We start from the raw sequence: 70717 nt of genomic DNA on the forward strand, positions 1-70717 counted from the left end.
CCTTCTGAATGTCTCTAGTGGGTTATGGAATAGAGAAAATCCCACACAATTTACTGATTCGTTTTGATGCACTGGCTGGGGGAGTAGTTAGCTGACTGCAGATTTCACAATGATTACACGCTTAATTCATACAACACAATTTTATTTTTAAATTCTTTGCTACGTATATAACACTGCTTAGCTTTAAGAAACACCACAAACATTAAGAACACAATAACTACATATATCAGAAACAATGCTCCGAATGCACTTCCATCCCAAACAATGCTATAAGAATTAGTATTACAAAAACAACTACAATTACAACTCAAAGTTAAATTTGAATCAATACTGTTATTTTCATACTATACTTACAATCCTAGAATTCTGAGAAGCCAAACACCTAAATATGGTTTCATTCCTCAGTAGTACAATGTAATGGGTTGGCCTCAGTAGTACGGTTCAATGGGCTCGCCTCAGCAATACAATTCAATGGGCTGGCCGCAATACTGATAGGAATAAGTCCCCTTCCTTCAGTCCCTTTCGGGCGCTCTGCAGCTTCAGCGTGTACTAAGAGATTCGTGTTCACGGAGAGGGTGGTTCAGGTGATCGGTCTGATCCGGCCTACACTTGCGATTCTTCCTTCGTTGTTCTGCAAGTATAGTCACCTCCAAATTGGGACAGTAGGTTACAGTTTTTATTGAGTGAGCTACCGTCTTGGGCCACTCCTACTCAAACCTGTCATTACCCCCAAATTTGGGCTCGGATCTTACTCAACAGATTCTTTTGCTTAGTAATTAGTTTCTTTTGTTGATCATTTTAATTACTTTGGGGAACTTCCATACCACTACAAGTGACCTTTTCTTACCAATCTGGTCAAAAGGTCCTAGGGTTTGATCTCTCGGAACTCAGGATATTTGCTTAAGAATCATTGTTAGGTTCTCTTTGTAAAAGACTTCTAAAGATAAAATTCAAGAGTTAAAACTTTAAGCAAAGTCTGGATTTTCCACACGTAGTCCAAAACAATGACCTAGATAAGGAGATAAATCTTATCTTCTTCCTGAAACTGGCTAATGGGCAACCATTACAAACATTCAAACTATTCCATTCAATATGACAAGATTCACTAAAGCTGCGGCCTAGAAATATACTATGAATAGACCTTCCTGCAGCAGTCTGTCCTAAAGATGATTGGAAGGAAGAGACAGTCCTTGAGCTGTTGCTACAGCTGCCACCATACTTGCCCACAGAGTAAAGGGAATATTGCGGGACATTAAAAGATATTCAGGCACTGAAAGTATATATTAAGCCCAAACATTACAACACTTACTTCTGTACCCCTGGAGCTTGCTTTACTACCTGTTTGTCCAGCATCTCCTGATGCAGCACACACACGTACACAATGCCCTGAATTAGGTTGTACTGGCTAAATACAGAAGTGATCTGTCATGACCTTGTAAGTGGAGCTCACCCTTCACTCTTCAGGCTGTATACCTGCATACCTTTCTTACAGTGGTGCTGTGAGGGTCAACTAGTAAAATGGTTGCACAGTATATTTTAACAAGTGGGGCTATTTCATTGTGTGTCAACATATTGCACATAAATATTATTTATTTATTAGGTGCATGTGTGTCTAATCTTACTTACACACCCACACGCGCCCTATTACCCTGTGTGGGAACTCTGGGGAAGGGGAGGCCCATTGTTGGGAGTGGGATTACACATTCACTGTGGCTGGATTTAAAATAGAAATCCAGGTGCAAGCAGTTCTGGGAAACAGTGCTCTGCGTGGGGAACCATAACAAGTCGGCCAGGACTTGTGCCAGGCCCAGGGCTGGCTTTCGCCACACGGCCTAGATACACAAGGGACATTCAGGATGCCCAAGTCCTAAAATCATATCAGGACACTCATCTGGTGATTTCAGTGGGGTTCAAGGCCCGCTACCAGTCTAGGCTGCCAGAGTGCTATGGAAGCGTGCACGGAGGGGATGCTTACGTGAGAGATGTGATTTGGGGATCAAGATGTCCTGGAAATAGCACAGCATGGCATCTCTAAGGAGACCCAGGGATAATCAAGAGGTTAATACCGTATTTTGCCTTGGAGGGGTCAGATGATCCGTTCTGTGCAGCTGGAAGTTCTGTGTTTCCAGTAAGGACAAATCTTACTGGACTGGTAATGAAGGAAGAGCAACCTGCCCAAATGCAGCCAAGAAACAGAAGCTTGGTTAAAAGAGTCAGTGACACCAAGAAATGACATTTCACATCCTGATTGAAATGAACCATTGCTCAAATGGCAGCAGACTTTTTGCATAGGGGAGGTCATCGCTGCAGCTTGTCACAGAAGGGCTCTGGATTTGCAGAAGTAACCGAATGGGGAGTTGACAACTGCCTTGAAAAGGATGGCTCCGGAGATCCAGCGTCTCTTCCCTCTTCTCCAAACTAGGACAACCTGGGCCTTCAGTGGCCTTCTCAGTAGGGGTGTGCAAAACAGGCCCTGCATGATTCGAATTTGGATTTGGCCCAAATCGGGGACAGGGATTCGATTAATTGATTCAGATCACTGTCCCCGATTTGGTTTGGGCAAATCCAAATCTGAAGATTCGATGCTGATTCAGAGAATCAGTGATTCGGCCATAAACACAGCTTGAAATATTTTTGTACATACCTCGAGGTACCAGCACAGCTCATGATCGCTGTGATGGAGCGTCCCACAGGAGTGCCCCGCTATGCTACGTGCTCAGTGGTGAACCCGGAAGTGGACCAGAAGTATTTTCAGTCTATTTCTGGGTCTGCCGGGGAGCCAATCAGGGGCCCCCCATCCCCTCCGGCTCTGCGATCAGCCTCAGGGCAGACCCTGGGTGTCCCCCCCAGACCCAGGAGGCACCAGTCACCAAGCTGGGGCGATGCAGGAGGGCCCCCAGTGCACTACCCAGCGGACCCAGAAGTGGACCGGAAGTGCTTCTGGTCTACTTCTGGGTCTGCTGCCGAGTGCGCTGGGGAGCGCCCCCGTGCTCCTGTGGGATGCTACATGTGCCCCTGCATGGCAGTGTTCATGAGCTGTCTGCTACCTAGACTTATGTAGAAAAAACATTTAAAGCTGTGTCTATGTCCAAATCACAGAATCTTTTTGAATCTCTCCGAATTAATTCAGAGGGATCTGATTCGATTTGGAGAGATTAAAAGGTCCTCTGATTCAGTTCAGATTTGGAGATCCAGCCCCAAATCGGACTGAATCTCCGCCAAATTGATTCACGGACCGAAGCTTTGCACAGTCCTACTTCTCAGCCTTCCAGACGGGTGACGGTTACATCTCCTCCCCCAGTGCAGTGGGGAATGTGGAGGTCTCTGTCCATCCCATGAATAATACTGGCATCCCCTCCACCCTACTGATCCCTCTCCACCTTCTGAAGCTTCCTCAGTTTCCATGTCCAGCCACTGGGGGTACTTAAACGAAAAAAGGTTGAAAACCCCTGGAGTAGTCAGTTGGAGTACCAGGAAAGCATGACCAGAACCTCCTGCCTTGACATCTGCCTAGGCCCGTCATAGGTGGAACAAGCACTGGACCTGACTGCTTACAGACTCCTTTTCCTGGTCCAGTGCACACAGTGATTTGCAAAGTTTCAGGACACAACAGGGGCATTATTTGATGTCCCCTCTCAGCTGTCACTGTGAAGAGCAACAGCATCACCTTGCCTGTTAGCTGACAACCAGAAAGTTTCCTTTCTGCAGTCAATTGCCTCTCAGACCCATCTGCTAGGATGAGATCAGCCCAGACACACGTGTCACAAAGCCTGGACTTGGACGTTCCACCAGCTGACTCCAGGGGTTGCACCAGAAACCTCACAGACAGCAGTGTCATCACATCTGCAGCACAAGGGAGAAGAGCTTAGGTATGATCATGGCAAAGCTCTGCCCCCGTGGTATTATTACAGAACACTAAAGCTTTCTAACAAGCAACGTCACACAGCACTCTGAGGGCAGCAGTTTCTTGGACCTTAGCCTCACAAGGCCTGCAATCCTTTAATCCAGTGGGCAATGGGATAATTTCTACTTAAGGATCAGGCTCTGGCCCTGGAATAAAAGAATTAGGGTTCTTCTAGGGAAACAGGGCCTGAGCCTAGGGCACAGCATGTGGTTCCTAAAGCAGACTGATGTGCCTCACTCCTTTTTATGCACAGAGAATACTGTACTCCATCAGGTCCAAACTCAAAGTGATGGGGAAGCGTGAAATCACAGCATGTCCTAGCACCACCCTTGAATCCAAGTGGAGACCAACACAAAGAGTCAAAGACACATCTGGATATGCACTTAAATATTTATTTAAAGAATAAATTACAGAACTTAATTACAGAACTACAGAATTATGGAGGATGGCCCAGGGCATGGAGGCGGAGGGCAGACCCGCAGCAGCAGGAGAAGTCAATGTACTGGCCAGCAAAATGGCTACATGAGCCATTCCTGGAGGACGAGCAGGAGACAGCGAATGTCCTGGTTTCTTGCCACAAGCAGCAGCACTGTGGGAATACTGGATTGCCTCATTTCAGAGATGCAGCAGAGACAGCGAGTGCCCTGGTGTCTCACCACGAATACAGGATCGCCTCTTTTCAGATAAAGCAGCAGCAGTGCTGGAGACGCACTAGATCTCCCTGTTTCAGGGACGGAGCAGCAGCACTGTGGAGACACTGGATCTCCCTGTTTCTGAGGACAAGCAGCGGTGCTGTGGAGTCACTGATCTCCTGGAGGAGGAAGAGGACGAGACGACACTGGATCCCCGGAGTTGTCCTCTTCCCCTATGCTGCCAACACCTCTGTTCAGTTGCTGCAGAGTCAAGATGGAAGAAGCCTTCTGGGACAGCCCCCAGTGATGGCCTCCCACGATGCATTCTGCCTGCCACCATTTGCAACAGCTTCCACTTCTGTTTTGCCTTGAACAGCCTCTTGCCATGAGCGGACAACCTCCTTATGGCCACCAAGCCCCAGCAGTGGGAGCACCCCATGTCTGGGAGCAGCTTCCCACTCTGGCCACCAGCCAGAGCTTCAGCTGGCCCTATTTATAGAGGAGCGGCTGACTGCAGCTGACCAATCACATAGGGTCTGTCCATATATGGCCATCAAATTGTCCTATAGCCATCCAAATGTCCATATATGGCCATCAGATACGGTGACCATTGATTGTTCATATATGGAGAACTCCTCTCCAATTAATCCAGGTGAGAAAATGGGAAAAGCCTGGGTACATCCCACACCTTTCTTTCACCATGGCAAAATCAGGACTCTGGCTGCAACAAACACTTGTAATCATAAATGTCCTTGTCTTTGGTTTTCTCCTCTTTGGGGTTTCCTGCTTTGCTCCAGACACGTGGGGCACAGCCCCCATTCCTCACTGGCAGCGAGGTTCTGCCACAATCACAGGCCTCCAGGAGCTGGGGCTTGAAAGGAAACACTCACTCCCAGGAGAGTCGCACTAAAATCCAACTTGCCCTATTCGTTTCATCCTCCCCCTCGTCTTGTGGGGACATCCCTTCCTTCCTGGATCGTGCCTGGGACCACGAACTGTTCTTTCGCTAAACCACCTGCCTCTCTGGGCACAAACGGACTTCGGACTGAGCACAAAGCTCCAACTCTTTGGTCTATCTCAAGTCAAGGGGAGAGCTGGCATTTAGCTGTCACTGCCTCCTCTTGCTGCCCCTATAAGTCAGTGGTACGTGAGCTGTTTTACTGAGACTTATGCTTGAATCTAGTTACAAGAGTCCTGAGGAAATCAGTCCATCCGGCAGTCCTTAGTAAGACACCTCACAAGTTCGTCTGTTATGAGATCAACCTGGCAGTTTCCTCACAAAGGCCTATGCTAGGCTCTGACATCAGACCACTAAGTCAAGACACAGGACCAGTGACTTCATAGACACTTGGGCCTTCGGGCCAGCTGAGTAAAACAGAGGAGCTCGCTTATGTACATCACAAAGCATCCCAGCTAAGTAAAGCAACCTCACACAGCCCTCTGCAGTGACCTCACTCGAGGGCTTTTCCTTCACAATCCCTTTTAGCACTTGTTCTTCCAAGAGACACTTGGCCAAATTCTCAGATCAGATTTGGGGATCAGGCTGAGCCCCAGGAAGAACACAACATGGCATGTCTAGGGAGACAGGGACAAGCAGAGGGCAATAGTGTAGATTTGCTAAGGTGGGGTCGGCTGCTGCTGCCACATTGTGGGAGGGGGACGTTCTGTGCTTCCAGTAAGGACAGACCTCTGTGTGATATAGGAGTAAAGGGAGAGCTTAGATGCAAGCAAGAGATGAGCGCTTAGGTGAACCACACTTGGTGACAACAGGGAACGTCATTTCAGTTCTTTTTTGACGTGGATCATTCAAGTGGCACATGAGAAGTCAGCACTGAACGTGGCCACAGAAAGCTTCTGGATTTGCTGAAATCAGAAAGGAGAGGAGTGATGACTGAACAGAAGAGGACATCTCAGGGGATCCACTGACTCCCCTCCCTTCTCCAAATCAGGAGGCTGAATGCAGTACTCCTCCAGTGAAAGGAGGTGATCTGACATTTCTCCAGAGCACCAGACCCACTGTCTCCACTGGCTCTCATGTCCTAGTCCCAGGCATCCACACGGCTTTTGTCCATCTTTGGCCATATAAGAAAACACACATACATGACTAAACATGGCCATAAGAGCCACTCAAAAAGTCCCGTGCCCATGTAAGGGCAATGCCCACAGTCATAATAGCTGTGTGTTTCCCTATATGGAGACTTGGACGGGATGGGGACCAATCTGATGGCCATATATGGACAAGCCAAGTCTGGTTGGCCCTCGGTGAGTGATGACATGGGACCTGGCTGGCCAGCAGCTCCCTTATAAAAGGGCCCAAGGGCTGAGCTCCTCTCTGAAGCCAAGGACTTCCCATCAAAGCGAGAAGCTCCTTGACAGTAGTGTTGCCATGAGACAAACCACATGCGAATGGCTCAGGGGAAACAAAGCAGAAGGACCGGTGCAGAGAGGTGCCGCCGCAGGCTGCTGAGGGCAGAGCATAGGCCTAGAGAGAAGAAATGGCAAAGAAGGACCCGACTGGAGAAGAGGCCAAGGCTGGCACTCCTAAAGGAGGAGGTGGTGGAAGAGAGGCTGGACCACCGTGTTTGGGAAATAGATGAGGGGGCCTGTGGAGACAACGAAGCTTCTTCTTGGGCAGAAGATGAATATCCTAACGAGGCACAACCCCGAATAATGACCTGGAGGAATACTGCAGCTACGAGAGTCTATCAGATGGATTTTGTGTACTGAGGGAGGAGAAGAGGAGGAGACATTGCCTTTACACTCAGGGTCCGTGTAAAATAGGAAGACTCTAGAAAGAAAGAAGCCTCTGCATTCTCAGGGCAGGGAGCCAAACGGCAACACATCCTGCTGAGACAGGGCAATCAGGAACAGACCCAAGAGCTTGGAAAAGTCACTGGCACTAAATCTAAGAGAAACCCTCTTCCTGCTACCAAGCAGCCAGAAGGAGGATGGCTCAAGACCAAGGTAGCACACCCAAGCTGCATTTCCAAAGGCAAACTGGTCTTTGGTGAAAACTCAGTCTCCTAGCCCTCCAAAGAGAAGATCAGCTCCTTCTTGCAAATGTGTTCCCTGTCTGATCCTGCCAGTAGCTCCTGGTCCTTTCTGCCTGATGTCCCCAGAGCCTTTTAGTTTCATTAAATAAAGATCATTTTCTCAGGATTGTGATGTTCTCCTTATTTTGTGTGATCATGCCTTGTTTTAATAAGATAAATACACATCAATATATGAACTGTTCAGTTCCACTATTTAGAGCAAGTCTTGATAAGAGAGTGTCCTCCCGTGTCTCAGGCACAACTCGTGACATGGGTGCTTGTGCAATCGTGTCTGTCTTGTGGCACAGACTGGGGGGGACTACTGCAGTCCTGGCTGCTAAGCTACTGCCTTACCAGTTCCCAATCAATCATGATTCACTGAGGGGGACCTAACTACTAGTAGCTACTAGGTAATTAGTCAATCAGCAACCATTAACACCTACAAAACCACAGATTCAGGAGAGGGAATAATCAATACAATCAACTGCCCCAAGACAGAGACAGTCAGTCCCACAAGCACCCATGGCATGAGTTTTGCATGTCAGCAGCTAGGAGTGCAGGGCCCCAGAAGCCAGAAGCCCCCTGCCCCTACCTCCTCCACAGCTGGCAGACCTTGTGGCCACAGCAGGAGCTAGCAGGCCTGCAGCTTTCGCCCTGCTGCGCTTTCACACGCACAGTGTCACCCATGGCATGAGTTTGGCTAGTCTGCAGCTTGAGGTGCAGTTCCCCCAAACCCCTGCACTGATCTTCTTGAAACTTGGCAGGCTTTGTGGCCTCCCCACGGGCCACCACCCCTGCACTTTTCACTCCCCTGTGGTGCAACACATACACATGACAGGAGTTTGCTTTCAAGAATTTGAGGTGCAGTTCCTCCCAAACCCCTGCACCGACCTCCTTGAAACGTGGCAGGCTTCATGCTCCTAGAAGAGGCTACCATCCCTGCATATTTCATCCAAATCAGATGAAAAACAACAGCATTATAGATATTTCATTGATTCCCCATGATACCCTATGGCCAGATCTCTGAAGCTTTTCCGAAGCGCTTTGGAGAGCCTAACGAAGCCAGCACTTGGATCCAGACATGCTGCTTCGGATGCCGAAGTGTCCAAAGCTTCTCCAGATCTGAAGTACGGTCTGAAGCCTTGCACAGCCCTAAGCCAACCTGTAAAGCAAGTGTCCCACTTGGAGGCAAGGCCCTATGAGGAGAGACGGAGAGACCAGAATCTCTTCAGCTGTCACCAGAGAAGGCTGAGAGGTGATCTTGTGGCTGCCTGAATTTCATCAGGGAAGCACAGCAGGGACTAGGAGATGCTCTATTTACTAGGGCACCCCCTGGAGTTGCTAGGAACAATGGCCACAAATCGATGGAGAGAAGATTTAGGTTGGACATTAGAAAGAGCTTCTTCATGGTGAGGGTTGCCAGAATCTGGAAAGGGCTCCCAAGGGAGGTGATGCTCTCCTCTACCCTGGGGGTCTTCAAGAGGAGACGGGACCAGACTGGATACGTGCAGTGAAATCCTCGGCAAAGCCCTGGGAATCCCTCCGCTCCTGTGACATGATTTCATCTGCTCCAGTGTGTTCCAGGCTCAGCCCGTACCTGAAAGGTCTTCCCTTGGCAATAAAATCCTCAGTAAGGGTCTGGGGGTGGTTTTTAGCAGCCATTCATCATGTTGCACATAAGAGAGGATGGTCCCGGCAGGATCCCAGGTACCATCCATGTCCCAGATGACTTGATGTCCAGGAATCAGAGGGAACTTCAGGCCCCAAGGCTGCAGCAAGAATTATTATAACAAACCTGATGGCTGCCCTGTCCTCAGCACATAGAGGACTTCCAGCCCCAGCCCCTTTCCCTCAGGGCACCTGGAAAGAGCTCCACATTTAAGGCACATGGAAGGGCATGTTTAACTCCGTTGCTGTCTCTGGAGCAGCCAGCAGGGCCCTTTCTCATCATAAGAGTCACTTTACTGCCTCCAGAAATCTTCTTGTGGCAGATCGAGTGACTTCAGCCAAAATCCTGGAACAGATGCCCCCAAAATAGACCGAATAGCATCCTCCCTTTTCTGTGCTCTCCCCCCGTGATGACCACCCAGCTGAGCAGCGCATCACCCCCATGCCTACAGCAATGCCCAGGGGGGTTTTATTTAACAGACAGCAGCTGCACTCTGGGCAGAGAAGAAATTTGTATGATGCCAATGATAGATATCTACGGGCCTCTGTTGGGTGTAAATGGTGTGCTGACCCCATGGCTCTCTCAGACCATGGACTGGAGAGGACAAAGAAACATGGGACTGGAAGGGACCTCTTTATTCATGGCTATATCCTTGCCAGTGCAGGCAATCCCACTGTATGATCCCATGCTGAAATTCGACAATCAGTATTTTAAAACTAGTTGTTCCCTCCCACGGGGAACCTGCTCCAGAGCCTCCTGTTCTGATGGTTACAATCCTTCTTCTGAGCTTCAGCCTATATGTATGTGTGACCCCTATTTCCCCACTTCTCCTGGGGCAGGCATTTGTCTTTTCTCTTGTGTGGCTCTTCTCCCTCTCAGCAGTATTTCCAGAGGGCAGTCAGCTCCCTTCTCAGCCTGCCTCTCACTAGGATGAACAAGCCGGTTCATCCCAGGAAGTCTCAGCTGTTCTTGTTCCACTTCTAGCACGTGGGGGCTCCAATCGCACACAGCCGACTTCCTTCCATAAATGGATGTCTCACATCTGCCTGCACTGTTGCCTCTGCTTTTGTGTGCCTGCTTTTCAGCTGTACATTCCCAATGTTGGGGACTCAGGCCTATGCTGTGTGTGAAGGGGAGCTGTCACATTTGCATGTATATATAGGATGTACATACAGCAGGTACATCTAGTTATCACATCACTTGCAGGCACATATAGCAATACCTCTTCTCCCCTGGTTCCAGGGTATCCTGGATCTGGCAATGGGGGTTTTCCAAGAGAATGGAGGCAAAGCGGAGAGGAGACTTCTCACAGACACCAACTCTGATCTCTCCCTCAGCTACGGAGGAGGTTGCGTGGAGCCACAGCCCCCAGAAGACCGGGGTGGCAGAGCCACACTGAGAGTCCGCTCTGCCTCTCCCTCCACTCCCTGCATCGCGCAGAGCTGGAGGTCACTGCATCCCACAATTGCATCCTGGTCCAGAGAGCAAGTCACTGCAGGGAGACCGAGTGACTTTAAACTCTCCAGCTGGGAGGCACAACAAGGGTCATACCTCTCTTCACATCAGAAACACCCTGGTTTTGAAGGCCTTCAGTGTACACGTGTACGGGGAAATGCTTCAAATGCGACATCTGCCTGCACCCACAACGTGATGGCTAGAGAGCACTGTCTATGAGACAAAGCCAGGATGGCAAGAAACTCTTCATGAATGCCAGTCAGCATTGACTTTGGCAGCACAGGACATCTCTGTCTAAACTACCAGTCCCTTCCATTTTACATCACCTGGCCACTGCCAGCGCCAGGACAGCAGGAAAGTCTTCATTAGTGACAGTCACCACTGACTTCAGCAGCACGGGACATCTCTGCCCAAACCACCAGTCCCTTCAGCTGTACCTCACCTGGGGTGGAAGCAAGAGCCCCCTGTGCCCCCACCAGCGCTTGTGCCCCGGCTCCAGCCAGTTTCCCCAACCCACCCCGCAGCCCCCGCCCCCGCCCAGCCGGGCAGCGCCCCTCACTCCCAGCCCGCAGCCCCGCCCCGCCCCGCACGGACCTGCTCTCTGCTCCCTGCCCCGCCCCCTCCCATCGACGTCACACGCATGACGTCACCGGTTGGCGCCGCTGCTGCCGCCCCGCCCCCGCGTTAACCCCTTGGTGGCAGCAGCCTCTGGCAAGACTGGGGTGGGGGGGCCCCTCCGCGGCTCCTGTCCTGCCGGCCCCTCCGGCCCCTGCCTCAGTTTCCCCGCGCGCTCCCGCCAGCCCCGCCCCGCCCCGGCCCTGCCTCAGTTTCCCCCGCCAGCCTCCAGCCCGGCCGCAGTTTCCCTTGTGCCTGGAGACGCGCCGCCTGCCCGCGCCCTGGTGCGGAGGGCCGTGCCGCCCGGGGCTGGGGGACGCGCCGGGGTCGGGGCGAGGGGGCCCCGGTGCTGCCGGCTCTCGGGGGCTCAGTGTCCCGCAGCGCCGGGCTCCGGGGAGGGTTTCGGGGTCCCCCCACCCCAGCTCTGGCGGTGTACTGGGGTCCCCGGTGCTGCCAGCTCTGGGCGGTATCGGCCCCCCTGCACACGGCACCGTGGGGGTCTCGGGGTCCCTAATACTGCCAGTCCTGGGGGGTCTCGGGGTCCCCAGCACGCAGCTCGGGGGGCTTGGTGCTGCCAGCTGGGGGGGGGGGGTCTTGGGGTCCCCCTGCTCCTGGGACTGGGGAGGTGTCAGGGTCCCCAATGCTGGCAGATGTGGGCAGCTTTGGGGGGCCCCAGGCATCCCTGATGGCACCAGGCGTGGAGGGATTTTGGGGTCCCCCTGCATCTGGGTCTTGGGGCGTGGTCTCAGTGGGAAACGTGCCCTTCCCACAGCCAGGACCGGCCCCCAGGGGCCCTGCAGCGACTGTGGGCGCTTTGCAGAGGCCAAGGGGAGGGGTGCCGGGGAAAAGGGTGCTCAGGCTTAAAGCACCGGTGCGTGGTCAGGAAGGACGCACAGATGAGATTCTCTGAGAGCTATTCCCTAGCGATTTGGAGGCGCACACCCAGAACTGGCGAGAAGACTTTTACCACAGAGCTACGAAGAAGCTCGAAACGGGCCGAAGTCATTGTCCCAGAGAGCGGCTCGCTGGGACCCCCTGGGCCCCAGGACGAAGGTGGGGAGAGAAGATGAGAACCCGTTAGGTGGCGCCCTAAAGAAATCACCTGTTACAGATGTGAGCGAGGGGGACACGCTGCCCGAGACTGCGGGCTTACTCGTAATGAAGGTGGAAAGAGAATAGCTCCCCGCAAGCCTCCAGGGAAAGGCCCAAGGAACCTGAAGCGGTGGAGGCCATGGACAATAGTTATGGGGGAAGTGAAAAGCCTGTGGCTTGGGCGCGACCCATAATGGCTGCAAGCCTGTGTGTGTGCGTGCATGCATCTGTGTTCATGGCATGAACGACTCGTGCCATGGCTGGGGGGCACAGCAGTAGCAGGAGAGGCAGGAGTGCAGTGGCTGTCAGTGGTGGGAGGGGGTGGAGTGGTGGCAAGCGCCAACCAAGCATTGGCAACCAAGCACAGCTGCTACTGGTGGTGTCGGCAGTGCCTTTTTGTAGGGGGTGCACCACCATACTTAGGGGGTGCACATGCACCCATGTGAACCCCCTACACGTTGACCCTGGTTCGTGGCAGGGAAAGTGTGTTTGTGTGTCCATGTGCAGAGAGTGAGTGTCTGTGTGTGCATGTGTCTGCGTGCGTGTGTGTGTGTATGTGTCTGTTCGTGGCAGGAGGGAGAGTGTGTTTGCCTGTGTGTCCATGTGCAGAGTGAGTAGAGCTCATGCCCATCTGCGTGCATGCATGTGTCTGTGTGTACATGCATGTGTGTTTCTGCGTACATGTGTCTGTGTTCATGGCAGGAGGGAGAGTGCGTTTGTCTCCGTGTGTCCATGTGCAGAGAGTGAGTGAGCAGAGTGTACGCCCGTCTGCATGTGTGCGTGTGTGTGTGTGCATATGCACGTGTCTGTGTGTGTGTCTGTGTATGCATCTGTGCGTGTGTGTGTGTGCGCATGTGTCTGTGTGCATGCATGTGTCTGTTCATGGGAGGGAGAGAGTTTGTGCATGTCTGTGTGCATGTGTCTGTGCGTGCGTGTCTGCACGTGTGCATGTCTGTCTGTGCGTGGCTGTGCATGTGTGCATCTGTGCGTGCATGTGTCTGTGTTCATGCCAGGGACAGTATGTTTGTCTCTGTGTGTCTAGGTGCAGAGAGTGAGTGAGAGTAGAGTGTGCACCCATCTGTGCGTACGCCTGTGTGTGTGATTGGCCATAGTGGGGGAGGAGGATAGGTAGCAGGGAGAAGAGGGGGCCATGTGCCTCTGCACCCCCAGCCCGGCAGGGTCCCTCCAGCCTCCCCCACCAGCACCGGGATGGGAAGAGCCCCTTCCCCCACCCCCTGTAGCCCAGGTCCCGTTGAGGAGGGGGCCTTCAATTTGGTGTTTGCCCAGCGCCCCAGTACACATTAATTTGCCTCTGCAGGGAGCAGAGCAGGGCTGGACCCAGAGTGGTGGGGTTGCAGGGGCGCGTGGCCAGACACAGGGCTCCATCCCCACCTGCCCGGCCCCATCATTCCTGACAGGCACTTTGCCTGCATCTTAGTCATAATCGATTAAGCCACCTGGTACCCTGAGGCAATCCCTTTGTGGGCAGCGACGGGGACACATGTTACGGAGGAGTTACTGAAGTGGATATCGAGGGTAGGACTTCCAAGGGATGTTGTAACCAATCAGGGCACTAACTTCATGGCTAAGGTATCACAGAACGCCTGTTGGGTCCTAGGGATCCGATGGTTGCCAACATGAGGCTACCACCCCTGGACAAATGGTCTGGTAGAGAGGTTAAATGGGACACTAAAAGGGATGCTCAATAAGTGCACTCAGAAGGACTCATGAAAGTGGGACTTGTTGATCACCCAGTTATTGTTTGTCCTGAGGGCCACCCCACGGGCATCCACGAAGTAGTCTCCCTTGGATCTGGTTTATGGACGCAGGCGCAGGGGGCTATTAGCAGTTCTTAAGGAACCCACATTGAGCCCAACAGGAGCTGAGGCTCATTGTGAAGCTCTGAGGGCCTGTTTGCTGCCCACGAGGCAGGTGGCCCTGGAAAATTTGAGGGAGATCCAACAGAAACCAAAGAGGCATCATGACAGAACGGCTGAGGAGAGAGCTGCCAGTCAACAACAGGGTGTCAGTCCTATTACCCACCATGGCCGGTAACCTGCTGACAAAGTGGCAAGGCCCTTGGAAATAAGAAGGCACGCCGGGCTGGTGGATGACGAGCTATTCCGAACGGGCATCAATGGGAGCAACAGATTTTCCATGTAAACTTGTTAAAAGCTGGAAGAAGGCCGAGCGGTGGTTGGCTGAGGCTGAACTAGAAAGTGCAGAACTTGGCCCTGCAATAAGTGGGGACGTTAGGAAGACACCCGGGGAGGAAAGAGTACAAATTGAAGAGCGCCTGGCAGCTAGTCAGGGAGGAGACTTGGTTCGGGTTATTTGCGCCTTCCGCGATGTCTTTCGAGAGGAACGTGGGTGGGTCGCACACCCTGCCTAGAAGAGTGGTGTGAGAGTGATGGCGCCCTGACCCCGACCGTTTATATGGCCCCATGAAGCAGGAGCTCTGAAAGATGCTTGGACGAGGGGTAACAGTCCCCTCACGGGGTCTGTGGCAAAGCCTGATGGGACCTTACGTCTCAGTGTAGATTTCAAATGCTGGAGCAGCTTTCGATGCCTTCCCCATGCCCCAGCTTTTAGAAAGAATAGGACAGGCCTGCTACATAACGATGCTTGACCTGTCTCAAGAGTACTGGCAAATACCCATGGCCACAAAAGACGATGCCAAAGCTGCTTTTGGGACCCCATGGGGCCTATATGAATTTTGTAGAATGCCCTTCAGCCTGCACGGGGCGGCAGCCCCCTTCCAAAGACTGATGAACCGAGCTTTGGCCTTACATGGTAGGTACATGTTGGCATACATAAACGATATTGTCATATGCACCAACTGAGGGAGCTTGGGATGGCGGCCAATCCAAAAAAAGGTGTAGTAGGAAGACGGGAATCAAAGTACCTGGGATTCCTAGGAGGGCATGGGACCATCAAGACTTTGGCAGACAAAATCCAGGCATCCTGCCTACAGCACCCCCTCACCAGCCTGGCCGCTGCCCCCCCAGGTCCCCAACCCCTCCTGGGGGACATGCTGCCCCGGGCTTGTGTGTCCTGGGATGGGGCTTGAGGTCCGCACACAGCGACTGTCCCGCCTGGTTAGGGACAGGTGGTCACCCGCCCTGCAGGGTTGTGGCAGGGAGCTGGGCTTGCACCCTTTGTGCAGCTAGTCCAGTCCTGGGAGCCAGTGCTAGGGCTGCAGGGAAGGGAGGACGGCTCCGACACTGCTGGGAGTGGGGGCAGTTGGGGGTGTCAGGGCCGGGCAGACCTCAGGCTGGGGCAGAGTCCCAATCCCAGGTCTCCGATCCATTGTCTGATTTGTGCTGTGGCCTTTCCTGCAGGTGCCCCACACACCGGACGCTGCCAACAGGCGCTGTGCGTGAGTGCAGGGACAGCAAGAGCCCGGGCCGCCATCTAGCTGAGATCTCTCCTGGGGAGACGTGGCTGCTGCGCTGGAGCCCGTGGCAGTAGATCTGCAGGGAGGAGCTGAGGGTGCAGAAGTCCCTCGTGTCGTGCAGAGCGGGATGGGGGGCAGGAGTCCCTACAGCGGTCGGCATCACAGCCAGTAAAACAGCAGCTGCAGACGGAGCCAGTCCAGCACCAGGAGCTTTGGGGGCAGGACACAATGCAGGCCATGGAGCCCCCTTGTGAGACCGAGCTGCCCTCTGCGACCCCACAGCTGGCACTGTGGGATGAGCTCCCCACCCCAGAGGCCTGGCACCAGCTCTTCCGTGGCCTCCGCTACCGGGAAGCCGAGGGCCCAAGGAAGATTTGTCGCCGCCTGTGGGAGCTCTGCCAGCGCTGGCTGGAGCCCCAGCACTGCAGCAAGGAGCAGATCCTGGAGCTGGTGGTGCTGGAGCAAGTCCTGGCCATCCTGCCCCAAGACATGCAGAGCTGGGGGTGCGGGTGCCAAGTGGAGGCCTCTGCCAAGGCTGTTAACCTGGCCAAGGGGTTTCAGCTGGGGCAGGCAGAAGATGAGAAGCTCCAGGTGAGAGTGTTTGTTTGCTGCCATCTGCACCTCCACGTGTCTGGGGGATGTTCCCTCCAGGATCAAGGCTCCCCAGTGACACATTTGTCTTGTCCCTAGGTCACAGTGCATGCAGCACCCAAAGGTCCATTGTGGGGACAGGCCTCTGGTGGAGGCAGGAGAGCAGGAAACCCCAGGGCCCGAGGACAAACTGCCTCATGTCCTCCATGATGAGCTGCCAACACACCAAGAGTCAGGTCCTTACCAGCCTTTTCGATATATATGGTTAACAAGGGCTCGACACCCAAAGAGCATCAGTAACCCCCAACCCCCTCTTATAACTGTTGGCTACTGGGTATAGGTCAGCTCCCCAAAGAAAGATAACTTTCTGTTAACTGTTTTGTGTGTGTAAACTATAATATATTTGCCTTTATTTCACTCCCAACTTTACCTCCGCTATCCAAAACTGAATCAAACAGCCCAGTTGGCCTGTGAAAAAATTGATACACTCACAGTGCCTAGCAGGCCTGTGACACTGTTTTTAGGGCAAAGTCTGGTACAGGGAATGAGCCCATGGGGATTTCCTCTGCTGATGAGTCCCAGGGAGCCTCCACATCACAGGAATCTGCACCGGGACAAAGGCCTTGGTATGAACCTTCACATGGACTTTGGGCTGAGTCTCAGGCTTTGTGACACTCTGGGCCTAAGAGTGGGAACAGATTTGGGGAAATTCTGCTGCAAACGATGGGGTATTCCCTTCCCATCACAACAGAAAACTTCTGAATCCAACTAACTCCATGGAGCCACTTCATGCAGCCTAAGACCAGGATTAGACATGTCCTGTGCTCCAGGTCGACCCAACCAGGAGATGTCAGGGACAACCCCAGCCTCTCTCAGCCAAGAGCCATGGCTACAAAGAGCTTCTTCTGCACACCATGTGGATTTCCATGGGGGACTACAAATCCCATCTTGCCCTGAGAGAGGGTGTTAGAGAGGTATGGCTACTTGGGCTGGGGAATCAACTCCTACAATGGGGAGTAAAGAGAGAAATTTAAAATCATGGTGTCCCAAGGAAACCAGATCTGAGCCTAAAAAGGAAGACAGCAAGCTCTATTGTCCCCTAACAGCTGTAGTCAGGGGGAGAACAACGGGACAGGTGCTTGTCTCCACAGCTCTGAATTTCAAAGAGTGAAACACCTGCCTGGACACATGACAGCATAAGCTATTTGAGGTTAGCACTCAGGGATGGCAGCACGGGGCAGGTCTGCAGTTTTCAGGCCCCCTTTCACCCTGGGCATGGAGCATTTGTGAGAGGGGAGTCAGGTGGATGGGACAGCCACAAATCACCTGGCAGCTGGTCCTCTGACCTCGAGGTTTCCCCTTGGTCCTCATCATCAGAGACCCAGAGATGCACCTGTCCTCACTGATTAAGTCAGGTGTGGGACCTCAATATCCTGTTTGGGGCCGTAGTTAAAGCGTGTTTCTGACTGGGTACTGGACGCAGAATAACCAACTGGGATTTGGGGAAGGGATCCAATGAATTCAAGGTTTCTACTCAGGACTTGATGGCCAGTGAAGGGTGGGGACTGAAGGATGAAAGAGAAGGCAAAGCAGGGAGAAGCCTTCAGGAGATGATGGTCCTTGTCATGCAGGGAGTGGATGTATGGTCATAGCAATCTTTCAATCTGTCGTAGGCCAACTGGGCACTGCGAGGGTATTAGCCACACTGGGCTGTTCAAAACAACAAATAGACAGACATGGGTTGGCAACTTATCGATAGTCCCTCGATGCCAGGTGTGCGCCAAGTGATTCCAGTGAAGTCAGGGGTCCCTGATGATCGACGCTGTCAGAGGGATTACCGGGGAAGATCCCTTGATCAGGAACAGGGACCCGATCCTCACTCACACTGGGAGTCTGGGGTCCGGGCGTGGGCCAGAAACAACCATTCTATTCCCTCCTTCCTGCTGGTTACCTGATGCACGTGCTTTTTATACCTAGTCTTATGTTAATCTGTTGGCCTCAGGGCCACTCATAATGTTGCCCTATAGCTGTTACCCTATGGGATTGAAAGGTGATGAAACTATCATAAAAGGTGACTACTCAGACTCAGGTTTATCCAATAAGCAAATTATGATGCAGCACCTTAAGGTTTGAAATTGTCATCGCTCTGCCTAAATCCCAACCCCTTTTAGGCTTCATTTGAATATGCTTTTTTGGGATATGCTTTCCTAGAATATGTTGGGTGTGCCAAGCAGTTAGATCTAGTTTTTATCGCTAAGGCTGAACCCTGAGCAAAAAACCGTTAGGCCAGCTAATCTCCCAGCTACAGCTTTGCCTCTGGGGACCAGTCAGTCCCATGAACAGTGAATTTATCATTTTGATTAAACTTATGACAGACAAGTTACATTTGCAGTTTACAAACTTAAAAGCTTATATTAACTAATATTACCTGTTTAAGCAAAATACCAAATGCCTCCAAGAAGCACATAGTATTGCTTAATAATCCCTCTGGTTCTGGCTGTTACAAAACAGGTAGGAAGCACCCTGCTGCTCCTTCCAGAAGGGAGACCACAGCTCTGAATCCTCCGCTTCCAGAACATTTCTTGGAGGGATGAGGAATGAAACCTGGGCTTTTCTTATCAAGCAGAAGTAGTATTTTCTGTACAACAGAAGTAGCTGGTGCAGTGTAAGGCAGTGCTCCCTGCACACTCCTGACGGCTGACAACCCTGGGTTGGGCTGGGCTGGGCTGTTCCCGGTGGGTGTTTGGTGCAGAGCTGCAGTGCGGCTGGGCAGGGGCTGCACTTGGTGCAGGTGGTGGAGCTAAAGAAGGGGCTGCAGCCACCCCAAAATTTGCCGTAACCCCCCTCCCAACACTTCTGCTGCCTGCCCTGATTGCAGCCTTGGCCAAAACACCCACCAGCAAGAGCACAGCTCTGGCCCCAGCCTGCAGCAGCAGTCCACCCTTGCCCTGCGCACAGATCCAGGTGGCATGTGCCCCCCATGCCTTTCCCGGGGTTGTGCACTGTGGCAGGAGACAGCCATCCCATGACTCCTGAACCAGCTGCTTGGGGCTCTGGCCCCATCTGGGCAACATCTGCCCCAGCCCCACTCCCTCCCTCAACACAGGGACCTCAATATGCCCCTCCCACCCCATTCACCCCAGACACTTACCAGCTAGACGTTGCTCTCCAAGCTTCCAGGTGTCATATTGAATGTAATAGTCTGAATACCTGTAATAGTTTCCCACTAGCCAGTTTAGGAAAAAGACAAGATTCATCTTCTGATCTAGGCCATTGTTTTGGCCTATGTGTGGAAGGTCCTAGCTTTGCTCAAAGTCTTAACTCTTGAATTTTATCTTTAGAGGCCTTTAACAAAGTGAACATAAAAATGACCCTTAAGCAAACATCCCACATTCCGAGAGATCAAACCCTAGGAGCCTTTTAAAAATTGGAAAGAAAGGAAATTCCTCAAAGTAATTAAAATGGTCAACAAAAGAAACTAATTACCAAGCAAAAGAATCTGTTAAGAAAGATCTGAGCCCAAATTTGGGAGTAGTGACAGGTTTGGGTAGGAGTGGCCCAAGACGGCAACTCACTCGATACAAACTGTAACCTACTGTCCCAATTTGGAGGTGACCTCACTTGCAGAACAACGAAGGAAGAATCGCAAGTGTAGGCCAGATCAGACTGATCACCAGAACCACCCTCTCCGTGAACACAAATCTCTTAGTTCACGCTGAAGCCGCAGAGCGCCCGAGTGGGACTGAAGGAAGGGGACTTGTTCCTATCACTGCTGAGGCCAGCCCATTGAACTGTACTACTGAGGCTAGCCCATTGAACCGTACTACTGAGGCCAACCCATTAAGTTGTACTACTGAGGAATGAAACTATATTTAGGTGTTTGGCTTCTTGGAATTCTAGGACTGTAAGTATAATATAGTAATAACTTTTCTAGTTAAAATTATATAGTTAGTTGTAATTGTAATTGTTTTAAAGAAGTCCATTTGAAGCATTGTTTCTGATACATGTAGTTATTGTGTTCTTAATGTTTGTGGTATTTCTTAAAGCTAAGTAGTGTTATATGCGTAGCAAAGAATTTTAAAATAAAATTGTGGTGTATGAATTAAGTGTGCAATCATTGTGAAATCGTGCAAGTAGCGAAAAACTCCCCCATCCAGGCGCATCAAACAAATCAGTAAGTTGTGTGGGATCTTTCCTATTCTATAACCCACTAGAGACACCAGGCTTGCATGTTGGCAATTAGGTCAGTCTCGGCCTATATGGCTCATTAATAACAGGCCATCAGAATTGGCCCAAAAAATCTTTAGCAGTACAACCCTACCCAGCATAATCTCCCCCTGGACTCACTAGTGTGGTGGGAAAGAGAAGCCATTCAAGAGCTTCATTTTTCCTTTTAGCAGATCATTCTGGTCTCAACTTCAGCTTATTACAACATGAAGCCATCCAGATACTGTCCAAGCATACATGGCCCACATGTTTCTCCCTGCAGGGCATTAGGTGCTGGGACTGAGAGCTGGGCCAGAAACCTTGAGAGTCTGGCTCAGAACTGCAGTGAGTAGGAAAGGTTAGGCTGCCACAGGGACCTGGCACTGCCACATCCCCAGCACTTGGGGTCATGGTAGGAAGAACTTGTTGAGTTGAGGATAGACAAGTGCCAAGTCCAGTCCTCCCCATAGGCCCATCCCAGCAGAAGGAATAGCTGTATGTGTCCCTTGGCAGCAGGGTGGGGACTAATCTGGATTTTCTCTTCCCCATGTAGGAGGTAGCTGGCTGCTGAGCAGAGCTGAGGAGATGCCTCCTAAGGAAGGGCCTGCAAATCTGGAGCCACCGTGGGCTTCCCAAGGGTGTTTGGGTGAGATGGACTCCCTGAGCCCTGTGAAGGACCAACGGCACGAGGGCCAGGAGAGACCCCCAAAGTGAAAGGAGAATGTAGCAATGAATCAGGTCCCATCTCCAGTTGCTTGTGAGAATTAAGAAGGGAAAGAAGCCAGAAAAGGATCTGGGTTCAGGGAAGATTTTCTGGTGCTGAGAGACCTGAAGAGGCGTAAAGAAAAGGTCCACCAAAGAGAGAGCCTGCATGTAAAGCAAGGCAGTGGGGTGGCCTTGGAGGGAAACCGGAGCTCACTACCAAGCCCAGGGGGAGAACCCACCCCTGCCCTCAGCGCAGGAAAAGCTTTAGCTGGCTCTCACTCCTGGCTCTGCACAAGATAAGGCACCCTGGAGAGAAGCCCCACGTATGCACTATGTGTGGGAAGAGCTTCACCTGCCTCCCGACCCTGGCTGCTCACTGCCAGATCCATTCTGGACAGCTCCCCATTGCTTCACCAAAAGGGGAAAGATTGTGGTCTGCAGCTCAGAGCTCATGAAGAACCAAGATGTGCACAAGGAGCAGAATCATTACTGCTGTGTCACTTGTTGTAAGACCTTCACATGTTTCTTCTTGCTGGTTCAGCATCAGCACGCACACTTGGGGAGGAAGACACACCACTGCACCAAGTTCAGGAAGAACTTCATCAACAGGGAAGGCCTGTCCCAGCACCAGTGTGTGCAAAGCAGGCAGCAGTTACACTCCTGCACAAAGTGTGAAAAGAGCTTCAGGCAGTCTGCCAACCTGGCCAGGCACAGGTGCATGCACACAAGGGAGAAGTCCCATAAATGCTCTGACTTTGGCAAGAACTTCACCCACTCTTCCACTGTGGCCAAAGGTCAGCTCATTCACACGGGGAAAAGCCAAATCAGTGCTTGGAGTGTCGTAAGAGCTTCAGACAATTTTCCAGCCTGGCCCGGCACCAGCTTATCCACAGAGGGGAGAAGCTACATCAGTGCTCTGTGTGTGAGAAGAACTACCTCCACTCTTCCAGCCTGGCCGAACACCAGTTTGTCCATATGGGAGAAGCCACATGGGTGCTCTGTGTGTGGGAAGAGCTTCACCTCCCCCTCCCACCTCTTGCAGCACCGGTGCATCCATGCAGGGGAGAAGCCACGTGGGTGCTCTGTGTGTGGGAAGAGCTTCATCTGGTCCTGCAACCTGGCCCAGCACCAGCGCATCCGCACAGGGGAGAAGCCACATCATTGTTCTGAGCGTGGAAGGAGCTTCACCTGTTGCAGCAACCTGTCCCAGCATCAGTGCATCCACACCCAGAAGCATCCCTTATTCTGCCAGCAGTGCAGGAAGGGCTTGGTGCTGTCTTCCTGCTCAGCACCCACCAGTGGCTGCATTTTGTCAAGCATCTTCATGTTGGTAGACTGCAGAAAGAGTTCCTCCAGGCTTTATCCATTGTAGGGCACAATAGAAGCCAGAGGCCCAGCCCCCCAAGGTTTGATTGTGGGGAGGGATTATGAGGAACACCTCAGGCAAGGCCAGCCCAGGTGTTGGGGGGAGGAGATAAGGAGGAGATGATTTTTTGCAGCACCCTTGGAGCCTGTGCATTTCCCAGCAATCTCTAAAACCAGTGAGCGCTCCCTGGGGAAGAAGTGACTACATGATAGGGTGTCCTCCCCAAGACAACTGGCTTCAAATGACTCCCAGGGACTGTCCTTTGCTGCCTGCCAGCTTTCTCTCCCCTCCTGATGTTCTGGTGTGAGGCTCTTGAATAGCAGGAAGGAGGACATTTGTGGCTGGGAAGTATTCTCTGCCCTGCACCCTGACCTCACCTTTCCTCACCGCAACATCACCCCTCTCCCAGGCCTCCCCATGCCCAGTGGGGTCTGCAAGTAGCTGCTACTACCACCCCCTGAGCCTTTATGGCTTGTGTTGCTTTTCAGCCTCTCCAGAGCTGTGCACCACTGGGTGCCTGCTGCTCCCTTCCCCTCATGTTACTCTCTCTAATGCATTCACTGCTACTCCAGCACCAGAACCGAACATGGCACCCCTGTGGTTGGTCTCTGTCCTTTCCTGAGCTATGCAATGGGAACAGACAAGGGCCCACAACACTTTCCAGGGCAGATGTCTCTGTGACTTCATGGCCCTTCTCTTTCCAGACCATTGGAGCTTGTTCCAACCCTCAGGAACAGGAATTGTTCTGATTTGAGGCCTCACTCCCCTGTCCTGCTGTGCAGCAAGGTCCCTGCCCTTCTGGAGGGACCACTGGGCAGGAGGCAGTAAAGTACCAGGGGTGAAGGAGATGCAGCCGGTGGCAGGTCCTGCCTCTCCTGTGGAAGGGTGAGGAAAGTATGAAGATGTTCTGTGGGTGAAATGCAGCATAATGTATTCTCCCATAGGAAATACTAAGGCCTTCCTGCTCGTGCTCTAGCCGTTTGGCTCAATGAAGGTCCTGGGAACATGTACTGCTGTGGAGCTGCCTGAGGGACCCTTGCAACCCCCCAGGATACTGGTCCCAGGCAGGGGGAGTCCAGCCAGACCACTGCATCCCCTAGGAGGGAGGAGTGCAGGGAGGGAGACCTTCCCCTTCAGTGGGACCCCTGAGCTGTTCCAGCGTGTAGAAACAAGGGGAGCATGTTGAGACAGAGGTATGGGGGCTGCACCCTGACGCCTCTGAACATGCATCCTGCAGGTCTCCCACTGAGAGGTGCCGTGAAGAAATCCCTTCCCTCTCTGCCCCTCACTTGAGTTATCCCAGGTGACCCCTGTCTCTCCCAGATTTCTTCTTGGTTCAGGCTGGTGAAGCAGGTGGCCCGGCCAGATAAAATTCCTAGGGGGAGGAGACAGCCCTTGCTTCCTTCCCCAGGCATTTTGAAAGCTACAAGCGAGTGTCCCAGGCTGCTGCCTGGTGAATTTCTATAAAAACCTGGAAACTAGCCAGCAGTTAGGAGTTACGTCTAGGCCAGTTGCGTCTTAAAAGAGACCCTATACCTGCTTCGTACATCTCAAGTAGCTGGTGTTTACTCAAAGTGTACTCTGACTTCTTCGTTCTGCCCCCATCCTCTGCTCCCCATCAATAAAGGTGCCAGGTTACAGCTTGCCTTGCTGTGTTACTGGGTGCTGGTGGGGCAGGATCAGAGACAGCAGCCCACAAAGCACAGCCTTTGCACCAGAGGCAGCTGCAGGACTGTTCCCCTGGGCCAGGAGCAGGACATGAGACATCTGAGCGGGCCCTGGCCATGAGCAGAGGCAGCTGTGGGGAGCAAAGCCTTTGCCAGAGGGGCTGGAACAGGGCAGGGGGAGGCTGCTCAAGGGCCTGGTGTTGCTGCCACTGCCCATGGGGAAGTGAATGCCCCATATGTTGCCATCACCGGTGGCTCTGGCATCACTGTTTGGGGCCCGGGGGCTGGGGCCTTTCTGTCTCTGGCCAGCTCCCCTGGATGGAGAGAGACAGGTGGTGCTGGGGGCTGCTGGGGTCAGGGAGGCTTGTGGGCATCAGGAGCGGTGCAGTGGCTAGGAGAAGCCCTCCCCTCCTTCACTTCATGGATGGGACTTGGCTCTTCTTGGAGGTACGTCCCTTCTGCTTTTTGCTCTGTGCTCTCCCTCCCAGTGTCCTTCATGACACCCCCCTCCGCCCCCCACCCCGGTCCTCTGGGAAATAGTCTTTATGGGCTTCCTTGCTCCTGCCTTGGCCAGTGTGAGCAGGGTCTAGTTGTGGGCAGTTCGCTGCAGTCTCAGTCACAAGCTCAAATGTGTCTGTCCTCAGAGGGGAATCCCAGCATGTCTCAGTCCTGGAGCTCAGGGGACAAGACTCCTTAGGGAAGGAACAGCTGAGGGTGTGCTACCATTGAGCCGCCCTGCCAGAGACTTCAGCTTGCTTATGGGCAGGAAATGCCGATGACCCGTATGCAGCATGCAGAATTTTGCAAATGCCTTTTATGTTTGTGATTTTCTTCTAAATATCTTCTGATTGAAATGTGAAAAGGGAAAACTCCTGGTAGTAAAAATGGTTTCAAATTAAAAAAACAAACAACTAAAACAAACGGGTTTTTGTTTTAAAACCAAAGATTCCAACACACAATGTTTCAGTGAAGAGCTGATGTTTTTGGTATTCGATTAGAGCCAGCAGAGGCACTGTCAAACCAGTAATGCCTAAGCCAGTGAGGGCAAGCACCGTCTGCCCGCTACAAGGGATCCTCCAGGCATGCTCTACGCCCACCCATGCCTGCAGCTGTTGCCCCAGCTCAAGCCCCAGTTACTCCTCACACCCCTACTGCATCCTCAGACCGTGCAGCCCCCCCTCCATCCCACCACGTGCCTTGCCCTATGCCTGCACCGCACAGCTTCCCCCCACCTGCCCATACAGGCGCCCTGCACCTTGCATCCCCCCAGCCCCACCCGGTGCTCCCAACTCTCATCGCCACGGGATCTCTAGGCAACCCATGGTTGGCAGGGATCCCCATGCCTAGCCACGTGCATCCCCTCCCACACCCCCAAACAGCATGAACTCTCATACTGTTCCACCTAGGAAAGAAAACGTGCCACATTTTGATTTTGTTTTATTTTAACTGTTTTTTTTAATGCCATGCCATCCAAAGTACAGGTAGCACGTCTCCCCATCTGGTGGAGGGACTGGAAGTGGAGATAGAAGCAATGGAAAATGCTCCTGCCCCCATGCTGGTGGGGAGGGATATTACAGAGCTGGAGCGTAAGCGAGCAGCGTGGGGAAACTTCCTAGATCCCCTCCGCATTGATGTAGTGACTCGCTGGCAGAGCAAGAAGGTGAGGAGGGGAGGTAGGGAAACCGCCCAGAGCCAAGTAACCCAGTTGGCTGTGGAGGCAAGAGGGGGATAAGGAAGAGACCCCCCGACTGCAGCAACCAGCTGGCTGCTGAGGGAACCAATGACCCTGGGGTCAAGCTAAGTGACAGCCCCAGGGAGGAGCCCAGTCAGTCAGTGGCAGAGGAAGCCGAGGCTCTCAGGGAGGAATTAGAGAACATCCCAGTGAAGGAAGGGTCACCCCTTAGGGAAGCACTTGAACTCCCTGCTGATTGCCTAGCTGGGCAGGAGTTCAAACCCCAGCTTGGAGGAACTTTGACGGGTGGCCCAGGCGCAGAAACAGGTCACCCCAGATAAGAGGGAACAGGTGATCTGGGATAAGTGGGAACCAACGATGCGGCTAGGACCAGCCCTGACTGCATCATGAAGGACTTCCATGAACTGGGAGACAGCCTCAAGAAGACTGGAGCACAGGTTGTATTTTCTTCCATCTTTCCGGTCGGCAGCAGCTGGAGACGCCAGGGTGCCTGCATCAAAGAAGTTAACCGGCGGCTCCAGAGTCGGTGTCTTCAGGAGAGCTTCGGATTCTACAGCCATGACCAGCACTTGCAGGGAGGAGGCTTCCTGGGAGATGATGATCTTCATCTCTCCCCCAGAGGTAAGTATCTGTTGGCCCGCAGCTTGGCTGATCTCCTCCCAAGAGCTTTAAACTAGGCTCGATGGGGGTTGGGCAACCAGTAGTCAAAGAGAGCCCAGGGCTGGTAAATGACAAACAAGATGCCAGATCACACCAGGTAAGTATTAAGGGGTTGGTAAGCCATAAACAAGGCACCAGACCACACCAGGTAAGTAATAAAGGGAATATATGCCATCAAGGCACAGGGACACCAAGAGCCCCCTTTGGGGGATTAAAATGTCTTTATACAAATGCCAGGAGTATGGGGAACAAGCAGGAGGAGCTCGCACTCTTGCTTGCTAGCACCCAGTACGACCTAGTCGGACTAACCGAGACATGGTGGGATTCTACACACGACTGGGCGGTAGGCATTGAGGGGTATAGGTTGTATAGGCGAGTGGCCATCCTCTGGACACTCTCCAGATTCCCTGCGTCCCTCCTGAAGTGCGGCGCCCAAAACTGGACACAGTGCTCCAACTGTGGCCTGACCAGTGCTGCATAGACGGGGAGCATCACCTCCTCTGATCTATTAATTATGCACCTGCTAATGCACGACAAGGTGAGATTGGCCTTGTTGATGGCCTCGTTACACTGCCGGCTCATGTTCATCTTGGAGTCAATTATGACTCCAAGATCCCTCTCTGCCTCCGAGCTGCTGAGAAGGATACTCCCCAACCTATAGGTGTGCTGGGGGTTCCTGCTTCCCAGGTGGAGTACCTTAAATTTATCTTTATTAAATTGCATCCTATTTCTCTCTGCCCATTGATCCAACCTGTCCAGGTCAGCCTGAATCTGCTATCTGTGTTGGTCTAAAGACATGGGCAGACAAGGCTCTATGGGTCAATGTGATATTTTTTATTAGGCCAGCTAACCCTGCCCCTGCCCTACTGACTCCCTCCCTCGATCTGCTCCCCCACACTCCTTCCCCCCACACCTACCAGCCAGACGCTGCTGTCCAAGCTGCCGGGCTGCAGAGCAGCAATCAGATCTCTATGACCCGCTTTGGCAGCTCAATAATCAGTCTTTGGTTTCAGCCCAAAAATATCTTTCAGTGCTGCCCTAATAAAAAGCATTCCCCTAAATCCACTGCCAATCACTAACACCAGGCTCCCACCCAGACCAGTACACACCCACCTGCACCAGTAAATCCCTTGGTTCATAAAACCAGTTGCACTTGAACCATCATTTCTTAGCCCTTCTGCGGGATGGAAAAGAGCCCGCACCAATTAAACATACATTGAGTACGTGGTGACAATGGTTATGAGTAGGTACTTTCAGGGATCATTTCTGTAGTTGATGCCTAGAGAGGGGTATGTAACAGTGATTTATTAGTGGTGTAGCCTACACCCTTCGCTACTGGGTGTATTTAGATGAGGGTCCCTCATTATCTGGCCATGTCCTCAGCAAGTCTCGGCTACTGAATCCCTCCCGTCAGGAAACCTCTTTGGTGAACGGAGGCTTGCCCTGACTAAGGGGAGCAGCGCAGGCCTCTGCAGTGAGTGCCGCGGTACACTGTTCTCACGCTGCTCGCTGTGGTTTCAAGTCATCACTGCTCAAATCCTGCACAGCTTCTGGTTGAGTTTTACCAAGCCAGGCATGCAAACACCTCCCATCTTGGGAAAAGAAAAGAAAAGAGAAACACTTGGCTGCCAGGGATAAACCGAGCAACTCCTCAGCTGAAGGATCTCTCACAAAAAGGATCTGGAGGGACACTCTGCATTTCAGTATCGATCCAGGAAGAGGCGATTGCCATTTACATCAGCCTAACCTATCCACAAAGGACAAACCGGAGTACAGCGCAGGTTCATCCTACAAAACTGATCCACGTTTTATCTGCAGATCCAGAGTCTTTACCTGCACCCGTCAGCCTGGCACATGAATGGCACGCATCCTCGCAGCCCACCCCCAGGCTCCCCGTACACGATTGCAGGTCTCCTTGACTCCATCTATCTCGACACATTTATTCTGGGAGGAACCTGACAGGCTTCAGTGTCCAGAAGTAGGCGGGGGAGAAAACCCCGGGTTTAGAAAAATCCACTTGAGGAAGAGAAGGGCAGGGACATTTGGACATGCATGGAAAGGGGCTGAGGAAAAAGGAGGTGCTGTCCTGCAAACAACTCAGGAACTATGAGATGTCAGATGAACAGTGAATAAGGGCGAATTACAGGCGTCGTTCCTCCGATGCACATCTAGGAAAGCAGGCAGGGACCTGCTCTCCAGCCCAGCCCAGGGGCACTGGATGCAACGACTCTGCAGTGCAGCTGGATTTTATGGTGCGATCGTGTGGTGGCTGTAAAGTCCAGGCAGGCAGGCCTATGAGAAGGGGCCTTAGCACCTGACCCCCCACAGTCTCTTAGCTTCATGTGGCTGAGGAGGGGCTGGAGGAGCCCCCAGAGCACAGGACGCTCCGTCTCCATCCCTGCCTCCATCTCCCAGCTCTGTCACACCAGGGGATGCAGGAACTGCTGCAATCTCACATCCAAGCCCGAGAAGAGTCACCCGCAGCTCCCACCTCTCATGAAAATCTCAGCGACTCTAAAAGAATAAAATGAAATACAAATAAAAAGGCAACGTATGGGCAGCCAAGACAGTAACTGTGTTCCTGAGCTCTGCATGCACCTGTGCCAAAGAAAACTCATCTCAGTGGTACTAGTCAGTCCTGCTCCTCCCAGCAGCTCCCCAACCCCCCCCAAACGCCCTGAGATTTAAACCAGAGCTGCTCCTGCCCCGCGCCCCCTCCCCACCCGCCACCAAAATCTCCCGCGGGGCAGAACGGATCGTGCCCACGGGCAGGACCTGACCTGCTATTTCAGTTGACACCAACACAGTAAAACAGGAGGTAGAAAGAGAAGCAAAGCCCTGAACGCACCAGACCAGCGGGGGAAGCCAAGCACGTGTGGGTGGGATGCCACAGCCCGAGGGTGCAGCGGGACCAGAGGTGCTGCCCGCACTGCCCCGGCCCAGCCCCGGGGATGCGCAGGACACGCGGGGACCTGCCTGGTGCGGGCAGCGCAGCTCCGCCACGGCCGCCTGCCCGCGCCCACCTCGTCCTGCCCGGCCCGGCCCGGCCCGGCTCGGGGGCACTGGGACTGGGACCCGGGCGGCGCATGGGTGGAGGGGGAGAGAGATAGATACAGATCTCGGTACCTTGTATACAGAGGCACCTATGTCTACTCCAATATAACAACACGGGGTCCGTGCCTGTCTGTCCCCACGTCCTGGAGCCGCGGGACAGGGGGACCGGGGCGTTTGCAGCCGGCCGGGCCGGGCCGGGCCGGGCACTGCGGGAGGCGGCGGTCGCAGCCCCGCTTGGCCCGGCCCGGCCCGGCCCGGCCCGTGCGCTCCCCCCGCGGGGCCGGGCTCCCTCCCCTCTGCTGCCCGCCGGCTGCGGGGCTCGGAGCGGGGCAGCGCCGGGGCCGGGGCCGGGGCCGGGGCCGGGCAGGAGGCGGCCGGAGCAGAGGGGGAGCCCGGCCGCAGCCGCCCCGCCGCCCCCGGCCCTGCGCCGCCCGCGACCTGCCGGGCTCTTCCCGGCACCCCGGGGGCTCCGGGCCTCCGCCGGCCGCGCTGCCCAGGCTGCCCCGGGGGGTGGCGGGGGCCGCCCGCGCCGGACAAGGACCCCGGCCTGCGTGTGTGCGCGTGTGTGCATGCATATTCCCGCACGCGGGCACGAGGGTGTGCGTCTCTCCATTCTGTATGTGCATGTCAGTGTACATGTGTCTGTGCGTGCATGCATGCGCGTGTGTCTGCGTGCATGTGCGTGCATGTCTGTGCATATGTGCATGTGTGTTGATGTGTGTGCGTGTGCATGCATGTGCATTTGTGTGTGCATGTCTGCGTGCATTCATACATGCATGTGCCTGTGTGCATGAGTCTGTGTGTGTGTGCATGTCTGCATGTGCCTGCCTGCGTGTGCATGTATGCTGTGTGTGCATGCGTGCATGTCTGCATGCATACATGCATGTGTGTGTGCATGCGCTCCTCTGCATGTGCGTGTGCCTGTATGCACGTGTGTCTATGTTCATGGCAGAAGAGTATATTTGTGTCTGTGTCCATGTGCAGAGAGTGAGTGCCTACAGTGCGCTCCTGTCTGCATGTGTGCATGAGTGCATGCATCTGTGTTCATGGCATGGAGAGCGTGTTAATGTGTCCTCATGCAGAGTGAGTAGAGAGCACACCTGTCTCTGCGTGCGTGCGTGCATGTGTATGCGTCTGTGTTCATGGCAGGGAGAATATGTGTGTGTCTACGTGCCCATGTGCAGAGAGATGGTGCGTCATGAAGGACACGTGCCCATGGCGGTGACGGGAGCACAACGGTGGCGGCGGGAGAGTGGCGGTGCGAAGCGGGAGCTCCCGCAGGCGGCACTGGCGCTGTCAGCGGTCGGAGGGTGGGGGGTGGTGGCGAGCACTGACCAGGGGGCAGCAACCACCCAGAGATCTTGCCAGCAATGTCGGCGGTGCGTTTTTGTAGGGGGTGCAGTGCCACGCTCAGGGGGGGCATGTGTACATGCGTGCATCCCTACACATTGCCCCTGTGGTAAGTAGAGTCACACAAGGAACAATGGTCACAAACTGACAGAGAGCAGATTTAGGTTAGGTATCAGGAAAAACTCCTTCAGAGTAAGGGTGGCCAAAATTTGGAGTGGGCTCCCAAGGGAGGCGGTGCTCTCTCCCACCTCGGGGGTCTTTAAGAGAGGGCTGGATAGGCACCTGGCTGGGGGCATCTGGCCCAGCGCTCCTTCCTGCCCGAGCAGGGGGTCGGACTCGATGATCTGTTGAGGTCCCTTCCCACCCTAGCATCTGTGAATCTGTGAATCCGTGCTTAAAGTATACCATTTTGTCAGCCTTCAGACCTAGGAGACTTCACATTTTGTCATGAGAGCACGCTACCAACATCCAAGGTGGTTAGCACATGGGCACTGCTTTATAGTTATTTTTTTTAATGTTTGCATGAACTGATCTCCCCAAGCTCACAACATGACTTTTTCGTCTTCTACTTCACCTCCCTTTCCCAAACAAGGCCACAGAGCCACTATAACAAATGTATCTTGTGTTTCACTCTTAGTGACAAAAGGGATTTATCTAATCTTCTTATGCCACTGCTTCTGTCCCTGAAGTAGCACACCAAGAGAGCATCGAATCACCAACTATGGGACTGGAAGAGATGTCGGGGCCGTCTAGTCACCCCCTGCTCAAGGCAGGAGCACGCCCTACAAACCCGTCCAGCCAAGCATCAACCCTGCTCGTACGCATTGGCAAGCATGGAGATTGCACAACTCTCCAGGTAGCCCATTTTCGTGTTCCAAAAAACCTAAAAAAAATCACCCTCATATAGAGCGAAAGGTCTTGAATCGAACCAAAATATCCCCTGCTGCAATTCTTGATTTACTCTGCGTCTGTTGCTGTGGCTGAAGAAAACAGGACACGTCTCCATCCTCTCCATGGCCACCTCTCAGGGATTTGAAGACATCGAGCTCTCGAGGACTAATCTCAGAACAGAGTCGTTCAACCAAGATACGTCCATCTTCCAGTCCGTTCATCCCAAACGAAAGAGATAGCGCCATTATCGTTAAGGAAGCAGGCAGGAAAGGTAAAATGAGGATGGCAGAGAAGGAGCATTACCTCAAGGCGCAGTAAGCACATGATATCCATGAAAGAGCCTCTTCAGCCACAGCTCTGGTGAAAGGGCTGTTTGTCCAAAGGCAGAAGAGGGAGATCCAGGGCACGGATCTGGTTAAACATTTCGCCCTCCAGAAAGGGAAAGGGCTTGAAGGGAATCTGAGGGAAGTTGCCCATGAAAGCGGTGCAATGCTGAGAGACTGGGAGGATCCACACCGTCAAAGGGCCGACAGCAGGCGGCAAGTAATATAGTGTATTTCCCCCAGCTCAGAGCTGGGAGCCAGCGGGAGCCCCCCGGCCTACAGAAATAGAGGTTACGTCACCGCAGGGAACACGTGTGAGATAGACCTGGGCCGTATGTTCTTGTGCACACACAATAAATGGTGTTCGTTAGGAGCTGTTGTTGGAGTCCCTTTCCTTATCCGCTGTCACAGTGCCCTGGAAGGAAACCCTTGCAGGGTCCAGGCCTGGTTGGAGTCCCTCCTTGTGAGTACCATCAGGTCGTGTGCAAGCCAAGCCCTGTCTCACACCCGGCGGCTGATGCAGCGGTGCGGCTGGACACGGCCGAGACGTGCAGGTGGGCAGACCCGGAGAACGTGACACGCATCACAATGGCCCCTTCTAGAACCGGCTCGTCGCCGTGCGGCTCTTGGAGACGCACACAGCAGGTCAACTGCTCCCGACCCGACACTGGTTGTTGTCAGGTCACACCCGTGTCCTTGCGATCACCCTGACCGCAAGGGTAAGTGTGGGCAAATGAGGGGGGTGTTTGCACCCACACTGGGGGAGTCCTAGGGTGGGTGACTTGTGGCTGGGGGTATTGTCACTTTTATGCTTTCATTTCTTTCCTAAACATGACTTCAGTCCGCTCCAGTAGCAAGCCAAGCACTGAAGACTAGGTGTGCTTGCCTGCCATGGGGGGAGGCGGGGGGAGTGCTTGGAGCGATGAAGTTTGCCGGGGCAGGCATGGTGAGGGGTGCAGCAGAGGGGGCAGTGAGGATGCGGATGGTTGCTTTAGGGTTTCCATATTTCCAGGTCCAAAATGCAGGACACCTGTCACATGGCGGAGGGGGGATGGGGGGATATGACAGCGTGGGGGCAGGGACATGCCAGTGCCCTGTCACTGCCCATGCTGTTGCCCCTCAGTGCAGAGCCACAGCCCCCGCCAGCCCTGCTGCTGCCCCTCACTCCCAACCCACTGACCCTAGCCCTGCCAGTGCCCCTCACCCCCAAACTGCAGTACCCTGCCCCCCGGGCCATGATGCTGCCCCTCACTCCAGACATCAAGTAACTGGGAATTACTGGTTGTGGTTTCAACTTGCTCTTCCTTCTTTCTTTCATACAGCTACAGAAAACTGGATAGCTTCTTATCCCAGGATACAACCATGGGATCCTTTGGAGACACAGGAAGGTAAATCAAATAGAGATGTCAATTCTCACTGTTATACGCTCTTTTTGCCTCGCCTAATTTGAGAGATTCAGGTGTTACTTGAAGAATGCAGTGCTCAGCAGATCTTCACAATGCGTGGTAAGGAAATGAGTAGTGCGTGTGATCAAACACTCCTGTCGCTGTCGACAGCAGCACGTGATGTTAAATGTGATTAATGCCATCTCCGTGTAACGACTCTGTTTTCATGGCGAGGGGAAGGGCAGGGAGCTGCACTGGAAAGAAGATGGCCCAGCCATGTGTGTGTGCATAGCGGTGGAGTGAGCTCTGGAGCAGGGCCAGAAAAGATCCCCTGAGGCCCGCAGACGACAATGAAGCCTTACTTCATTTTCATTTCCCCTCTTTATTCTAGGGAAGGAGAAGATGCTATTGAGGCTAACTTTGCCTTGGTTGAACATTGAGGAAAAGGGCTGAGGGCTCAACCCAACAAGAACAGTTTTTCTGTTGGCTTTTTTGGTAATTGAACTGACCCCTAAATTCTGCTTCCAGTTTCATTGGTTGCCGTCCATTGACTCTGGGGGATTTACATAAGCAAAACCTGATTATTAAAGTGTTTTGTGTTGGATGATAGCCTTGAAGGGTCTTCTTTGGGGTCTTCTTCTCCTTTAATGCCTTAGTAGTCCCATCGATGCACTGTTTCTTTTACAAGTTTCCTACTTTAATCTAATTTAAAAATGTATTTCTATGTGTTTAATTGGGTGTCCAGCATGGAATAAACTCCCCGCAGTGGTGGTTCATAGCTTCATAGATGTAGGGTGGGAAGCGACCCGAGCAGATCATCGAGTCGGACCCCCTGCCCTGGGCAGGAATGAATACTGGGCTCATATGAGCCCTGTTACATTGAAGCTCATGTGACCCAGCTGGGTAGTTATCCAGGCTCCTTGGAAAGACCCCCAAGGTAGGAGCCAGCACCACTTCCCTTGGCAGCTGGTTCCAGATCCTGGTCGCCCTGACTGTGACCCTGAGGGGTGCAGTCACCTCCCTTGGAAATCTTCAGGAGGAGACGGGAATGTCAGCGCGCCGCGGTCACTTGACCCCCTGTGTCTTGTCCTGCCTGGTGCAGGGGTGGACCCGAGGATCGACAAGGTCCTTCCAGGCCTGACAGTGCATGAATCGACGAACAGTTTGCTCCCCACGTAACATCCTGCTCTCCCCTTCTCACGCTGGACTTCAGGCTCTGTGGGCTTCTTTTGGATTTCAATTTCCATTTTCTAAACGAGTTGATGCAAACAGTCTCCTAAAACTTGCTATTTAATATCATAACACTTTTCTTTCATGCCTTCCTGCTTCCTTTTTTTGTTAAGAGGTCTGGCTCTGTGGCAGTGTGCTCATGGTCCGTGTCTCCGTTATGGCATGCTTTTGAAATTAAAGTAAGGATATACATTTATTTAATTTTAACTTTAGGATCTTCCCCATTTTTCTTTACACAATTCCTCTTTCTAAAACACACGAACACGGCACTAAGTTGAAATATTCTTCTTTATGAATCCTGTGGTATTAATACCATTGGACTAACTCTGGGTGTCCGTCTTTCTACTGCCTGCTGGAGCGCGGTGATGTCCAGGCTCTGGCAGACTCGGTTCATATAGTTTGCTCCAACGTGCTGCATTTCCAGCGTGTCAGAGCAGGCTCCCTGCCCACGTATAGGAGCTCATAGTGACTCACTGAAATAATAGAAAAGTTTTTGCATTTTGCTTTTAGTAATGCATGCTTTCAGCAATATTGTGCTCACCTTCTGTATCCATTTCTTCAGCTTTCATTTTAAGGGTTTTTGTCTTAAGAATGATACATTTCATCTATCAGTTATCAAAATTAGACTATATGCCATTAAGAGGAAAACAGTATTCATTCATGAGATGCTGCAGGAGATTTTCAATCGAGGACAGAAACATACTGTGTCCTAGGCAGGCATTTCTAATTCATCATCCTCTCAGTGTTGCCTAGGCGCAAAGCTCTACTTCATAAATCCTGGGGGAATCTCACATCTTCCAGCAGTTTGGATGAGAGGTTTTTTCATGGACTCCTCCGCTCCAGGTTGCTGTGGCACAGGCTGTTTCCCTCCCGTCCATGTTACCCCCTTATGGTAATTCAGACCATTGCCCACATGAGAAAAGATGATCAGGACAGCGGTTACTAGAACTTCATTTCCCTGCAATGCAAGAAGTGTTTTGTCCTGCCTACAATGGAAATGCAAAACACGGAAATCTTCACCACTGTTTAGTCTTCCTGAAACTTAATTCAACATATCTCAGCTCAGAGGACACAGAGTAAAGTAGATGAAATGAAGTTAAGTTAATAATCCTCGCATTTTCTTTTTAACTTCTCCCTCTCCCATTGACATGGATCTTCTGCCACCTTGGCTGCAATGCTTGTGGTTCCCCTGTCACTTGTTGTGCACATAATTCAGCACTAGTCCTTCACTGCTGGAGAGACTGTCCCGTCATTTCAGACCTGTCCCCTGGATAACGTCTTTCAATCGTTCCCCCTCGTTCTTCTCCCCCAGGCCCTAACTATCAGGTGTGCTACGTGTCTGTGTATGTGCCGGGGGTGGCCGAAGGTCAGTGGTATGTCCAGTCTGTATTTTGGGAAGCACTTTGCAATCTTTCAGGATGAATGACGATGCATGGATATAAAAGCAGGGCACAGTCATTAGGAGTGTGTCTCCACATGCAGGGGCATGCGGTTGCCACAGCAAAAATAGAGGTGACATAAATTTCCTTCATGCTACGGTGCAAGCCCTTGCACATGGGATTGGTGCAGGGCAAGCTGTCTTGGGTGGGGGTGGGAGGCTGGAGCCAGCAGCTGTGCTGGCCCCAGCAACTTGACTTGGGGCCTCCCAGGGCAGCAGTGGCAGCAATCCTGCTGCTTGGAGCCTGCCCAGGTGCCAGAGCATAGCTCTGTCCAGCCAGGCTCTGTTTCTGGCAGCACACGTAGGTGCCATGTGCATTGTGCCACCTTTGATTTCTTTTGTTTTTTGACACCAGGAGCTCCCAGTGTCAAATTTGGACACCACACTATAAATCTGCAGCATGGCAAAGGAGTGCATGTGTGCCACATGTGGTCTATGGGGCCTGAAACGGGTTTGAAGTACCACAAACTGCATGTGCACACTCATCGGGACACGATTGATGTATGCAAAGAAATGGCACAATGCATGTTGGTTTAGTTTTCTGTTTTTGTCTCTCTGATTTATTTTTGTTTTCTTTTGAAAGGTATAGATGTGCTTAGCACCCAGAGAGTGGTGGTAGCTGGGTCGTTCTTGGCCCGGATGGAGGTGGGCAGTGGAGTCTCGTGGGGTTTGGTCCTTGAACCGGTGTCATTTAATATTTTCATCAGCAATTTGGAGGAGGGTATGGAAAGCACCCTCTGCAAGTTCGCAGATGATACTAAGTTACGGGGAAAAATTAATATACTGGAGGGCAGGTAGCAGATACAGGCTGACCTGGACAGGTTGGATCAATGGGCGGAACAAAATAGGATTGAGTTCAACAAAGATAAATGCAGGGTACTGCACCGAGGCAGGGGGAATCCCCAGCACACCGCCAGGTTGGGGCATGACCTCCTCAGTGGCTCAGAGGCTGAGAGGGATCTTGGAGTCACAGTTGACTCCAAGATGAACACGAGCCAGCAGTGTAACGAGGCCATCAACAAAGCCAATCGCACCTTGTCGTGTATTAGCAGATGCACGAGCAACAGATAGAGGGAGGTGATGCTCCCGCTCGATGCAGCACTGGTCAGGCTGAAGCTGGAGTACCGTGTCCAGTTTTGGGTGCCGTACTTCAGCAGGGACACGGAGAACTTGGAGAGGGTCCAGAGGAGGGCCAGTCGCATAATTAGTGGTCTCTGTGAAAGACCCTGTGAGGGGATGTTGAGAGATCTGGATTTCTTCGGTCTTTACAAGAGACGGCTGAGGGGCAACCTCGAAGCTGCCTATAACTTCATCAGAGAGGATGGCAGGGAATTGGTGATGCGCTGTTTACCAGAGCACCCCAGAGAGTAACTCAGAATAATGGGTGCAAACTAGCGGAGAGTAGATTCAGGTTTGACATTAGGAAGACATTTTTTTACAGTAAGGGTGGCCAGAATCTGGAACTGGCTTCCAAGAGAGGTGGTGCTTTCACCCAACTTGGAGGTCTTCAAGAGGAGGCTAGATAGGCACCTGGCTGGGGTCCTCTGAACTCGGCCCTCTTTCCTGCCGGGGCAGGAGGTCGGACACGATGATCCTTCGTGGCCCCTTCCGACTCGACAGTCTATGAATCTTAACACCTAATCATCTTGGCTCCTTACGCTACTGGAAGTAATAACTTCCAATTAACCAGGTTTTGAACTCCTCAACAGGGCAGAGCAGGAGGAGGGCTATGGGTGCAGCTGCATCCCTCTGCCTTCTTTCCTCCAGCGCCTCCGCACCCGAGAGCCGAGGCCCCGAGCAGGCAGCCAGGAAGGGCGGGAGCAGCTATTTGACAGCGGAGACTGGAGGACCTTGCAGGCTCTATGGAGGCAGCAGCTGCAGCTGCAGGTAAGTCTGTGGAGGAAGGGGACAGGGCCGTGGGTTGGGGGCAGATGGAGGCCCCAGTAGGGCTCTGGGGATGGGGGACAGCAGCCACTCCAAAATTCACCATAGCCCCCTGACCCCCCACCCAGCACCACTGCCACCCTCCCCAAGTTTCAGAGCGGGGAGACTGCTTGTTTCATGACTGATGTCATGATTTTCTTCTTTTGTTTTACAGGTCATGCAGAAAAATGTAGATGCTCTTCTGGAGGATTTTGGGAACATACATACATTTTTCGCAACATACAGGACCTTTGCCTCTCCTGGTGAGGTCCTAGAAATGCTCCTCAGCAGGTAAGAGCCAAGAGCTGTGGAGGAAGCTGTGATGGCCTTTAGAGGTGGGACGTTGCAAGAAATGATCTCAAATAGTTTTGAAGATGGCATACTTAAGAAGTTAATGCTATGCATGTATTTCTAACGAGCTTGAAAAAGTCAGTGTTTCAGTTGAAACAGGGTTGAAAATGCCTCCTCAGAGCTGAGTACTTCCTCAAACAAGGAGACCAATAAGTAAATTGGACTGCTTGGTTCCTTAGTGGAAAGAGAGGACAGCTGGAGGCAAGCAGTCCTCCAAACAGCTCAACACACTGCTGGGAAAATCCAGAGTTAACAAATCCAGGCTGTCGCTGTCCCTCTGCGTAACTCTTTGCTGCATGAATCGGCCTGTGCTGGATCAGGACCTTTCTATCTCGTCCCCCTGCTCTCTGCAAGTCCGTTCATAGTGTCTGAGGAAGGCCGACAAAAGTCTGTAGCTCTCTGAACAAGTTATTGTCTCAGTGCCACCCTGCCCTGCCTCCTGCCTGCCCCTAGCAGTGGTCTCCAGAACAGGTATAAAGCATACCATTAGGCACCATGTCTCAGCATTAAATTCTCCCACAAGCATATTTCAAAGGAAAATGTGGGCAGCCTTTAATATGTATAGATTTGCAATGGCCAAGTTTTTCCCTACAACAGTCGGTAAAGAAGACTTCTATTTTTCCTAGCAGCAAATAATTAACATCTTTATTTTGCAACTAATTCTTCTAATGTAATGTAACACGAAAGGGTGGGCCAAATTGTACCATTTAGTTGCTGGAAATGCCCTGGTGTAGAAGGAAGCAGAAGAGGGAGGGGGACAGGGCTAAGACTTGACCTCCTTCCAGTCCTCTTTGTGGTGATATGCCACTGAAAGGTGATATCCATCTGAGAGTGAACAGCGAGAGCAGTCTCAATACTCTCACGACTTCAGAAAATGCGGCAGCCCCTCTCCGCGTATGGAGAACATGAGGGGCAGAGGGGAAATCTTATCACAGCAGTCCTTCCCCAAAGGGCAGTCTCAATCTGGTCCTCAGCAGGATGAGGGTGGGCTGACAGCCGGAGAAGAAATTATGTTAAATCAAAGTCCTGTAGAAAGAGACTCCTTGGGGCACAAGGGTGCTAACTACAGGGGCTGCCTGCCTCCTCGCTCCACTCTGTAGCACCTTCGTGCCCGGCCAGTCCCTCCATTGCCTAGTGCTGCCCCCGAACTGGGACTGATGCTCCCTTTCAGCCTGGGACTCTTCTGCCCTGGCACAAAGTGCTGTGGTCCTGGGTGCACGTGCAGATGCTGTGCCTGGGAGCAGTTGACTCTGGCGCCAAGTGCACCAGAGTTTATGGCTCGCCTTAATGTCACGTGTAGATGCACCCGATGTGTAACAGCCTCTCTTTGGTGCTGGACTAAGCTAGCAGCCCTGGGGTGGGAACAGGTCTAGTTATCACCAATCTATATGCAGTCTTCTCCTTTCTTCCAAGCCCTCCCACCTTTCCAACGACAAGGTCTGCTAATCTAGCTCTTCCATTTAACCAGATCCCCCCTTTGCTGTCCAGCCTCACTATTAGAAAAAAAACATTTTATTTGAGTCTCAGTGAAAGCGTGATGTAGCCATGATAGTCCAGTAATTATGGGAAAGGCAGGGATTTCTGAAGAAGCCTCTCACATCTTTTACTCTGCTCAGGGTCACAACGTGATCCTTGTCCCCACAAAGTGGCCAGATTTGGTTTCCTCTCTGACTTGGGGAGTGGTTTTCCTGCTGCTCTTTTGTGCTTTTGCAGACTAATCAGAATAGTGATAAGAACGTAAATGGATATGACAAGGACATTTTACTAAGGCGTAGTTACGTTCTTGTCCGTCGTGATCTCTGATCACACCTGCTGGTCCTGTTACCCTGATGGGCTGTGCGGTCTAGTGGTGTTGAAGAGTCTAGTGGTGCTGCCCTTCCAAGTATGTTGCGCTTGTTTTTTAAATAACTCTCTAAAATATCCATTTTGATGTTTAGGCATGGAAAGCTGGAGACCTTGAGCTGCAGAGGAGATGAAAGTCTAGATTTCTCAGCGGACTCCAGGGCAGTCCTCAGGAAGTAAGTGTGCTGTACAGCAAAACCTCAGTCAGGATTCAAGGGATGTGGTAAAACTAATCATCTTTTTATATATATATATATATATATATATACACACACACACACATGCACACAGAGCCATCCTTATTGGTATCAGCAAAGAATTCACTGTATCATGCCTACATTAATTGACACAGATTGGGATGCTGCCCCAAAACTGAACAGAAACTGTCCTTTATTTTGGGGTCAATAATTTCTGGGGGACAAACAAAGCATGCTTGTTGCCCTTGCTTCTTTTCACCACATGTTATGCAAATATGCATGTTATTGTCTGTTGTGGATTTCATTTTCTATTCTGGAAATGCCGACATACTTTAGGGGGGATGTAGCCCTGATTGTGCTTGCATGTGATGCATGTGTGTATGTCTGTGAGCATGTGTTTGTGCATGCATGTGCCTGTGTGCACACGTGCATGTGTACATGCATGTGTGTGCACATATTTTTGGCATGCACAAGTGTGTGCTTGCATGTGTCTGTGCATGCACAAGTGTGCATGTATCTGCATGCATGTTTCTGCATGACTGTATCTCTGTGTGCTTGCATGTGATGCATGTATGTGTGTATGTCTGCGTGCATGTGTTTGTGTGCATGCAGGTGCCTGTCCCCCAAATCCTACATGCTGGAATTGCTTAAGCATTGGTTAATTGTTCATTTGATTAATCATTCATCCTTGTGGATTTTTAAATTGTGTTTACATTTGGATGCTCAAAATGGTGAAACTGAACCTTTCTTAAATGAAAAAAGAAGATGTCTTCTTCTGCCTCTAGTTCCATACGGACCATTACTTAGTTTTTAAGAGGCAGGAGTCTAATGAACCTTCCCTCAGCACATCTATACATTGTCATCTGCATGCTCTGAGGTTTGGTATGCACTGGCAGTATAAAGGACTTGAAGGATTATATTTGATCCCCCCCTTGCTGATCCCGCTGACTCCCTTCAGCTCTCGGCAGTGAGCGTATGGCTCTGAGTTTCTCTATAAGAGTGCTAGCACAGCTTCCGGCAAGTAAATTAACACAGCTTCCCACATTAAGTAAATTGTCTTAACTCCCATGATCTTGCTTGTCAATGATTGGATTTAAGCAAGGGTTCAAGTAGCTTCAATTCTTTCATTTCTTTTGGGAAAAAACAAGTTCCACATCCTTTTCTGTCATGTGCCATCTCGTCAGTACCCCAGGACTAGTAAATCCAAGACGAGAGTCTAACTTCCAAGCCCTTACACAGCATCTTCCCTCCCAGAAACAACCTTTCTACAAAGTTTCATGAATAGGGTTTTTAGTTTTCCGAAGTTTAACATTGCTCATTCCTAAGACATTCTGGCAGGGGGGTGTTACAGAGAAAGCCACAGGTTTTCAAACCACACTACAAAACGATTATTAATACTTACCATTACACGCTATAAAATATCTGACCTACCAGTCCCACCATCGGGAAATCCTCTTAACTGGGTGGCTGTGGGGTTGTGAAGTGCGAGTATGGCATGTTCTGGGAAGCAGCAGCTGTTGAGTCTGGACCTGAGATGGTTGAAGCTCGATCTTATCTCTAAGTCTGATGTTAATAAAGTGCTGAATAACCTGCTTGTCTTTGGGTTTACTTGGGAAGAAATATGAATTAGTGGCTAAAGTAATGGCCTTGGAAACCAGGACTTCCTGAGTCTACTGGCCACTCTGGAACAGATGTGTTTTAATCCCCTATATACTTTGCATAAGGCTTTATCAGAGCCTCTGGAAACTGCAGCGGGGAGCCGCAGCCAGTCTTGGTCCCAGTCCTGATCTGGATGCATGGGGAGGGGCAGTTTGGGTCAGGGCAACTCCAGTCCAGATGTGTGGGGGAGGGGAAGGGAAGAGTGGCCTGGATATGGGGGATGGGGGAACAGCTGGATCCTCCCCCTCTATGCAACACTTGTCAGGCTGCAGTTGGAGTACTGTGTCCAGTTCTGGGCGCTGCATTTCAGGTGGGACGTGGACAGCATGGAGAGGGTCCAGAGCAGGGCCACCCGCATGATCCGGGGACAGCAGGGCAGACCCTATGAGGAGAGGCTATGGGACCTGAACCTGTTCAACCTTTGCAAGAGAAGGCTGAGGGGGGACCTGGTGGCCATCTGTAAACTTACTACGGGGGACCAGCGGGGTTTGGGTGAGACCTTGTTCCCCTGAGGTCTCCCTGAGTAACAAGGAATAACGGCCATAAGTTGCTAGAGAGTAGGTTTAGACTAGACATCCGAAGGCACTGCTTCACAGTCAGAGCGGCTGGGATCTGGCACCAACTCCCAAGGGAAGTGGTGCTGGCTCCTACCCTGGGGGTCTTTAAGAGGAGGCTCGACGTTTACCTGGCTGGAGTCATTTGAGCCCAGTTTTCTCTCCTGCCAGGGCAGGGGTCGGACTAGCAGATCTACAAGGTCCCTTCCCACCCTACATCTATGAATCTATGAATTGTAAAGTGGGTTTGCGTTATGCAAATGTGACTGATGTGCCGTGCTCCAGGAATGCGTGTAGAGAAGAAATCGAAGGAAACCTGTATTTACTGTCTCCTGATACAAGAATTTAGGGCCACCTCATTAAATGATGAGGCACCAGGTTTGAAACAACCAAAAGGGAGCACTTTTTCACACCTCACTAATTTGTGAAACACATCACCCCCGGATGTTGTGGAGGCCAGTACTATAACCAGGTTCAGGAAAAGATTGCAACTACCCTTTCAAAAGTTGTCAATCTGGGGCTGTCAGTCATAGGGCTTAGGGATGTCCACGTGCGTGGTGACTTAGCAAACATCGAGACGGAGGATGCATCTCTCTATTCACTTTCTCCTACTTGTCCTCCAAAACATCTGCTCCTTACCACTTGTGGAGACAGTGTTGTGAGATAGCGGGGCCTCTGCTCTGAGCCAGATTGTGATTCTTACGGTCCTATGTATCATGTCTGTACAGGAGAATGGGCATTATTCCTGCCTGTCTGTGGGAGAGCAAGGGGAGAGACTGGCAGACCTCAAAAGCTGTAGTAGTGACTTAGCTGAAGTTTACCCACTCAAGTAGGCATTTCTTCTTTGTGTGACACTAGGAGAGAAGCACTGCAGAAAGTGGCCCAAATGTAGCAAGAAAAAAAGAAAGCAAGAAAAGTAGAAAGTGAGAAAGCCAGGCAATTTGTGTGTTGTGTAAAGGTTGTGTTTGGGGCAGGATGTTCGTGTTTTCCTGTGTCTCTTTTACTTTGTTTGCTGTAATACTAGATCAAATTGGAGGATGGTGATATCGCTAATAATAGTTATAATTGTCCTATATTTTGCATCTTGAGGATACAATTCAGTGTTCGTTCACTAGTTTGATGAGTAATTAAGAGTGGTAAAATGTGTGTCAGTGAGTTTAGACCAGGATTACGGAAAAAGGTGCCCAGATCAGAATGCCTTGCTTGCTCATAGCAGAAGGAATAGATTCATCTTTTTATACAAGTTTGAATGACAAATATCACTGTTACAAAGACTGATTATGACTGGATTTTGTCAATGTATTTCTTTTCAGTCCAATCATCTTCTTCTTGAAAACTTGGCTGCACTTCAGCCCTGAAGATTTCAAAGAGCCGCCGAAGTACCACACACTGCAGAAAGTAATAGCACACCTGAACAAGAACGTCCCTGGCTGTGACGTTGAAATGGAGGCCAAACACCTCCTCCACCAGTTTCAAAACGAAGCAGAAAATGAGAGTAAGTTATATTTTTTTTCAAGCTATCACTTCATCATCTCCGAAACTGCACTAAAGAATTGCATTTTGGGAGGTAAATGTTAGCAACAATTATATTGCCAGGGCCTAATCCTGATATCACTTACACGACAGGATCAGGCCCTGTAGACTTTTGGGTTTTTCTGGCTCTGTCCCTGGTGAATCTCTCCTGGGAGAGTGGGTAAAGAGTGGGTAGAAATACAAATCTGCAGTGGGGAATCACAGGCCTGGTCGTGCGGATTGGAAACTGGGAACTTGGCATTTCAGAGAATTTGCCAGCGCACAAGAGTCAGAGCAGCAGCCAAGAGGCAAATTGCCTTTGCATTTTCAGCACCTTGGAAGTATGGCCAAAGCTGCTCTCTACCTACTTCTCCCCTTGCAAAGAGAAAAATCTCATCAGGTGTTACCGTGCTCTGACCAAAGGCAGCTTCAGGCAAAGCCTTTTTGTCGTGAAGCATGTCTTGCTAGTGACCACCATAGCACAGGAAGTGCGTGTGACTGTTGTTTCCTCTTTGAGTGATGGGCTTCTGACCTCCAAGGACAGAGAAATAACTTACATTCCAGGTCAAAGACCTGCTGAAACAATGGTGAGTTGTGGCAATACAAGAATGCTATATGTCCAGCGTCAAATTGACACACGGTCCTTAACCCAGTTAGAAACTTTCCTGTGGCAAATCACTTGCTGGGTATGCTTCTTGGACCTGGTGCAATGTGCTAATGTCTCGCTTTGGCACAGAAGTGAAAGCAAATGATATATGAAATAGAGGATACAAAAGCAAAGCAGTATTTTAACCCCATAAACTTGACCTGGTGGATGTTCCAGAAAGAAGGTGTTATTTTAGAATTGGGTTCACCGCCAGATAAACTCAGGCATTTAAAGGTGGTTAAAAGATGCATTGCATCCCTCAAAAAGGGAGTTCCCCAGCCAACTTTTTCTTCAGCCCCAAAAACATTCATATGTCCAAGGTTGCTAATAGGTGTCTAATGAGGTTCTGTCCTGGATTTGGTTCCAGTGGGCCAAGAAAATGTTCAGGTCTATGTTTCGATCCAACTCTTGTTCAAAGCAAGCAGAAGTTTCCAGGGGTTTTGTTCTTGCATTTATTTCTTGAAGTAATATTTGAAAAAGGTTCTTAAACTTTGAGTGACAGACACCTCACTTGACTGAGAAATGTCAATGAGTTAGACTATAGGGGAAATGCCAGTGGAAATTAAGAGGTTAACATCTTGTAGAACAAGATTTAGAGTTGATTTTACTGAGTTAAGATAAAGAGAGAGAGAGGGGAGATGCCAGTTGGGGAGGGAAGGAATCAGAAATGGAAGACAGAGAGCTGATTTTTGTGAACAATTGTTAAAATTCTATTTATGTGGCTTCTTTTCATAAACTATCCATACATAACTAAGGCTGGTACAGCCATTTTCACTCACCTCATTTAGCTCAAAATAAACTGGTGTATCTAGGCCAGCCTGGGGACCATCCTGTGGACCAGCCAGGAGACCAGCCCAAGGGCCAGCCCGGGGAACTGCCTGAGGTCCAGCCCGGGAAGCAGCCCAAAGGCCAGCCCGGGGAGCAGCCGGAGGACCAACCTGGGGACCATCCCGAGGGCCAGCCAGGGGCCCTGCCCGAGGACCAGCCCAGGGACCTGCCCGAGGTCCAGCCTGGGGAGCAGCCTGAGGGCCAGGCGGAGGACCAACCTGGGGACCAGCCCGAGGGCCAGCCCAGGGACCAGCCCGAGGCCCATCTGGCGGACCGACCTTGGGACCTGCCTGAAGTCCAACCCAAGGGCCAGCCTGGAGAGCAGCCCGAGGGCCAGCCTGGGGACCTGCCCGAGGTCCAGCCCGGGGTGCAGCCCGAGGGCCAGCCCGGGGAGCAGCAGGAGGAACAACCTGGGGACCAGCCCAAGGGCCAGCTAGGGGACCTGCACGAGGTCCAGCCCGGGGTGCAGCCCGAGGGCCCGCCGGAGGACCAACCTGGGGACCAGCCTGAGGGCCAGCCCAGGGACCAGCCTGAGGACCATTTGGGGGACCGACCTTGGGATCTGCCCGAGAGCCAACCTGGGGACCTGCCCAGAGTCCAGCCCAAGGGCCAGCCCAGGGACCTGCCCGGGGACCAGCCCAGGAACCTGCCTCAGGAAAAGGTACGGTCTAGAACCTTTTGTTCAAAGTATTCAATATGAAAAGGGGATGAGGAATTGCCAATATTTGTCTTATAAGTGAAAATTTAATTTCCACATGCATTGTTTACTCCTGTCCCCCAGAAAGCTGTTTATAGCTGTGACCAAACACAAGTGCACGGCTGCAAACAGCTTAAATGGCCCACTGGGTGAAAATCTGGCCCCTCATTGCATGTGGTGTCAGCTAAAGATGTTTCAAAACGTAGTGTCTTGTGTAACGTGTGTCTGCTGGGGCTCCCAACCTGTGGGTGTTTTCAGAATGGGAGGGGGGCAAGGGAGCAGAAGGAGTTGAGTCTTAGGGTTTTTCATCCCCCCCCTACAGAGTGCGGCCAGTGTATTACAGGCCCCCCAAAGTGGGGTGGCTCCAATTCACCCACTCCACCCCTCAACACCAGCTGCAGAGCCCCAAGAACAAGCTCCCTCCACTGCCTTTCCCCACTCCCATTCTGAAACAGCCAACACTGGCACAGAGCTTGGCCCTTGTTGTGGAAACCTGCTTGCAGGCTCCCAGCGGGCAGCTAGATCCCCACCCCTCCAGACCAACAGTGAACTTCTGTTTGGTCTCGGGCAATGTAGGAACTCAGAACGCTTTGCAAAAATCATTCTGAGTTAGAGCTGGGAGCTCCACTTCTCTCTGCACCCTTACGGCACGTCCACACATGCAGCATGTGTGCTTGCAGCAGCTCAAATAGGAGCGGCATGTATTTGAGCCGGGGATTTCTGCCTCACCAAATGCCTGGCCACAACCTTTGGTGTGGGGCAAGTTGTGCCATCTGGGGCAAAATAAGCCCGCCCAGCTCCTCCCAGATCTGCAGCGAGGGGGAGATAGAGCCTGGGGCCAGCAGCTGCTTGCAGGAGTGAGGTGGGACAGGGGGTGGGGATAGGTGTGGGGGGATTGTGGGGGGGGCTGTGGGTGGGCGGGGACTGTGGGAGGATGCTGCTCAGGTAGGGTGGGTCCTCTGCCCTCCAACAGGGCATAGCTCCCCAACACAGCACATGGACTGCCGCCCCCAGGACCACAGCATTCCCCCCCTGCCAGGCCCACATGCCCCCTGCAGGGCCCACAGCTCCCCGACATAACCTACCCCCACAATACCTCAACCCCCCGTGCACAGCCCGCAGCTCACTGGGAGCAGCAGTGAGCACTGGGGCACTTGGGGCCTCCTGGCACATCCCCCCATGTGGCACAGCAGTGCAGCTTGGCACTGGCCGCTGCTCTGCCACATCACCTGGGCCCACTCCCGGAGACCACCTGTCATGCTGGCCCAGGTCCTGTGTGCATGGGCACCACGTGCCATCGGGTGGGGCCTGTTTCATGCACGCAGGACCCATCCCGCCTCAACACACAGTCCCCGTTAGGGGCACGGGGCACCCGCAAGTGACACCATGAGTGGCCCAGAGCTACCCAAAAGCGCATGGTGCTATACTAAACCAGGCCAGGCCTTGGCTGAGTTGCCCTGCCCCCACAGTGAGGAAGGGATTGGGGCTGGGGCTGGGGCTGGGATAAGCTGCCCAGCCGGGGCAGGGGGATGTGGGACTTGGGGAGGGGGTTGGGGGTGGCGCGGCTTGCTCTGGGTGGAAGGGGGCAAACAGCAGCAGGGCATAGCCCCCACTCCTGGCACTGCCGCACTTGCATTCTGTGCCCCCTCACCCCAGATGGGCAACTGGCGGGCAATGCCCTACTGCCACTTACCCAGCCGGGGCAGAGAGGCACAGGATGTGGGCACAGCAGTGCGGGGAGTGGGGTCTATGCCCTGCTACTGCTTGCCCCCTTCCACCTGGAGCAAGCTGAGTTTGCATTGTGCCCCTCCCTGCCATCCGTCCTGGCTGGGTAAGAGGCAGCGAGGCATATCCCCCACTCCCCGCACTGTTGTGCCCGCATCCCAGGCTCCCCTGCCCTCCTGCCCCTGTCCCATGCATCCCTCCCCAGCTGGGCAGAAGTCAGAGGAGTCTGTAAACACAAAGGAGTGCAGAAGATGGAAGCAAAGCTTCCAGGGTTTTGGAATATTACTTTCCATATCACAACCTTGCCCAATAGGTAATGGCAGAGAAAGGTCAGTAGGCGCATCGGCCCTGCAGGAGCTCCTTCCTGAGCAAAGCTCATTGTGCAGTCAGGAATGCTACCGTTTCTTTCAGCAGACAAGGTTCTTTGGCTAAAAGTGCTGTCTTTTATTAGACCAACTAAACACCCATTTCAAACGGCAAAAATCGATATCTTCTGTGTTTCAGGGGTGTTAGTTGTAGATGGAATACTAAATATGAATACTTCATTACAAATACCAAACCAAGTTACTCCTGGAGGTAGGACACCACCACTAACAACATTCAAGAACCAGGCATAGACCCAAAATACCTGCTTCTGGTTCTGCTCTTTCATCCCTACTGCTTCCATCATGTTTCTGACTTTTTCCCTTCATTTATTTTTCATTATTTACCTCTCTGAATGCTCATCATCTCCTTCATGCGTACCTTCCATGGCCGCGTGTTCATCACCTCCTCCTTCGTCCACCTCTGATTTGCTCTGTCTGCACCTTACTCCCAGGAGAACAAAGACGCCTACATCATTCACTGCTCAGTGCCGAACAGTCAAGGTGTTGTGTACAAAGGCATTCTGGTAAGTGATGTGGAAGAGCTGTGTAGATTTATTACAGGATGTGTTTTCACTCGGGATGACAAGTTACATGTAAATTCTCTGCTGCTCTGATTCACACCAAGACAAAGCTTTGAAATATTAGGGGCCACCTCATGCCCTTGATTCTTAGGTGAATTGACATGGTTATTTTAGTAGTCAAAGTACATTCCACCTCCCAAACTTTTCTCTGGGCTTTCAGCTGGATAATATCCACCACTTGTCCTCAGTCATTGACTAAGGTACCAAGAAACCATGCACGCCATTTGTATGAATGGGCATGTCTGCACAGGTAGGCAGACAGATACACTGAAGAGCAGCTTGGTGGCAAGTCACCGAAAGATGCTGTATAGCACTAGAAAATTAGGATCCCAAAGGGCATATACTTCTAAATATCATAGTGTATTACCCCTCATTTTCTCTTATAGAAAAGTAGAGCTGGAAGAGACCTCAGGAGGCCATCTAATCTAACCCCCTGCTGAAGGCAGGATGATTCCTAACTAAACCTTTCCATTCAAGTTATGTCTGACCTATTCTTAATACTGCAGAAACCAACCTCCCACACAACTACTATTCTCAATGCCCAAAACACCAAGAAGAATCATAACCTGCTACAGTTAAAGCAAGGAGGCGGAGGTCCAATCCCAAATGTGGTGCTTGGTAGGACCCCGAGCAGAGAAGCAAAACCCAGGAACTTGTAGGTTTTTTTAGTTCTAACAAGAGCAATCAGCACACCCGAGTCCAAATCCCCAGCCAAGAGACAGTGTTCCCAGTGCGTTTGCTGTCCTTCCCAGTCTTGAGTTCTCTGCAAATTTGCTCAGGAAGCTCTTTATTCCTGCATCCAAATCATCTGAACAGCAGCGGAGCCAGGGCAGATCCCTGTAGGAGTCCACTCAAAGCCTCCTGCCGTTCCCACCTGGATCCAGGCAGAATGACCTTTGCTTGTGGCTGCTGAGCCAGTTGTCTATCTGCTTTGGAGTCATTTGCTTTTCCCCATGTTTCTCCCAGTTGTTTGTGAGAAGGTTGTATGGGCCTTTCCAGTGAAAGGGAAACCGTTTAGAGGGAAACCCTGGGCCAGATGCATGGTGAGGGAGATGCTGCTTGTGCCATCTCACTGGCCCAAGGTAGATTTAGGCAAGTAAAGCCTTGATGGCATAGGACCAGCCTAGTGGCTTCTGAGACTCTGCTACGTGTGGGTGACCACGCTGCGATGAAAGATTTCCGAGAGACAGAGGCAAAATAAAACAACATTCATAGTGGTCTTTTTTACACTAGGGACAAACCAAATCTAGAGACGCAGCTTGGTAGAGTAAAATACACACAGAAACCGTCACCCTTTGCTAGGATGTTCTGTGCACAACACTATTTCCATCTCTCTGTAATTTCCATTTGTGCACTGTCTGTACCTCAGCGATGAGACACCAAACCAACATGCCAGATAGATAAAGTGAAAACAAATGTCAAGAAACAAGGAAGTAAAATATTTCACTGCAAAATGCTTTTTCCAGTTAACGAGCCAAGACACAACTAGAGATGTGATCTCAAAAATTATGAGAAAATATGATCTGGACATGGAGGAAGCTGGAAACTACCAACTTGTGCAGGTCATTTCGGAACACAAAGGTAAGAGAGCAAAACTTTTTGCTGGTTCAAATATCCTCCTCATATTTGCAGAAGAACATGCCTATGAATCCATTTTAGAAATAGTGCAGTGCTTCATCTCATAGCCAGGTGGAGTAGACCTCCCTCTTGATTACCTGGTAGGAGTCAGCACACCTCTACTCCCCTTTGGGATGTCATGCATGCAGCTGGGGAAGACTGACAATTAGAGATCCAGCGCTGACATGTGTCCCGCTGTCTGAAGTCAGGGCCAAATGAAACAGAAGAAAGGTCTGGGAGCGTCACCTGTACCCTGACTGGTGCCCAGAAAGCCACAGGGACGACACAGTCCAGATCCACTCCCTTAAATCCATCCTGCTTGAAAAAATCTACGACCTCTGCACCAGGAATTTGTGATGACTTGTGTAATCTCCGCATCACGGTATTAATTCTGGTGCAGCACAGTACAGCCTCCCTCTCCTCCAGTTAGTTAAGTATGGGCTGAAGCCGTTTTTTGTCCTGATATGTCCCGTCTCCTTGTGAGTGATTACATCCTTGACTTCAATAACTTCCTGGAGAAGACTGAAGTTTACTAGATGTTTCAAATGGGCACAGCTCCTTTCTTCCTCGTGCATGTAAACTGAGTCACAGGGCTATATCCCACTTCACCTTGTGTGCCTAACCAGCGTGGCCACAGCCACATAGCTGCCGTTTTGGATAGGGTTGTGCTGCAGCTCAGCATGTTTGGAGCCATGAACAGGTCAGATGCGCTCACTAGGCCGTACTATAAGTCATGGCATTTTGGCTGGCCAAAAGCTCATTGGAGAGGTGGGAGGAGAATGAGGGCCCTCCCATACTTTAATGTTCAAGCTAATGGGAAGGCTACTCATCCAGGGAGCAGGACACCCAGGGCCTAGCCCCACCTTCTAGAGTTAGGAAGTATTTCCTCATTTCCAGCTTAAATGCCCCCTGTTGCAATGGAAGCCCGTTACTATACCTGCTATCATCACAGACAACTAGAGATCCTCTTTACAAGTAACAACCCTTTCTGAAGATTTCTAACACCCCCTCCATTTTCTCAGGATTACATAATCCAGGTCTTCCAACTTTCCTGTCTAGGACAATATTAGACACTTCCTCATTGTTGCTGCTCTTCTCCAGACTCTTTTCAGTTCATCTGTTTGTCGTAAAGCACGATGCCTTGAACTGGCCACAGTTTTCCAGCTAAGGCCTCCCCAATGCTGAATATCATTGAAAAATGGTTTCCCCTACTTTGCACACAACATGCATGTTAATACAGCTCCATATGCTCTTGCTCTTTATCAGTTTTTGTAAGAATATTGCAGTGATGACTCATATTTAGCTTGTGCTCTACTCCTGTAACTATTATACTATCCTTTCATTAATTTAAGACCGTTTTTTCCAATTGGTCAAGGTCATTGAGAATCCTCAACCTATCTTCCAGATCATCTGCTGTCCTACCTCGCTTGGCATCATCTGCAGATTTCCTAAGTGTATGCTCAGTTCCTTGAGACCTCCAGGACACATTTTATGTGGACTGAGATAAGAGGTCATTAAACACATTGCCTTTTCCGTATTGAGCAATTTTAATTCCCTTTCCCCAGTCAGTAATGGACCTGCACTTCCTTTGGTCCTTGACATCTAACTTCACAGGATGCTTGTGTGTCTCGGACTAGCTGTATTGCAGTGCCTTGGTCTGCCTGGAGTTTTTCTTTCTTGTCATCTGTAGTATTGTAGCTATGTTTCTACATTTGGAGAGATTCCTTGTTAAGTTTCAAGTCACAAAAGCATTTGCTGTTTAGACAAGCCAGTCCGTTGATGTGATTCTTAACCTTCCTTACACAGGGATGGCATATCCTAGTGCCCTTAATATTCTCTCGAAGGTACAACCAAATTCCCCGATTCCTTTTTCCTTTAAACTTACTGTCCATGGGATCCTGGCCACCAGTTGTTTGAGGTTTTGCACGCCCACGCTAATCTTTACTATTTATTTGAACTATTGTCATGCCAAAAGCCATACTTATGGTCAAAGACCCTACTGGGGAAAGCACTGTATAAATCCAGAGCATCACCCACAGAATAGCTTCACCTTCACAGAGGGCTACTGGATTGTAGGCATTGTACTTGCAGTGTTTGGCAAGCCCTAAGCCTGCTGAGTATCTTGAGTGGCAGGAGGAGAGTCTACCATCAATCCCTGACCATTGCGAGGTCAAACTATCATCACCATCAAATCAGCAGCAGTATCAGGCCCTGAACTGGATTTACAGCCCTCTTTCAGAGCCAGTGAAGAGAGGGAGGATGCAAAGGGAGGGGAGAAAGCCAGGTTGAGCAGGTTTCTTTCTACTCGCCTCCGGGACCCAGCAACCCAACACCCCAGTGTCCCCCCTCCCCACACAGGCACCTTTTTGGAAAACAGCTGTCTCCCATTGCTAGCAGACAGGGACCTGTGAGCTCAGGGAGCAGCAATCTCCTCTGATGCCAAAAGGCAAAGTTCAATCCCTGCTCTTGGTTAATGATGAGGTAAAGGGGTTATTTCAGCTGAATGGAAAAGAATTTGCCTTGACCTTTTTGTTGAATAAAGGACCCAACACATGCAAGCTGTAGAAAACCACACATGGAAATGATGCATTAAGGAAGCAAGTCAAATGATTGCCTTTCAACCTAAATGTACAGCCTGTGTGTATACGTCATGCTACTGTCTGTAGTCAATGATCTCGGAGCCAGAAAACTGTTTCATGTAGTGCACAGGTAAGTTTGGTGTTATCAGACTTCCAGAAGCATAATTTTGGACGGTACAACATCTTCTCATACTTTTGCTGGTGGGAAAGGAGATGTTATAATTAGTAAAAACCAAATTAAAGAACCTTATTTGGACTTCTAAGTGGCACGTGTCCAGCCAGCATGCACCTCTGAATGCTCACCAGTTTTCTATGCTTGCTTGCAGTGCTACTATCCAGAGTCAATCACTTGACGCTTCTTTGCTTTTCTCTTTCTGCAGAGCTAGTCTTCCCACAGGAAGCAAATGTGCTTTCTTATATGAACAGCCAGGGGAACGCAGACATCAGCCAAAGAAGAAAGCCAGCTTTCCGTGCCTCCCCATTGTCTGCTGCAGACAAGAAAAAGAGGAGGCGCCTACCTCGCCTCTTTAGAGGCAGCAGGGTCAGACCCGAATGAGAGCATCCTGACAAGGAGCTGACACGAATACCATTCTCAGGCTGGGGGAGACTGGGAGCCTGTGGGCGGTTGGGGTGCAGGCATGGGAGGGATGGGGTCAGGTGGGAATGGGGAGCAGAAGGGAATATAATTTATGTTCAGGAGGGATGTTGGGCACAAGGAGTGGGAGGGAGAGGGGGAAAATGGGAGGGAGGTTTGTTACAAGGCGGGGATAAGGGTAGGGTTTTGCAATTGCAAGAAAGCAGACCCCTGGGTGGGGGAAGGGGTATATACCCTTCCCCTTGCCCCCCCAGCCCTGCCGGTGCCCCTCACTCCCAACCCACAGCCCCTTTCCCACCCACCCCCATACCTCCTGGTGCTCCTCCCTTATCCTGCAGAGAATGAAAGTAGCCATCAATCCCTTCTTCAATTGCCCTGATCCCCCTCAGCCTGCTCACCTCTGCCTGGAGCCCCCTCACCTGCCCCTCCAGGGCCTCAGTCCGGGCACAGGTGGGACAGGCAAGAGACTCCCGGCCCCCACGCTACCCCCAGGCCTCAGAGGTCCCGCCAGGCAGCCCCCGCAGACAGGGCTCAGGGCACCCTGTCTGGGCGGAGGCCTCACAGGAGCTGCGGGCCGGAGGCAGCAGCAGGGCAGGGGCCTTGGCTGCGCTCCGTGTCACCACCCCATAGTAGCACCCCTCCTCCTTCACTTCCCTGAAGTCTCTGGCATAAGCCCCCACGTGCTCCTGCCCATGCCTGGCCTGTGAACTGCAGTCAAACTGCTCCCCTGTTGGCAGTCCCTGTTCGCTGGCTCCCTGGTCACAGCCTGGTCCCCAACAGTTTGTGATGCACAAACACTCTCAGGAGATGAGGTTAGTTATATGCTCAAGACCTTTCCCAGCTTTCATTGGCATGCATGGTTTTCAAACTGTTTTGGGAAGGCTTCTGGATCATCTCCATGTTTGTTGTGAGGGGAGATTGGTGTGTTCAGCCTGAGGGAGCAGCTGGGGCTCGCTAAGCGCCTGCAACTCCAGGGTTTGACTGCATCCTGAGTACTGCGAGATGGTGTTTGCACTTGAACCTGGCCTCTTGGCCACCATGCTCATGCTGGCGCTGGACCTCTTTGTGCTGGCGCTGGGCCTCCTTCTCCACCATCTCCATTCGCTTCAGCTCTAGCTCATGCTTGAGCTTGCACTCCTCAGCTTCCAGCTGCAGCTGGTATTTGCACAAGTCCCACTCAGAGGATGGCCCCTCGGGTTCTGCCTGCACGTGCAGAGGTGATCTTGCAGGCGGTCATCATCACACAGGATCTTAACCAGGTCTTCTCTCTTCTGCTCCTTCCTCTCTCTTTCATCACCTCTTTCAAGTTGACCACAGTCATGTGGTCATACTCGTCAGTCACCCCAGCTATCTACGCTGCCCACTTGACCCAATGCCAAACGAGAGATTGTTTGCTCAAGGGTTTCCAGTGACTCTGTTCCCTTCCCCAAATGATGCCTTCAAGACAGCAGGTTGTCGGATCCCACAGCTACCATCACACGTGGTGGGCCAGTGGCTACTGCTCCTGCGTTGAGCCACCCACCTCACTGAGCCTGACCACCTTCCAGGCTCTAAGTGCGTCCCTGGGGGCACCTCACGTCCAGGCACCCCCACTCCTGGACCACACCTGCAAGGCTGGGGGAAATGAAGGCACCGTTCTCGATCTGGACTGATCTTGGCCCTATGCCCAATGGGAAACAAAGGCCTAGTAGCTTTTGAGGGTATTTGATCCACTGCAAGAACTTGGGGTGCTTCCCTGTCTGAAGCAGAAATAGAGGTCCCCCTTACTCAGCCAAACCAAGGGGATCCCAAGGCATAAACTACACCCTCTCCCAACAAGTCTCCCATGCTAGATACACAGGAGAAATGTATTAGTTACAAGGAGTAGGTTTGCAATATGGCACAGGATTGAGCAATATCAGAGAAATCCCTTCCAGCAAATGGTGGCATGGTAGCCTTTGATCACGCATCTGAGTTAATGCAGGCTATCTATTTAGTTAGTGGGGCTGTGCAAAATTTTGCTGGTTTTTTCATTTCAAAGCTGTTTCAATGCATTTCGCACTCAAAACAGTGAAATTGAAACAAAACAAAAGGATTTGAAACAGCTTCGAAATGAAACAAGGGCACTCAGAACATTTCAAAAGTGTCAAAATATTTTAAGTTTCGAAGCTGGGCTTATTCGGGTTCAGCACCAGTCACAGGTGACAGGGCAGCCTCCTTTCATCCAGCTCACAGGTCTGGGGCTCGCATCCCTGGAAGGAGTCCGGCACAGCCTGGCAGCCTTCCCCGGGGTACAGGCTGCACCCAGCACTGGAGATAAATGCTGCTGCTGCCTGTCCCAGGCAGCAGCTGCAGCCTCCCCTCATCCAGCACAGATACGGGAGCCTGGTCCCCCAAGAGTAGTGTGGCATAGCCCAGCAGTCCTCCCGGGGTGCAAGCCCCTGGATTTCTGCTGGGCATGGAGTGTACCCGGCACCAGAGAGAACTGCTGCTGCCTCCTGTTCCAGGCAGCAGCTGCAGCCTCCCCTCATCTGATACACTGATCTGGGCGCTCACACCCCTGGCAGGGCTGCTGGGCTGTGCCAGACTCCTCCCAGGTATGCAAGCCCCTAGATCTGTGAGCTGGATAAGATGAGGCTGCTGCTGCTGTCGGAGACCAGCGCTGAGGCCAAGTAAGCCCTGTTTCAAAATTCAAAACCGGTTCAAGCTTTTGAAATGTTACAAGTGCCCTTAGTTCATTTTGACTCCTTTAGTTGTGTTTCAATTTCACTGCTTTGAGCTTGAAACATTTTTAAACAGCTTTGAAATGAAACAGCTGGCAAAATTTTGCACAGCCTCACTAACTAAATAGATAGCCAGCATTTACTCACATGCGTGATCAAAGGCTACCATGCCACTGTTTGCACTAAGGGACTTCTCTGATATTGCTCTATCCTGTGCCATATTCCTAACCTACTTCTTGTAACCAGTACATTTCTCCTGTGTACCTAGCAAGGGAGACTCATTGGGAGAGGGTGTAGATTATTCCTTGGGATCCCCTTGGTTCGGCTGAGTAAGGGAAACCACTCTTTCTGCTTCAGACAGAGAAGCACCCCAAGTTCTTGCAGTGGATCAAATACCATCAAGGACTACTAGGCCTGTGTTACCCATGGGGCATAGTGCCAAGATCAGACCAGATCATGGTTGGTGGCTTCATTACCCCCAGAGAGCCTGGAAGGTGGTTGGGCGCAGTGAGACACATGGCTCAATGCAGGAGCACCCTCTACTGGCCCACCACGTGTGATGGTAGTGGTGGGTTCTGACAAGCTGCTGTCTTGAAGGCATCATTTGGGGAAGGGAACAGAGTCACTGGAAACCCTTGAGCAAACAATCTCTCGTTTGGCATTGGGTCAAGTGGGCAGTGTAGATAGCTGGGGTGACTGACTAGTATGACCACATGACTGTGGTCAACTTGAAAGAGGTGATGAAAGAGAGAAGGAGGAGCAGAAGAAAGAAGACCTGATTAAGATCCTGTGCGATGATGACCAGGCTGCAAGATTACCTCCTTGAGTCCATCCAGACCCTGAGGGGCCATCCTCTGAGTGGGACTTGTGCAAATACCAGCTGCAGCTGGAAGTTGAGGAGCACAACCTCAGGCATGACCTGGAGCTGAGGCAGATGCAGATGGTGGACAAGGAGGCCCAGCGCCAGCACAAGGAGGCCCAGCGCCAGCGCGAGCATGAAGCTGAAGAGGCCGGGCTCAAGCGTGAACATGATCTCTTAGGAGTCCAGCACAGCCCAGTAGCCCTCCCAGATCTGTGCCCTGGATGAGAGGAGGCTGCAACAGGGAGCACAGAAGAGAACATAGTCTGACAATAGTCAGAGGGATGGACAAGCCTGGGGATCCTCTCCACAACATCTTGGATGCGGGCAGCAGGGAGACAGCTGACCTCTCGGGATAAGTGGTCCAGATGGCAGATAAGTCCTTCCTTGCCCCTCAGGAGAAAGTCCCCATCCCCACCTGGTGTGTCCTCCTCGGGGTGGGAATACTTACTTCCTGAACACTTATCTCCTCCTCTGGCGTCTCTGTGGGAGTCTCCTCCTGCATAGTGCGGGGAGCTAGCTGATGTGCCATGCCGGGGAGGAGTGGCCCCAGCTCTGCATGCTCTGGACCTGGAGACAACTGTTTTCCAGGTGGCTGCAGGGGGTCTTTGTTGCCAGTCTTCTCTGTGGCCACCTCCTCCCCCTTCTCCTGCACATCCTTCCTCTCTGCGCCGTTTCCCTGGAGTAGGGCCCAGCGGTAGTTGTCAGTGTAGCCTTCATGGGCCCTGATGTGCGTAGCTCCTGCTCAGGCTCCCGCACTCGGCGCTCCAGGGGCTCCACCAAGGAGCACATCCCACACGTGGGGGAGCGCCTGTGCTCGGGGTCAGCAGCCGCTGCCACCAGAGGCAGCCCCCGCAGTCCAGGGCCAGGGCTGCACGCTCTGTCTGGGTGGGGTCTCCGTGCGGGGAAGCTGAAGCTGACGGGCACGGCGAGTCACTGCCATGGCTGTGAGCTACGTCTCATACTTACCTGGTCTCAGCAGCTGCTCTTCAGGCCTCTGGGCTCAGGCCGCTTGCTCGGACCAGCCCTCCGGGCGCCTTCTGCGCGCCCCTCTGCACGAACTCCCGTGCAAACCGCTGCTCCCTAGTTGGGCTGCGCCTGCTTGTGCACTCTGTTCGCAGGGCTCCCGGGGGGCTCAGCTAAGGAGGGACCTGGGCGGGGGGGTTTCCCTCCCGGGCTCCACTCAGCCGACATGTCCTGCCCGGCACGGCCCCACACGCACACATGCACACACAATCTCGCACACATGCTCACACTTCCTCAGCCCCCTACAAGCTCCCCTGTGCTCACTCACCCTCTCTCTCAGCCCAGCTCCTACCTCCTGGCTCTTCACTGGGAGGTCCGGGTCTTTGGCTCCCAGGAACACTATGGGCATGAACCCACGTGTCTCCCACAGGAAGTAGACCCAAGAACAAATTTGACTAATGTAGGCCACTGGATGTTCCCCCACCTCCTGTGTCTGGGACAGCACCGCACCTAACGCCACGTTGCAGGTATCCGTCTGCCATATAAATGGCTTGTTGAAGTCCGGTGTACACCCCTGGCTGGGTGCATAGAGCATTTTTAACTGAAAAATGCCTGCTCCATCTCAGGTGTCTCAGGTGTCCAGCTCCCTGCTCCCTCCCAGCATCCCTCACTCCTGAACTCCCACAGCCCTGCCCGTGCCCCTCACTTCCAACCCACAGCCCCTTTCCCACCCTCCAGCCCCGCTGGTGCTCCTCATTCCCAACCCATAGCTCCCTGCTCCCCCCGGTAACCCTAGATAGGGGGGCATCGGCAGAGGGGCGGGGGGCAGAGGGTGTCTGCAGGGGGGTGGCGGTGGGGGGGCAGGTGCAAGCCATGGGGGGTTGGGTGGGGAATGGGTTGGCACAATTTGTGGGAGGATGCGGGCTAAGCACAATCCATGGGAGGGTTTATGGGGATGCAGGATCTGCAGGGGATTTCTGGGGTCTGGGAAGGTTTGGCAGGATCAGGTTTTTAGCCCCCAGCCTGTGTCAGTTCCAGTTTTCGTCTAAACATGGCAACAGCACAGACATGCACCCGGACAGTGTCTGCAGAATGGCTGTACAACCTCCATTCCTGAGATGACAAAATGTATATAGTTAAAACGTTTATGTTCCTATTATTTAAGACAATTAAATATTTATTAGTTAAAAAGTCCTGGTAAAGGTTATCTTTTTAAACAGTTGTACTCTCCTGCACAAGATGTCTTTTCAAAAGGCAGAATGCTTCTTCGATGCAACATTTATTAATATTTTACTGAAATTATGATAACATTAGGAATTAGCTGGTGTTTTTCTACGTGCCTGGCCCTGGGATGCTCAAGCAGCCGTCAGGTGTTCAGACGTCCCTCGGGAAAGTGAAAATAATTGCTAGGAAAGCAGACAGTTAGCTCTTGAATGACTCCGGCATCAGGACCCCAACCTGCTGCTCAGAAAACTGCAGTAGGAAATGAAGAAAATAGAGAGCCGTTTTTACAATTTGTTCCTAATCAGATTTGTCACAGATAACACTTGGTACTGGGGAAACAAGTCCAGCAGAAAGTGGGCATGGAGAACGAGCAGCCTACTTGTGAGACTCTTCAGAGAAACGAATACCTAGCGATTTCCAATTCGTTTGAGTTTTCTCCAAAATTCTTTGGACCATTATGGAGGATATAGATATAGCTACAGATACAGATATAGATATACTCAAGGTTGAGTAGGGAAGGGACTCCCAGCAGGAATACAGCTTTACAAAGTAAGACCTAGTTTTGGAATGAGTAAAATCGTCACCTTCCCTTTCTTCTGTCCCCACCACATCATGTCCCTTTCTCATCTGTGAAGTGTCTGGAGTCCCACCACTCACGCAGGTTTCTAACCTGTGTACAGGACCTCCACCTGACACAGGAGGTACATGGTCCCACTAGGGGGAATGCCATACTGGATCTGGTATTGGCAATGGGGGATGACATGGTAGGGGACCTACAGATCGGTAGCCATCTGGGGGACAGTGATCACCTAATAACAGAATTCACCATAAGACGTCGAGTGGGTAAGGTAACTAGTAGGGTGAAAGTACTAGACTTTAGGAAAGCTGATTTAAGTGAACTCAGGCGATTAGTCAAGGACGCACTGCAGAGTAGTTTTGAAATGATGGAAGCCCAAGAAGGGTGGCTGTGCCTTAAGGAAACGGTCCTTCGGGCACAAAGCAAGACGATCCCCATGCGGGGTAAAAGAGGGAAAGGGGCCAGGAGGCTTCCTTGGCTGACCGCAGAAATCCAGGGCAGCCTAAGGGCCAAAAGGGGAGCACATAAAAAGTGGAAACAGGGAGAGATCACCAAAGACAAATATACCTCCTCTGCTCGTGCTTGTAGGGAGGCAGTTAGATGGGCCAAAGCTACCATGGAGCTGAGGATGGCATCCCAAGTAAAGGACAAGACATTCTTCTTTAGATATATAGGGAGTAAAAGGAAGGCCCAGGGAGGAATAGGACCCCTGCTAAATGGGCAGAAGCAATTGGTGACAGATAGGGGGGGACAAGGCTGAACTCCTCAACGAGTTCTTTGCCTCAGTGTTCCCAAGCGAGGGACACGACAAGTCTCTCACTGGGGTTGTAGAGAGGCAGCAGCAAGGTGCCAGACTGCCATGCATAGACCCTGAGATGGTGCAGAGTCACTTGGAACAACTGGATGCCTTTAAGTCGGCAGGCCCAGATGAGATCCATCCGAGGGTGCTGAAGGCACTGGCCGACATCATTGCAGAGCCACTGGCGGGAATATTTGAACGCTCGTGGCACACGGGCCAAGTCCCGGAGGACTGGAAAAGGGCCGATGCGGTCCCCATTTTCAAGAAGGGGAGGAAGGAGGCCCCGGGCAACTATAGGCCAGTCAGTCTCACCTCCATCCCTGGCAAAGTCTTTGAAAAAATTATCAATGCTCACATATGTGAGAGCCCAGCAGGACAAATTATGCTGAGGGGAAACCAGCACGGGTTCGTGGCAGGCAGATGGCGGCCCAGGTCCCTGCCCTTAGGTGCCTCTACTGTCCCCACAGCACCAACTCCCCTCCCCCAAAGTACCCACAGGGGACATGGCTCCCCCACTGCGCCCCAGCCCCACCACACTGCCCTGCGCTTGGCCCCGGGCCCCACAGCCCCCACCCACGGCCAGGCGGTGTTGTCCTGAGCGTGTCCCAACAGCCCAGACACCAGTGGGGCCTCCCGCCCGGCACCTCTCCATTCCCACCCGCAGCCCCTGCCCCCCAGCCCTCTGCAATCCAAATAGGTCGGCAAAGGGGTTATTTACATTACTTTGGGCAGCTGAAGGTTTGTAGCATATGTGGGAGGGGAGGGCAGGGCAAGGCATTGTGGAATCAGAAAAAAATATATGCCTTAAACTTTGATTATTTTAGTTATAAGATGACATAACCGCTTTGTGTAGAATTGCTCGCTCTGTACAGTAGAACAGATAATGGCAAGTGTTTGTTCTTTGTAACTCTTCTGCAACTGCTTCGTTCACCGCGGCCTTGAAGGTAGCAAAAAAAAGTATGTACAAAGTAGATTTCCAGGTGCAAGAAGGAGGTTTGTGAACTAACCCTACCTCCCCCATAATTCCCATCCTGATAACAGCAAAGAAATAATGAAGTAATATTATAGCCGCTTTTCATGCTAATTTCACTATATGATCACGGGAGTTGTAAGCAACTGTTAAAAAGTATATAAGCCTCCTGATTTTGCTTTTGGGGGGGGACCCCTTCCAAGTGCTTGGGAAATCCATGTCACTTTGGAACTCCCCCTACAGCTGTAGTTTCTTTTAAATAAAAGCTTCTGCTGACCTGACCCAAAAGTACTCTGTGTGTGTTTCCACGACAATTCCTGGTGCCATGACTCGGATCCAGAACACAGGCTGAGGAAGGAGGACCGCAGGCTACCCCCCCCCCCCCGAACCCTGAGGCACCAAACTTGAGAGGTAAGAGACCTAATTCAAAATCTCTATTGGGGTTTCAGAGGAGGACTGCCTGTAGGCTCCCAACTTGGCCGTGGTAACTGGATCTGAACCTTGTTAAAACAGGTCAGTCTGAACCTTACTGCCGGCTAAAATTTTCTGTCTGGTAAAGGATCCCATTTTGTGTCTGGTAACGTACGTTTTAGGGAGAAACTGTTTGAGGCACCTTCATCCAACAGCACATTGGGTTTGTAGTTAATTAACTAAGGCGGTGTGGGGTAGGAGGTCTGGCTGACTGAATAAATGTGCATGTGTGTGTATTTAGAAATATGAGCCACTGACCAGGACTGAGACTACGGTTGGGTTCAGCCGCCCCAATTCTGCCTGACAGGGCAGTTTTGAAAGCAAGGGGACCCAACTGGAACCTCGTGACCCAGTGGACAGGGCGTCTGAGTGATTTTGTCGTTTCCAAACCCCTCGTCCCAGTAGCTTCTGCCGAAAGCAGGAGTGAAAGGATCCCTCTAGTGTTTCCCTCCCCATTTCCATTTTATGAGCCGGTGTCGGGTCAGAAGCCTTTTGTCTGGGCAGTGAAAAACTGCGGGGCAAGGCACTGAGCGGCCCGGACATCCTAAATAAGCCTCTCCTACGTCTCCCTGTGTGACTGAAAATGGGAACAAGTCAGTCTAAACAGGTTCCTGTCCCCCCTAAGGGGACTCCGGCGTACTTTATGTACACACACTATTCTTCTGAGACTTGCAAGTACCTGGATAAGTGGAACTGGTATACTAGGGATGATCCTGTGAAATATTTTCCACAGGAAGGAACATTTGATCAGGATAAAATAGTGCACTTGAGAGGGGCGTTAGAGTCCCGTGGATCCAAAACACCACAAAACCAGTGGGACGTGTTCTTTTATTGGTATGATGAAATGTCCAAAAGGCGGACAGAATCTCAAACTAGGAGCCTAAAAAACTCTCAAGAAAAATTAAAACAGCAGTTAAAAGCTGTTCGGGAGAAATTAACTGCTCCCCCAAATTACACGCTGGCCCCCACTCCGATGTATCCAGCATTGCCCGGGGCGCCCCCACCACCGGAGCCAGCAGAGGATATCCTTAACCTTTGTTCAAACCCTGCTCTCCTGGGACTCCCACATCAGCAACAGCCGGTTCAACATCAGGCTGCAGCCCAGGCTAGTGACCCATTAGCTGAAGCTCCTTCAGTAAATCCATCCACGGAGCTTAATAGTCCGGACTCATCCACCATATCTGCCACTCAATCATCACCAGTGTGGCAATTTACTCCTGGGTCACAACCCACCACAGGTGTATTTAGAAGAATGGGAATAGGCATGGAAAGATCTCCCATCAATCTGAGATCCCGAACTGCACAAGTTTACCCCCTAAGACAAATGCCAGGCATTGGCACCGATGGACAAAATATAGTAACTGTGCATGCACCCTGGACTCCAGGTGATCTCTACAATTTAACTCAAAAGTTCCCAAAAATCAGGGAAGACCCAGAAAAATTTCAGGAAGAATTGCAGACTGTTATAAATTGTTATAATCCAACATGGGCTGACATTAATCAGCTCATGCGATCCATTTTGCCCAAGGAAACTATGCTACGTCTGTACGCTGCCTGTACTTGGCCAGATCAAAACCCAGGGATTGGCCAAAACTTTATTGACAAGAGAAATGCTTTGGTTCAGGCAGTTCTCACAATTTGCCCAAAAAAGGCAGACTGGACCAAAATAAATACCTGTAAACAAAACAAAAACGAACACCCCAGTGACTATTTAGAACGCCTCAAACAGGCATTTGAACGATACTCAGGAATGGATAACCCAGTCGGAAATGCTAAACAAGCAATAGTGGCAGCATTCGTCCAGGGACTTAACCCTAAAATTGCTGAGAAAATTCAAACAGTAATTATTGGCTGGGAAACTAAAGATTTGACCCAAGTCCTTGCTGCGGCTAACCATTTTCATAACAAATTGGAACGGTCTAAAGACAGTGCCGAGTAAGTTAATGGCCTTACAGATTTCTCAGTTGCAGGGTCCAGGTAGAGGAAGGGGAGGCCCAGGTAGATTCGGGGGAAGAGATAGATCCTTGAGCCCACAAAACCCAGGCTATGGGAACCAATGTCATTATTGCAAGCAAGAAGAACATTGGAAATCAGAATGCCCCAACCGCCCCGGCCAAGGACCCAGACCCCAGCCCCCACCTCCACTTCCTGTCAATTTTCCCAGTGTTGAATAGGACAGCCTGAGGGACAGTGACATCATTGCTCCTTTGCTTGCTACTGACCAATCTGGTCCGTTTGCTGAATGCCTTATTTCTGGTAAACCTGTCTCCTGTCTTGTCGACACCGGAGCGTCCCGCTCCACGCTAAAGGCTGCTGAGTTTCCTTTTCTACCTTATTCTCCTGAAACTGTAAATGCTGTCGGTATAGGCGGACAACCTATCCCACATCCCGTCTCTGAACCTGTCTCCATCTCTATTGGCCCTTTGTCTGAAAATCATGCCTTTCTTCTTAGCCCCTGTGCACCTGTCAACCTTCTTGGTAAGGATTTGCTGTGTAAACTGGGATGCGTGATTTATTGTAGCCCAGATGGTGTTTACCTTGAGGTACCGGAACAGAGGGAAACCAAACTTGTGGCTTTGCTAACCCAAGAGTACTCTGATCCTGACACTTCCTTCTTGCAAGAGGAACTGTTGGCACGAGTACCTCCACAGCTGTGGTCCACCCATGCGAATGAAGTGGGGCACATGCTGAGTGCTGAACCAGTGCGTATCATCCTGAACCCTGCCAAGCCACTTCCTCGTGTCCCACAGTACCCCATCTCAAAGGAAGCTGAGGAAGGGATCAAGCCTGTCGTTTCCTCACTCCTTGAGCAAGGGATTATTGTCCCAATACGCTCCCCTTGCAACACACCTATCCTACCTGTCAAAAAACCTGGTAAAGATACGTATCGCTTTGTGCAAGATCTTCGAGCTGTAAATGCCGCTGTGTTACCCGCTTTCCCCGTGGTCCCTAACCCTGCCACTATTCTTTCCTGTATCCCTTCAGATGCTACATATTTCACAGTAGTGGATCTTTGTTCTGCTTTTTTCTCTATCCCCGTTCATAAGGATAGCCAGTATCTGTTTGCATTTACTTAGCAGGGATTTCAATATACCTGGACAAGACTCCCTCAGGGATATACAGAGTCCCCAACCCTGTTTTCCCAGATCCTAAAAAAAGATTTGGATCCTATCACGTTCAAAGGGGGGTCCACCCTTGTTCAGTACGTTGATGATCTATTGTTAGCCTCACCCGCTTTAGAGGCCTGTGAGCAAGATACTTTGACACTCCTCACAGCTTTAGCTCAGAAAGGCCACAAGGCCTCAAAATCTAAATTGCAGCTCTGCAAGTCTAAGGTACATTATTTAGGGCATGATATCTCAGCAGGAGAACGACACCTTTCCCCTAGTAGAGTTGAAGCTATCCTCAACATTCCCAAACCTATGACTAGAAAACAGATGAGGGGATTCTTAGGTGCAACGGGTTATTGTAGACAGTGGATCCTGGGTTATGCTGCTTTCGCAAAACCCTTGCAAGCATTCACTCATGATACCACCCCGGAACCCCTCCCTTGGACTCCTGAAGCCGAACAAGCATTTGTGGCCCTTAAGCAAGCCCTCACTCTTGCTCCCGCTCTTGGACTTCCTAATTATAAGAAACCCTTTACTTTGTTTTGTCATGAACGGGAAGGAATCGCTTTAGGAGTACTCACTCAGCTGCACGGTGAAAAGCATCGCCCAATTGCATATTACAGCTCTGCCCTTGATCCCGTAGCTGCGGGACTTCCTCCTTGCCTCCGTTCAGTTGCAGCTGCTGCCTTGTTGGTTGAAAAGGCAGATTCTCTAGTTTTGGGACACTCTTTAACCGTTGCAGTTCCACATGCTGTGATGGCCCTTCTGCTCAAGGGCAAAACTCAGCACATTTCCAATTCCCGTCTTACTAAATATGAGAAACTTCTACTGTCAGCTGCAAATGTAACCTTAAATCGCTGTTCAATTCTGAATCCTGCGTCACTTCTGCCTATTGCCTCTGATGGTGAGCCTCATGATTGCCTGTCTATCACAACTCAATTGTTAACCCCTCGAACTGACCTCAAGGACATTCCTATCCCGAACTCTGACCTTGTTTTGTTTGTTGATGGTTCCTGTCTTAGAAATGATGCAGGCAAATTAGTTGCGGGATATGCAGTATGCACTCAGTACGCTGTTTTGGAAGCCTATTCTTTACCCCAAGCTCGTTCTGCTCAAGTTGCTGAACTCATTGCTTTAACACGTGCTTGCATTCTTGCAAAAAATCAAACCACAACCATTTCTACTGACTCTAAGTATGCTTTTGGTGTTGTTCATGATTTTGGACAAATCTGGAAACAAAGAGGGTTCCTCACTTCATCAGGGACCCAAATCAGTCATGGTTGTTATGTAAAAGCGCTCTTAGAAGCTGTTCAATTGCCTCTTGCTATTGCTATTGTTAAATGTAAAGCTCATGAGAAACCCTTTGATGATGTCACACGAGGAAATGATCTGGCAGACCGTTCTGCCAGAAATGCAGCCCTTTCTGGCCCACAGGCTCCTAACTCTGTTTTTGTTTGTTTTTCAGCAGACCAGTCTCCTTTGGCTAGCCTTTCAAGTCTGGCCCTTCTTCAAAATCAGGCCCCAAAAAAGGAAATAAATGACTGGCTGCGTGCAGGATGTTCACTGCACCCCGACTCTCTCTGGCGCTCCCCGGACGGCCGCCTGGTGGCGCCTAGAGAGCTTTTGCCACATCTTGCTCGTTTAACCCACTCTGTGGCCCATATGAGCAAAGGAGGAATGAGTGCTACAGTACAAAGAAATTGGTTTGCCCCAAATTTTCCTTCCATGGCACAACAGTACTGTAGCTCCTGTCCCATCTGCTTAGCTCACAGCATTGGGCAACGGGTAAAAACAACACCCGCAGCCCATCCCCCTCCATGGGGACCGTTTGTAAATCTGCAAATTGATTTTGTGCAGCTACCTAAGTGCTGTTCTTATGAGTACATTCTTGTTATTATTGATGTGTTCTCTGGATGGGTGGAAGCCTTCCCATGAGTACGTGCTGATTCCATCACTGTAGCAAAGAAATTGCTCAAAGAATTCATCCCTAGATTTGGATTGCCCCTCACAATAGATAGTGACCATGGCACCCATTTCACAGGACAGATAGTAAAAAACATCTGCCAAGCACTCAACATACAGCAACACCTACACTGTAGTTATCATCCACAATCAAGTGGTGCTGTAGAACGTAAAAACTCTGATTTAAAAACGCGCATTTCGAAGATTTGTGCTGAAACAGGCCTCAAATGGCCTGATGCACTGCCCATTGCTCTTATGCACATTTGAAACACTGTTAACAGAAAACATGGCCTAACCCCTTATGAAATACTCATGGCACGACCCATGAGGATGCCAGCTACACCACCTGTTGCCCCTCGCCAAACAGACCTACAATTAACTGATGAAACTGTACTAAATTATTGCAAGGCATTAATGAAGTATGCCAGGTCTGTTCATTAACAGGTCCAAGACGCCTTACCTCAACCACCGGATGTTCCCTGTCACAACCTCGAACCAGGGGATTGGATCTACGTAAAGGTCTGTCAACGGAAAAACGCACTTCAACCTAGATGGAAAGGACCTTTCCAGGTACTTCTGACCACTAATTCTGCTGTTCGTTGCCAAGGTCACCAAACGTGGACTCACACCTCGCACTGCAAGAAGGTATCACCTCCATTGGACCCCGAAGCAGCTGTATTCCAACCAAGGTTGGGATCTTTCCCTGAGGCCTAGGACAAAGACCCTCAGGACCTCACTCAGGCAACTGAGGAGCATCAGGGTGCAAGTGCTAATAACCTCTCCCCTGCACCCAACGCCTCAGCCCAGCCGGATTCATCAGTTGAAGAACGAAGATATCATCTTCAGCCTCGAAGAAAGTGAATGCTCCCATTTGGAAGATCACCACCTCGATCAAGACCAAGAGCCGACATTATCAGTCCTTTAGGTAACTTGAGCCCAGAGGACGAAGAAAGACTTTGGCTGCCATCCTGGGTTTGGCTGGCAGTGTTCTTTTTCTTACTGGTGCTGGTTATGTTTGTTGTTAAGATTCTTTGTCCCTCCTGTATCTAAAAATGGCACTGATATCCTTATATATCACACTTGGGTATCTCAGTATCACCCAAGGGGGTGGGAGAAAAATTTGTGTTTGCAGATCTCCCATGCGGTGGCTCAAGCTGGAAATAAAAGTGACTGCTGGATATGCTCTCACAGCCCAGCACACCTACACCAAGGAATCCCAATGATCAGAGTACCAATATCCCTCCAGCAATGGGGAACAATAAACAGCGGCTTCATTAGACTCTACTCGTTAGCTGCCCATCGGTCCGCTCCTAAAGAATGGAGGGCCGCCCCTGCTAACTGGATAATCTCCCCAAGAGTAGAGGCGCCTTTCTGTTACAGATCCAACAACACCGGAGCTTATAATAAAGCCACACCTGTAGGACACTACCCTCATTGCCTAACTACTCTAGATTATAGCCCTAGTAGCACCAGTGGAATCCTGTTGGGTAACGTACCCTCTCTCAATTGTACAGGATTCATGGTCTACAACTTTTCTAAGGAACCTCATGTTGCTCTCATTGCAAACAGATCGGAATTTTACATTCACTCCAATTTTACTTCTTGTAATATATCTCGGTCCAGCACGATAGCAGCTGAATGTGGACCGTCCTATACGATGCATATCAATCGAAAGTGCCGGATAGGGCACAACAACTGTCGAGATTTGAGTACCCTTTCTGCCCCAGGCCTTTACTGGCTCTGCGGAAACAGGGCTCATAAAATCTTGCCCTGGAATTGGGTGGGGGCATGCACTCTTGGACGTGTTATCCCTGGTTTCGAAATGCATAGTGCAATATATCTGGAACAAGTAAAAAATTTCAACCATCACATGAAAAGGGCGGTTAACCCCTTAGCTACCAGAAACACAGGGTTCTATCGATTTGTGAGAACCTTCATACCGTGGCTTGGAGTAAGAGAATTGGAACTAGCCATAATTAACATTTCAGCCACAATGGAAGCTATGGGAAATGCCACTGCGGATGCAATTCAGGCTCTGCAAAAAGAGATCTCCCAGATCTCACAAGTAACTATACAACACCGCATAGCCCTAGATTACCTATTGGTATCCCAGGGAGGAGTATGTGCCTTAGTAAACTCCACCTGTTGTGTCTATGTCAATCAGGACATGCGAATCAAAACTGACATTCGCAAAATCCAAAATCAGTTAAGGGTCCTACATCAAGTGGCCTCAGAAAATACTGACTGGGGTCTAGAAGAGATGTGGTCTTGGCTAACCTCCTGGCTTCCAGATTTCGGGGCCCTTGGCAAGAAAATCCTGTATGAAATATTGTTTGTCCTGATAGTTCTGATAATGTTCTATGTCTTAATGCAACTGATCCTCTGCTGCGTGAAAGCCAGCAGGGGAAGCTTTAGCAAGGCAAGAAAACCCACAGCAGAGTCTAGAATAATGGTGTTACAAAAGTGTGAGTAGATTGAAAGAAAACATGAAAGGCTGCATGATGAAATAGAGGGGCTCATGAGAATGGAAATTTAAGGCTAAAGTGAGACTAAATAGTCTCAAAATGGGGGGGGGGGGCTGTGGAATCAGAAAAAATATATGCCTTAAACTTTGATTATTTTAGTTATAAGATGACATAACCGCTTTGTGTAGAATTGCTGGCTCGGTACAGTAGAACAGATAAGGGCAAGTGTTTGTTCTTTGTAACTCTTCTGCAAATGCTTCGCTCACCGCGGCCTTGAAGGTAGAAAAAAAAAGTATGTACAAAGTAGATTTCCAGGTACAAGAAGGAGGTTTGTGAACTAACCTCACCTCCCCCATAATTCCCATCCTGATTACAGCAAAGAAATAATGAAGTAATATTATAGCCGCTTTTCATGCTAATTTCACTATATGATCACGGGAGTTGTAAGCAACTGTTAAAAAGTATACGAGCCTCCTGATTTTGCTCTTTGGGGGGGGGGGGGGACCCCTTCCAAGTGCTTGGGAAATCCATGTCACTTTGGAACTCCCCCTACAGCTGTAGTTTCTTTTGAATAAAAGCTTCTGCT

General features: G+C 51.2%; 2 protein-coding genes and 1 long non-coding RNA gene across 3 annotated transcripts; 2 read left to right on the top strand and 1 right to left on the bottom strand.

Moving 5' to 3' along the window:
- Positions 1 to 11924: 11924 nt before the first annotated feature.
- On the top strand, positions 11925 to 25242 carry LOC132248464 (zinc finger protein 135-like). The gene is made up of 2 exons (XM_059721422.1): positions 11925 to 15192; positions 15741 to 25242. The coding sequence occupies exon 2, from the start codon at positions 21624 to 21626 to the stop codon at positions 22668 to 22670; it is 1047 nt and encodes a 348-aa protein (XP_059577405.1). The 5' UTR covers positions 11925 to 15192; positions 15741 to 21623; the 3' UTR covers positions 22671 to 25242.
- A 479-nt stretch (positions 25243 to 25721) lies between these two features.
- On the top strand, positions 25722 to 54076 carry LOC132248466 (germ cell nuclear acidic protein-like). The gene is made up of 9 exons (XM_059721425.1): positions 25722 to 26645; positions 33625 to 33690; positions 38065 to 38242; positions 38454 to 38569; positions 40567 to 40647; positions 44195 to 44376; positions 45852 to 46528; positions 50702 to 50816; positions 53812 to 54076. The coding sequence occupies exons 2-9, from the start codon at positions 33665 to 33667 to the stop codon at positions 53985 to 53987; spliced, it is 1551 nt and encodes a 516-aa protein (XP_059577408.1). The 5' UTR covers positions 25722 to 26645; positions 33625 to 33664; the 3' UTR covers positions 53988 to 54076.
- LOC132248467 (uncharacterized) lies at positions 25752 to 29992 on the bottom strand. The gene is made up of 3 exons (XR_009459665.1): positions 29811 to 29992; positions 28518 to 29198; positions 25752 to 26745 (listed from the first exon to the last, which is right to left on the bottom strand). It is a non-coding gene; the product is annotated as an uncharacterized LOC132248467 (long non-coding RNA).
- Positions 54077 to 70717: the final 16641 nt, after the last annotated feature.

This window comes from Alligator mississippiensis, chromosome 1 (assembly GCF_030867095.1).
Source record: "Alligator mississippiensis isolate rAllMis1 chromosome 1, rAllMis1, whole genome shotgun sequence".
Lineage (NCBI taxonomy): Eukaryota > Metazoa > Chordata > Crocodylia > Alligatoridae > Alligator > Alligator mississippiensis.

Coding starts and splice junctions, on each gene's coding strand:
- LOC132248466 (XM_059721425.1), top strand. CDS start 33,665: ATGGGATCCTTTGGAGACACAGGAAG. Junction 33,691..38,064: donor TCCTTTGGAGACACAGGAAG/GTAAATCAAATA, acceptor ACTCCTCAACAG/GGCAGAGCAGGAGGAGGGCT. Junction 46,529..50,701: donor GGAACCTGCCTCAGGAAAAG/GTACGGTCTAGA, acceptor TGCTTTTTCCAG/TTAACGAGCCAAGACACAAC.
- LOC132248464 (XM_059721422.1), top strand. CDS start 21,624: ATGCACTATGTGTGGGAAGAGCTTCACCTGCCTCCCGACCCTGGCTGC.